The sequence below is a fragment of the Impatiens glandulifera genome, chromosome 3 (genome assembly GCF_907164915.1).
Source record: "Impatiens glandulifera chromosome 3, dImpGla2.1, whole genome shotgun sequence".
NCBI classification, from domain to species: domain Eukaryota; kingdom Viridiplantae; phylum Streptophyta; class Magnoliopsida; order Ericales; family Balsaminaceae; genus Impatiens; species Impatiens glandulifera.
In genome coordinates this window covers 54172389-54230109 of record NC_061864.1, presented here as the reverse complement: position 1 = coordinate 54230109, position 57721 = coordinate 54172389, and the positions used below count along the sequence as shown (strand labels likewise).

At 31.7% G+C, this 57721-nt stretch overlaps 4 protein-coding genes across 6 annotated transcripts; 3 read left to right on the top strand and 1 right to left on the bottom strand.

Annotated features, from left to right (window-relative positions):
* Positions 1-11712: 11712 nt before the first annotated feature.
* On the bottom strand, positions 11713-13815 carry LOC124932540 (60S ribosomal protein L35a-3-like). 3 transcript variants are annotated; one of them, XR_007098751.1, is made up of 6 exons: positions 13446-13815; positions 12924-13120; positions 12570-12776; positions 12459-12494; positions 12137-12373; positions 11713-12055 (listed from the first exon to the last, which is right to left on the bottom strand). XR_007098751.1 is itself a non-coding variant. In XM_047473191.1 (6 exons), exons 3-5 carry the CDS (start codon positions 12647-12649, stop codon positions 12235-12237), a joined length of 255 nt encoding a protein of 84 aa, XP_047329147.1. In that variant the 5' UTR covers positions 12650-12776; positions 13006-13120; positions 13446-13815; the 3' UTR covers positions 11713-12055; positions 12137-12234. The 3 variants fall into 3 exon arrangements, 1 of the variants encoding a protein (XP_047329147.1); XR_007098752.1 differs by having other exon boundaries at positions 13006-13084; XM_047473191.1 differs by having other exon boundaries at positions 13006-13120.
* Positions 13816-14201: 386 nt separating this feature from the next.
* On the top strand, positions 14202-16053 carry LOC124931252. Its single transcript, XM_047471680.1, has 3 exons — positions 14202-14399; positions 14649-15074; positions 15689-16053. Exons 1-3 carry the CDS (start codon positions 14301-14303, stop codon positions 15899-15901), a joined length of 738 nt encoding a protein of 245 aa, XP_047327636.1. The 5' UTR covers positions 14202-14300; the 3' UTR covers positions 15902-16053.
* A 3968-nt stretch (positions 16054-20021) lies between these two features.
* LOC124931117 (far upstream element-binding protein 1-like) lies at positions 20022-24197 on the top strand. The gene is made up of 7 exons (XM_047471507.1): positions 20022-20341; positions 20570-20688; positions 20761-20946; positions 21025-21108; positions 21191-21262; positions 21348-21464; positions 23106-24197. The coding sequence occupies exons 1-7, from the start codon at positions 20137-20139 to the stop codon at positions 23880-23882; spliced, it is 1560 nt and encodes a 519-aa protein (XP_047327463.1). The 5' UTR covers positions 20022-20136; the 3' UTR covers positions 23883-24197.
* Positions 24198-47182: 22985 nt separating this feature from the next.
* LOC124930389 lies at positions 47183-47665 on the top strand. Its single transcript, XM_047470739.1, has one exon. The coding sequence runs from the start codon at positions 47183-47185 to the stop codon at positions 47663-47665; it is 483 nt and encodes a 160-aa protein (XP_047326695.1).
* Positions 47666-57721: the final 10056 nt, after the last annotated feature.

Sequence of the window (57721 nt, the reverse complement as noted above, 5' to 3'; positions counted from 1 at the left end):
TTTTATTGATTAATGGAGATAAATTGTTATCAATTATTTACTTAGCATTTTGTTGTATTATTAATTTTAACTTATATTTTAATTAAATTCTTGAATAATATAATAAATATATATATATATACTAATTAAAATTATTAAGACTTTAAACCGTAATGAAACTAGTTATAACCACTTTATATAGTTTGAATCAATAATTATATATTATTATAAATTTAAATATTAAACTATTATATCGATAAATAAATTTAGTTTCATAATTTTATATATATTTAGTTTATAAATAATACTAAAAGTAATATTATATCTTATTAATATTTAATCACTAATTAAATAATAAATTAAATAATAGACTAATTCATCTCAAATTAATTCATAAAATTAAATTTTAATTAATAACAAAAGTCTAATTTATAACTTTATATTTATATAGATAACAAACGTTATAAAAACATGGTAATTTGTACCGTTCATCACAATTACATGAATATTTTTAATTTTTTTTTATTTAAGATTAATTTTTTATTAAATAATTTAATCATATTTACAAATAATTTATCTAAATTTCAAATGATATAATATATATATATATATATATATATATATATATTTCATATATTTTAATTGAAGATAAACTCTCTATTATTTTAGTCAAAATTTATATCAAAATTACTTTTATAAAATTATATATATATATATATATATATATATATATATATATATATATATATATATATATATATATATATATATATATATATATATATATATATATATATATATATATATATATATATATATATTAAGATAAACTCTTTATCATTTTTATCAGTGTAAACTTTTATATTTTGATATATATATATATATATTATGATAAACTCTTTATCAAATAAATTCTAAAAATATGGAAGACTAGTCATTTTTATCTAATTTACATTCCTAAAATATTTTAATAAAGATTTGATCATTTCAATGACTATTTTCTTATTGATTAATGGAGATAAATTGTCATCAATTATTTGTTTAGCATTTTTGTTATATTTGTTTTTGAATTTAGTTTAAACTCAAATGTATTTGAAATTGTAATTTGTTTAATGATTAATAATATTTTTTGTATTTTAATTTATAAATTATAAAATAAAATAAAAATATTTTTGGTTTTTGATTAATGAAAATTAAAAAAAAAAACTAATTAAGAAAGTGTGTGAAAGTATTTTTTATTTTATTTCTAATTTATGTTTAGATAAATATTTAGGATTGTTAATAATCTGGTAATCATAAGTAATAATAAAAGCGACCGAAAAAATATATATTTTTTAGTACGAGAATATAAATATTTTTTATAAAAGATTATTGTATATAAAATTTATAATTATATATCAGTTTTAATTAATATTAGTGTTTATTTTTTTATAATATTTGTACTTTATAAAATAAAATAAAATTTTTAATTTTTAAATATAAATAAAAAAATATAAGAATTTAATTAAAAAAATGAAATGCTTATAATATCTTTGAATTATATAATACTTAAATTTATAAATATAATTGAGAATTATTGTATTTAATTTTATGCAATTTTTAATTATATAAAATAATAAAAATATTAAGGAATTAAGGGTTATTTATTTCACTTCACCCAATACTCCATTTTCTTCTCCACGCTTCGTTTTCCTCTTTTTGTGGAGCTTCAACCTACTCACTATCTAAATTCCCTATTGCATTATCTACATTCTCTATTATCTTTATCTACATTCTCTATTATCTTTCTAGCGATTCACCTTATTCGATACATTTGAAAAAGATTTTTTCATAGGTTCACCCGGATCCCCAGTACATTTGAAGAAGATTTCTGATCTGTAAGTATACTTTTGTTTCATCGTCTTCCTTCTTGTAGATAATGATTATTTGTAAGTTTGTAAAGATGCATTTATTAAGTTGTGTAATGGTGTATTAATAGAAGCATGAAAGAAATTTGGTCATTGGATATAATTAACTTTATTTATGAAATTTAAGTTATCAAAATGTGGTTGTCATTGGTATAAATTTGAAAAAACTAATGAATGTTCTAAATTTATTTCCTTATTTTTTTCCATGATTTTATTTAAGTGATCTCTTTTGGAAGTCCAATATAAGACAAGGACAAATAGATGGAACAATAAAATGTCTTTGAGGGAAATTTACAGCATTGCATCAGCATGTTAATATGAATTCTCTCTTCTAATTAATCTATCATATTTAATTTATATCAATTTATTTAATATAGTAAAAAAGTGTAATTTGTTACTAATTGATAAATTTGTATTTGAATCTTTTATAGGTATGGAGAAGGAAGAAAATGGAGAAGGAAGAAAAGGGAGAAGAAGAAAAAGGAGAAGAAGAAAAAGGAGAAGAAGAAAAGGAAAAGAAGAAAAGGAAGAGAAGTTGTTCAAATTTTGAAATTTGATAAGTTTATTTTGTATAACTTTAAATACTATATAATTATATTTTGATGTAATTATATTTGGATATAATTATATTTTTAGATAATATTATAATATAAAAATGGAGTGTTAATTATATAATATTATTTTGAATGATTTTTATTGTTGTCAATTGACTATTAACTACACTTATAACTATAAGCTAGTAAAAATATTGTTTTTATATATATAGCCAACTAACTGTTAATTTATGAACACTATTAATTGTGATTTTTAAACAGAAGTTAAAGACTATTACTTACGGTAAAAATATCGCATTTATATATAGCCAACTAAATATTAACTACGGTTTTTTTATACCGCCTTTATAGCCACTATTAACTGCGGTTTTTAAACCGCAGTTAGAAACTATTACTTGCGGTGAAAATCCCGCCTTTATAAGTAAACAATTTACTACGGTTTTAGGAACCGCAGTTAGAGACTATTAACTGCGGTCTTATAAACCGCAGTTAAAGACTATTAACTGCAGTTTTATAAACCGCAGTTAAAGGCTAGTATCTGCGATAAATTTACCGCCTTTAATTGTCAAAATCTCTTTAACGGCGGAACTATTAACGGCGGTTGACTACGGTAATTTTACCGCCGTAATTGTCTTTTAGCAGCGGTAAATTATGCAATAACGGCGGTAAAAACCGCCCTTGAATGTTACTTTTTTACTAGTGTCTAATTCTATAATTTTTATTTGTTTATTTTATTTATAAGCAAGTTTTTTTAATATATTGTTTAAAATTTTTGATTAATTATTAATTTCAGTTAAATTTTTTGTTGAACATTTTTTATATCTATAATTTGCCATATACGAGTCTTCTCTTAAAAAGTTTAAAATAAAATTTATTTATATTTTATATTTTTTCAAACTTAATATTATAAAATTTAAAAGAAATATTTAAAATATAATTTATTAGTGATTTTGAATGATTAATTTATTAGTATGAAAATATATGTTATTTTTTCAAACTCACTCTTAAATGGAATTTTGTTAATAATATTCAATTTTATGAATGGTAGTATGATTTATATAATATTATAATTTTACGTTATAATAGAATTAATTTACCCTTATCTTTTATTTTAATTTAAAATTTAATCAAAATATATTTATTTAAAAAATATTATTTATCATGTGTAATTATCCATGCAACGGAAATAACTTTAGTTTATATAATGATATTATAATTATATATTTAATCTTTTATATATATATATATATATATATATATATATATATATATATATATATATATATATATATATATAGTGGGAACTAAAGAATTTGCAGTAAATAATTTTAAAATGTAATTAGGAAATGCTAATTAAGAATAAAGTTTAAAAATTATTTATCTCTCTTTCTCTCCATTAATAATTTCTTTATCTTTATCAATTAATTTGTCAATAAAATTATAAGTTAATTTTATTTATTTATTTATTTATTTATTTATTTATAGAGTAATAATAAGGAGAATAAATAAATATAAAATATATAAATATACATGTTAATATATATTACAAATATTTTAGAGTAATAAAAATGATAATGAATCAACCAAATAAAATATATTAAAATAATTTGTTGACTTTTTATTTAAAAATAAATATTGAAAAAAAATATATATATATATATATATATATATATATATATTTCATCTATTTCAATTTCTATTTAGACACAATTTTAAAGTTTTGTATACTAACTGTATAACACTATATATTAAAATAGTTCCAATATGAATTAAAAATAAAAATGTATAACTTTGATATATTAAGTGTTAAAAACTAAGTTTTGTAATGTCTTCCTATATCATTTATTATCACTTTACTTGGTGGGCCACAATTTTTTTTTCTACTATTTTTATGACACCGGCCCAACTTCTCATAATGAATATTTTAAGTTTAGACAAGTTTTAACATAATTACTTTAAATGGATTACTATATAGTCTTTTGATTCAGCTTCCTACGACAATCACCTCTTAGTTTTTGTTTTAATCATAAAATTAAGGAAACTACGAGTAACTATTATTTTATGAAGGTAATGACCTCAATTACTTAGTTAGTTCACGTAGATCCTAATTACTAGTCTTATAACAATTTTACTATTAAAAAAAAATAAAGATGACAAAATTCTCGAGAGACTGGAAAGAAATCAAGAAGTGGCGGTGAAGAAAGCGAATGGCACAAAGTTTAAGTCAAAGATTTTCAAATGCGGATTCGGCTCAACAGTTTACAACATCTGGCGGGAGAGAAACGCAAGGGCATTCTCAAGGAATCGAAGAAGTCTAGAGCAAACATGAGATGATATTGTAACTGATTGTAGCGCAAACATTCAGACGTGAAGAAGAGCCCTGAAAAACGAACAGAATTCGAACCTCTGCAGGAACTGAAAGGTATCATATCAGGAAGTCACCAAAGATACTGTTTTTTTTAGCGAGATAAACGCAATTTAAATTTGTTTATAATTTCGATGATTGTTTGTATTCATTTGTTTTTAGGCCGTAACGAACTTAATTTTCCTAATCTTGTATAGGAAAATAAAGAAACTCATTTGATTTTTTTTTTTTTTTTTTGGAAATTTTAATTAAATGACGTTAAATTGCTTTCCAAAAAAAGTAATCTTTACTAATGAAGTATAATTCGGTATAAAACTTGTAATTCATTTACTTTGATTAAGTTCAACTTCTTAAGACAATCACCTCTTAATTTTAGTTTTAATCATAAACTAAGGAGACTATGAATAACTATTCTTTTATGACCATATATATAATGATTTCAATTACTTAGTTTGTCTACATGTGCATCATAATTACTAGTCTTATAACAATCTTTACTAATGAAGTATATAATTTGGTATAAAATTTGTAATTCATTTACTTTGATTAAGTTTTGTGGGTACTTAATATTTCTAATTTTTACCCATCCTTTTATATCGTGAGAAGAAGAGGAAGAAGAAAATGAGGTGAGAAAAAGAAGAAAATATTTCTTTTGGAAAAACGATTAATACAAAGAAAATAAAATTTAATGTATTCTTAGGTGTATATTTGTGTTTTGACTCTAGATAAACTCTTATTTTATAAATGAACAAATTATATAAATAAATACGATTAAATTATATTTTTTTTTCTTATTTTTAAGTGAGGTAATGTAATATTTTTATTTTATCTTTTACTTGAATAGACCCTAATGATAATCAAACTAAGCATAGGGTATGCAATGAATTTATTGAAATGTTTTTTATTATATAATTAGCAATAATATTAATTAAAAATTCAAATGGATAAAATGTGTTAGAAAATTAATAGTTGGCAAATTTTCAATTTGTGGACTCTTTAATGTGGGAATGGTGTTTTCAAACCTCGCAATTTAGACTCTTTATTGTTAAAATTATACCAAACGTTCAACGTGTTAATTTTTAGGTAACATTTATAAATAAATAAAAATTAATGTCACTAATTTAACTAGTATGAAACCCTACGTTGTACGGGAAAAATATAAACGAAATTTTTATAAAATATTTAATTTAATAAAAGAGAATATATTTATATGAAAAGAAAATATATATAATATATATATATATATATATATATATATAATTAGAGAAAAAAATAGAAAAAATAATTATTATTAATTGTTTCCTAATATAAGTAAATTGTATAAAAATAAATAATAAACAAATAATATATAAATAATTGTAGAAAAATTATGTAAGGAAAAATATATTTATATAAAATTATTTATGAAATATATACATAATGTGAGAAAAAAGTTAAAACTGAAAATAATAATATACAATACAAACCAAAAGGCTTGATTTAATTTAAACTATTGAAAGCAAAATAAAAATTTAAGTTAACACAATATTTAACAAACATTCATAAAAAAAAAAATGTATAACTCTAGTAAAATTTAAGATATCCTATATTATAATAATAGTTAATAATGTATACTAATAAAAAAAAACAACTTCCATAAAATGAAATTAAAAAATTAAAAAATAAAAACTAAATTTTTTTTCTTTTTCGTCCTATCTCTTCAACAACTTTGTTTGCTGCTCCTCCCTAATAAAATTTAATAAACATATAAAACACATTTCAAAAACTTAAATAAGACATTAAAATAGATAATAAAAAAAATTATTTGATCACAAAAAATTGAAAAAGACCTCTTTAACAGCTTTGTTTGAAATTGATGATCCTCCCTAATAAAATTTAATCAAATATATATAAACGTTTCAAATATCTAAATAAGACATTAAAATAGATTAAAAAAACAATTTATTTGATAAAAAAAATTGAAAAAGTACCTCTTCAACAATTTTGTCTGAAATTGATGATTGAGTAATGAGTGATTGACTTGGATCAAACACTTTTATAATTGTAAAATTGTGTGATTTTTTCTTGAGGTTGTAATCAGTAATTTTAACTTGGAACACAAGTTTTCCCGATGACATTGATGATAACGGCAATGGTAAATCTTTGTCACAACTCGGATGTAATTGTAACAAATCTGAAACAGTTAGATTAACTAACTTATTTACAACTCTATCAAAAAGCACAAATAGTGCAGCTCTTGACTCGTCACCAACCTCAATCTCTAATTTATATCTAAAATGGATACAAAATAATTAATGAAAAAACAAAATAGATATAATTAAATATATGAATATAGTTTGTTAATGATCAAAGAGACAAAAATAAACACCTTGGAGTAGGATTTTTTGTAACTTTAACACATGAGTTGCAAAAAAAAGCATCGCCCTCGAGCGTTACTTTTCTGCGACAATCATCACAAGAGTAGTAAAACCAACCATTGTAGTTGCATACATTATTGATTGTCGGTTAACCAATAAACCAGTAAGATAACTATAAAAATATTGAAATACCAATTTTACCAACCTTGCTTTCCTCATTTGACAATAGGTTGTATAATTCCTCAATTGTGTGTCGATCTTTCATCATCTCATCTTGTAAAGACATCGAACTTTCAACAGTATCATCCAACAAACATACTTGAGATGGATGGACAGCAAATCTACAATTAGTTGAGTAAAGGTGGCACAAAAATAATAGTCATTAAAATAACAAATATTTAAACAAAGAGTATTGTTTAAAGAAAGACAATATCAACCTTTCTCGCATAGTCACCACCTCTGGAATCATTAGATTTTGAAAAACTTGTGTGGCCGTTGTTGAAGAAAGGACATGATGACCTATTGAAAGCACATAAGAATGGTTAACACAAACATATTAAGACATAAACATATTTTTTTTTACAATTCATACATTGGTATAACTTGACAAGTAAGCCGGTCACAACTATTACGATAGGATCTTGGTTGTTAGATCCCTCAACAAATTCAATTTTTTCGGCTATGTTTCCCCATAAAGTTAGATTAATATCTTCTCCACTATAAAATAACACATAGAAAAGGTAAAAATTAAAATATTTAATAGAGTAAAAAAACAAAAGAACTCATTTAACTTATAGATTTATAAATGACCAACCTATCAAATTGAAGGTTTAAACCACGTTTTGCAACTGTGTTATATCCAATTTTGCTAAAAGTCTTAGAGCCCAAACTGATAAGACGAGCTATAATAACTATAACATAAAAAAGGAAAATGTAAGTTAAAAATTAAATGAAAGACAATAGTTAATTAATACACTACCTGTTAGTTGTGAGCAATTGTCACTTATAGAAATAACTTCCTTGTAATCAGAAAAATTAAATTTATATCTCGGAATATTTAGAATCTCAGAAACAGACTTCATGGTTGTCCCGTAGCTAAACAAAATTTTCAAAGAGTTTGGAACTGGTTTGTACTGTGCGTTTGACTTGACAACTCGGAAATTTTGAAATATGTACATGTTACCCTCCTTTAATAAGTTTCGATGTCTTGGAACAAATTGACGATCGATGCTGACGTGAATAACTGCACCCTATAAATTACATGTTAGTTTGCACTAACATACATTAGTATATAACAAAATATTAAACACACTTACCTCCTTGTCTATTAATAAGAAATCAACACTTAGCAATTCATTTTTTTTAGTATTTATTGCATCCCACATGTACATAACTCTTGTAACTAAATGTTTGTAGTCAAATCTAGAATTCCAATGGAGGCTTGTGTGTCTATTTTCTGATATTTATAATAGTTAGTATAAAATATAAACATAAAAATAAAATTTAAAATAAAAAAACTTTAAAAATATTTATATGTAAATATAGATTGAATAATAATAAAAAAAATTAAATAATATAATATATTAAATATGAGAATAAAGACAAATATTATAAAATAATGAGAAATAATAAATATAATATATTTAAAAAAATTCTTTTATGATTAAAAATAAATATCATGTATTAGCTTTTAATAGATTCACCATCTTCGGTAAAAAATAGTTATTTTTATGAAAATTTAATATATTATGCAAAACATTTTTTATAAAAACATTAAGAATATTTAAGTGAATAATTGGATGTTATGGACATAACAAACACATTTATTATAAAAAAAAGTATTTATATATCATATGTTAATAATAATAATAAATTATTAATATAATATGAATATATTAAAAATGAGAATAAAGATAAATATTGAAAAATAATGGAAAATAATAAATAATTAATTGAACGTTATAATAATATTTCAAAAAAAAATATTTATTTCTTTTGTGATTAAAAATGAATATTATTAAATACATTAAACTTTATCATGTGAAATTGTTTGGAATAGAAAAAAAAAATCTTATACTCAAAAAATAGAGATCATCTTTTTTCAACTAATAAAACTAAAACTATGTGTATTTAAAAAATTTAAATATATTTAACCTAAAAAATTATTTTTATTTTATTAAATCATAAAATATAGTCATTACTCCTACTTTGACTCAAAAGAATGATGAATATTATATTGAATAACTTCAACTAAAGTAATTTTAAAAATATTTAGATTGAATAATAATAAAAAAATTATTAATATAATATAAATATATTAAATATGACAAATATTATAAAATAATATGAATAATAAATTAATTAATTAAACGTATAATAAGTAATAATAATAGTTTTAAAAAAAATTAGAGAATAGAAAAAAAATAGTATGCTAAGAATAAAGAGATTATATGCATTTAAATTTTTTATTTTATTAATTAGTCATAAAATTTAATTATTACTTGTATCAAAAGATAGGAATAGAAAAAAAAATATTATGCTAATAATAAAGAGATTATATGCATTTAAATTTTTTATTTTATTAATTAATTATAAAATTTAATTATTACTTGTACTTTAACCAAGATTAACCAAGATTGAATTCAAAAGATAGGACTTCAAAAGATAGGAATAGAAAAAAAATATTATGCTAAGAATAAATAGATTATATGTATTTAAATTTTTTATTTTATTAATTAGTCATAAAATTTAATTATTACTTGTACTTTAACCAAGATCGAATTCAAAAGATAGGACGGCCTGAAATGATCAAATTCCTGAAAAAAAAAACAATGAACAATAGATTGGTGAAACATAACATATTACGAATTTAATTATTGAATGAAATAATGATGTTGATAGAGAAATTGATGTTAATATAATTTAATTATTACTCATTTTAACCAAGATGGAATTTAAAAGATAGAATGTTGTTGTAGTTGTCTAAAATGATAAAATTTCTGAGAAAAAAAAAGCAAAACAGTGAAATCGATACAGCTTAGAGTTAGAAGCTGCAAAAGAAGACCGAATAGGCAGAATATCACTCTTTTCTCTTAAATTGAACCTTGTTGATATAAAATTATTTATAGGAAAATAAATATTTAAATAGAAAAGAAAATGAAAAGTTGGGTTGATTTATTATATTGATTTAATTGCAGTTACACGGTTTATGTTTTTCATAATTATTGTTTTTGTGTTAAATTTTATAATTATTATAATATGATAACTGAAAGTTAAGTTTTATATTATAATTAATATAATATAATAACTGAAAGTTAAATTTTATAATTAATATAATATATAATTGAAATTCTTAATTTTATTGTAGATTTTAATGTTTTATAATTAGTATTTAATGCTAAACATGATAACTACATTTTTTTTTTCTATTTTATAATTAATATAATGGGATAACGGAAAGTTACATTTTATAATTAATATAATATATATTTGAAATTCTTGATTTTATTGCAGTTTAAGTTTTATATTATAATTAATATAATATGATAACTGAAAGTTAAATTTTATAATTAATATAATATATAATTGAAATTATTAATTTTATTGTAGGTTTTAATGTTTTGTAGTTAGTATTTAATCCTGATATTTTATAATTAATATAATGGAATAACTGAAAGTTACATTTTATAATTAATATAATATATATTTGAAATTCTTGATTTTATTGGAGGTTTTAATGTTTTATAATTAGTATTTAATGTTAAACTCAATTAATATAGATAAATATTTGGTTTAATGTGTATATGTAAAATATTAAATTTTAATATATTTTAATAATAATTATAACATACATTATTTAATTTTATAATTATATATATACAAATTAAAATTAATTAATATATTTTGATTATTATAATATATATATATATATAATCTAATTTTTATAAATTTTAATTTTAAAAAATAATTCAAATAATATAAAAAATATATATATCTTTCATTATTTTACTTAATTTCAAATTAAATTTTATAATTAATATTTAATAAATACCTAATAATTATAGATACATTTTTAATATGATAGTTTTATTGAAATAAAAATTAAAAAAATTGTTTTATTTGAAGGGTTAAAATATTTAATAATATATATATATATATGTTAAATATGTGAGTTTTAGAAAAATAAATTTAATATTTGATGTACACTTCAACGTGTGTGATTTGAAGTATTAAAATATTTATTAAAAGTGATTTTTAAAGTGCAACTTTATAAAGAAATAGATTTAATATAGATAATTTTTTAGATGAGAATTTAGAAGGTTAAATTGTTTTATTTGTAAGTAATTATGGTATGAGAAAATTTGAGAATTATTATTATGTATATAAATATTTATATATAAAAATAAATAAATATTTCATATTAAGACAGTATATTTTATACTTAATTTAGTATATTTCAACTTTATTTTTATTTATTTTCTTATTTCCATAAGTAAAACATGTTTAATAAAAGTTGAACAAATAAATCAAAATCAAAAACAAAAAACATATATATAAATAAATTATTTAACAATCAAAATGAAGTCAAAATGTATCGTTGTTACATATCTAGGACAATCTACATTGAAAGTTGGATTTTTTCTGACATATTAGTTGATAGAGCTCGGTACTGTCAATTTCTAATTAACAGTATTTTAGAAAGTTCAGAGAGACTTAACAAAGCTAAAAAACACAGAACCAGATAGGGTCAGTTTTTAAGAACCATTCAACAAAAACTAATACTAAGTAGTTTTTTCACCAAGGAACAATGCATATTATTGAAAAACAACCATATTAAACAGATAACTCACCTCAGATATTGCTTGGGTACATGAAAACCCTCACTCTATCCCCCTAATAATAGAAAGAATACAAATCAGTAAACCATAACGATACCATTACAATATGATCTAAAAGATACGAAATTGTAATTACCTTAGCTCGAACAACTCCACAGTTACCATGAGGACGTGAGATCTTCCCCAACGTTCAAACATATATTACAATATATATCTGATATCTCACCTCAGATATCAGTGTGATCCGTTCTTCTTCACCTTGGCCTTGTATATATAGGCAATGCGTTTCCCTTGGTACCATGTAACTTCCTCTTTTGTGTTAACTCCCTCGATCTGTAACAATGAAGTGCTCGGATACTGATTTGACTTCGATCTAAAACCAATAAATACAGGAGGCATGAATACATTCAACTCAAGGATATTACGATTTCTAAAAGAGAGAGGATAACCAGTCATACCTTTTGTATCCTAAAATCGTGCCTCGCACATAAAGCCTAAAACGAAATCAGTGTGAGGAAATCCACATCTTAAACACAGACAGAGAAATGGAAATGGCAAGAGATTTCTACCTGATAGTTTCTCCTTGACACCCCTTCACCATGGCTATTGCTGTGAAGATTCTTATATATGCAAAAAGAATTGAAGACATGTAGATAGACTACAAACCGATATTAAGCGATAGTCCCACCTGAGTAGGACGAAGGCTTTGGTAGAACCCTAGCCAATACTCTAGACCAAGGCTTGGGGAAAAGAAGGACCTTCCAACGACCGTATAACTGCAACAAAATGGTAAAATAATAAAAACACAAATTTCATATACACAAATAGATGACCGACGAAGAAGCACATAGTAGAGAGGATATCGTTTAACAATCGATCAGATCGAAAGGAAAATCAGTGACCGACGAAGAAGCAGAACTCACTTGGTTGTAATAGAACAGAAGCACATCGCAGAGAGGATATATCGAAAGGAAAATCAGTGACCGACGAAGAAGCAGAACTCACCTGGTTGTAATAAAACAGAAGCACATCGCAGAGAGGATATCGTCTAGCAATGTTTCACCAAATTAATCAACCAACAATGCTGAAAGCATATAAGTGGAATGTGGTTCATAAGAAGCTGTTCAATAAAAGGATTTATAGTATCATCAATCTAACCAGACAAGTTTAACCTAACTATGTATAACTGGAGATTTCTCTTTCAATAATTCAGGCCAACTATTCAGATTAGTTTACAGTCTATCAATCATATTCTATCATCTAATTCAATTTCCAAATAGATATATGAATTTTGTTTGATTCAGTATTAAAACCCTAGTATTAAAACCCTAGCGAGTAAGTATCATGATCAATTAGACGGCGTAAGATTCTACATGAAAAATCAAATATGGAGCTGGAAGATGAAAGAACATTGGAATATATAAAAGAAGAAATGAGAAACATACGGCGCTCTGGAGTGCTTATCTATGGAATTGATTTCCAGAGGATTAGAACTGCATATTCTCTGTAAACAAAATAGTTTGCCGAAATCGAGTAGGTGAGGAAGATAAAATGACCGTAGCGTTTGGTCCACGAGAGCGGACTGTCGATGAACTTGATCGATCTAAACTCGGCGGCGGCTTTAGATCTCACGGTGGTTATGACAGGAACTGTAACGCTGAAGAAAGATTCTTCCAATTCCAGATGAAGAGAAAAGAGAGATTCTTCCAATTCCAGTTCCAGGCCGATTGCTCGGGTTTGGTAGGAATTCTTCAGATCAATAGTGCGCCAGGAAGACATAAGCCGCCGGGAGCAGGAGAGGCTCTCGGCCTCAAATTATCGCGGAGAGAATATGTTAGTGGCTAGATTAAAAGGTGGGACCCTTTCTTTCTTTTTCTTTTAGAGTTACTATCCATTCATTTAGATAAGCGCGTGATTGTTCACCTTGAAACAAAATAATTAAGCATATATATATATATATATACCGAACTTTTATTAATATGCATTATGACTATCAAATTTAAGAGAATAAACCTAAAAAAAAAAAAAGTTGTTATTAATTTGTAAAAACAATTTAATATTACTCTTGTAATATTTTTTAAGTTACAAAAAATGAAAATATAATAAGTTGTTATTCCAAACTTACATACAACGGTCCAGATTGCACCTACTGCAGGATTACTGTAAGGACTTGTGCACTAAATCATAGCTCATAAACCCTGCAAACCTGAAACGGGTAACCTTTCTTTGAGGAGCGCGATAAGGGTTTCTTTTGACGCCTTATCCATTTTGCAATTCCTTCATACAGAATCCCTCTAATAATGCAGGCTCAAATGTTTATCAGCTCTTCTATTGTTCTCCATCCATCTTCCATGAACATGTCTGTTAAATTGAACTCTCTCGCTATACATCAGATGAAGGTCAGATTCTCTTTCTCTCTCTCTTTCTCTACTCGTGACACAATTTGTTCGTTCTCAAGTTTCTTTTGTATAAATTGATGCTATTTCTTATAATTGTTTGAAGTAATTCATTGTTTGGCTTGAACCCAGAAAACTAGTGTTTGCTCTTCAGTGTTAAATTACATCAATGTAGGTTTAGTTTGAGTTTAAGCTCATTGGGGGACTAGAAATGGTTAAAAGGTTGATTATTTGTTGTCTTTTTATTGGCAGACCATATTAGGTTACACTAAAGGGGGGAATGGTTGTATATTAGGGTTCAGACCGAAAAACAACAGGAAATTCAAAATTCTTCAAGCAATGAACATGGCTGCTGCAGGACAATCTGATGATCCTGGAAAGATGAATTTGGATGGTATTATCAAAAGAGCAAGAAACATGTGGGAAAATTGTCCTGATGAAGTTAAAACTTTCCCTTGGGATAGAGCTGTTGAGAATTTCATTCAGCTGATACTTGATCTTGTTCTTGCTGTTGTCAAATATCTTTCAGTTCCTCTATTAGCAATCACCACACTCAGTGAAATGTCTTACTGTGCGCACGAGAGGAAACTTGTTCTCGTCCCTATACCATTTGTTATTGGTTTCACTATTGCAGGGATATTAAGAACATCTGTTCTCAAACTATCTCCACATCTAAAGGTTTGCCATAAGTTATTTTTTTTCTGAAATCCTTTTTCTTACCCTTTGATTCATGAAAATAGTTTGATCTTGATGGAGATCCAGGTGGTTATTTTTAAATAATCTTGTTTGATGTAGGTTGGTTTTTTGGGTAAAAAACACAAGGGTATAAATTTATAATGATTTAAAAAGACAAATTGGTTGATGGTTTGAATAGTGCATTTGATTAGTAAATTATTGATTAGATAGTGAGTTATTTGTGATTCATCTCAAATAACCCACATTTGGTATTTTGGAACATTGAGGACTTGTATGATAAGCTTGTTTGATGTAGGATTATTTGGAAAAAAACTTGTTTGATGTAGAAAGTGGTGTGATGGTATGGAAATAATCCACACCCTGGTTTGGTTTGAATTATTTGTGATTAATTTCAAAGAGCTCACCATCCAATCATCCATAAAATACATTTGATTTCTTTACAAACAAAATTATATGTTTATACCTCTAATGTCTTCTTACCTAAATAACCAAATTTTCAATAACATACACCAAACAAGGTTATTTGAAAATAACTTATTGGTTATCTAAATTGACTTGTTTCTCATGTTGATTGAATAATGTTGTTCTTTAATCAGGATGCAGAAGTTCCATGGCATCTGCTGGTCATTGCGGTTTTCTTCACAATCCTGAAGTTACCAGGTCCATATTACCCCTATTGGGGACGCATTGTTATTCCTCATGTAGCCAATGGTGCATTATGGGGATCACTATTTTTCGCATTTATGTGGTATAAAAATTCTGCAAGACGGGCAGAGACACCAAGATCCGACTCTTCCCAATCTGTTTGAACTGTAAACACACAATGGTTTTGGTTTTTATGCTCCAAAGGCTCTTGGGTTGGATGTTTGGAGTGTCGTAAAATCAAATGATATAAAAATGTTGTTAAGTTCTTATGTAAAGATTTATTTCCTTGAATTTAATAAAATTCTGCTTCATTTTATTTCTTGATATCTATTTCAATGTTTTTGGTCTGAATTTCTATGGTAAACAATATTACTTTTTTTTTATCAGATTTATCTTAGTTGGAGTGTAAGTGGGAGTGTAAGTGGATCAAATTGGTCATTTTATTCATAGAGATGCATGTTCAAAGGTTTGGTTGATCCAAAGAACAGGATAAGTTGCTATTTCAGGTTTGAATTTTGATTGTTTTTATAAAAATATGAGGTTGAAATTTTGATGTGTTACATGTATTGAAATTATCACAATTATCACAGTGAAATTATCACAATTTTGGTTAGACAAAATTACCGTCTTTTTATTTTAATGTAATATTTTTATTTTTCTAATTAATTTGTCACGTTTATAAATGAAAGAATATTAAAATAAATTTATTTTTAAAATTGAATAAATTTTCACATACAAATTATATATTGACTAATGTAGCCTAGTGGTAAGAGTCGATTTAAAAGATCAAAATATTATGGGTTTAATTCCATTTTGAAGCGTTTTGAATTTAAGTGAGTTTTTTTTTTAATTAAGAAGAATTAATATGACACCCCAACTGTCATGGTTCCCGCTTTCATTCAAAGCATTTCTAATTGAAATTGAACTTGTGATATTTTGATTCTTTAAGCTGACTTTACTCCTAGACTACTTTAGGTGTAATTTTTATTAAATAAAATTATTAAAGCATTCAAGCTCAAAAATATCATGTATATACATATGAACAACATAAACTAATAATAGATAAATTAAGAAAATTGAAAGAAAAAAATAAATAAAATTGAAAAACAAAAAGAAATGGTCAAATGACTTAATTATAAGTCACGTGACTTTGACTTTTCTAACATCTACGTAAGCGAAACGGTGAAGCACATACTAATGAACTTGTCTTGAAGAAGTGTGAATCTATGTAATGAAAGATCTTTTATGAGAGTATCTATGATCTGGTCTTCGGTGGGAATATATTTGATGTGATTAATTTTTGGTCACTCGTTCAATTTCAATGTGTTTTGTGCGAGCATTAAACACTGGATTAGCAGATAAAAATGCAGCACTTATATTGTCACACTATAGAGTAAGAGAAATTGATAAATGACGTTCAAAACTCTAAAATAATGATTGAAGCCAACATAATTTTGTCGTTGCATGAGCAAGTGTACGATATTCAAATTCAGTACTAGATTGAGACACTCTTTGTTGTTTCTTTAAATTTCAAGAAATAAGATTATCTCCGAGAAAAATACAATAAATGGTTATCGATCTTCGGTCATCTGGACAACCGGCCCAATCTGAATTAGAGTAAGATGTCAAGTTTAAATTTGGAGTGCATCGTATGAATAACCCATGATTGAGAGTATGTTTTAAGTATCACATTATCCGTTGCTATCCAATGAGATGTGGTAGAAGTTTGCATAAATTGACATGCTCTATTAACTGCAAATGTTAGATTAGGACGAGAAATTGTCAAGTGTGAAGAGCTCCAAGAATACTTTTGTAAATTGTAGGATCATGAAGATGATCACCATCGTGTCGAGAAAGAGAGGAACCTGAAACAATAGAAGTGTGTAGTGGTTTGACAATTAATATATTAGTATGTGTAAGGATGCCATGAATGTATTTCGTTTGAGATAGAAATAGTCCTGAGATAGTTCATGTTGCTTGAGAATGTTCTATCTAGCCAAGATCTTTGATTAAGAATGTTTCACCAAGTCATTTGGTTGTTGGAGAGATATGACCTAAAGAGTTACCTATGAAGACAATATCATCGATATAGACGAGGATGTATGAAATAATATCGCTAGAGTGAAATACAAATAAAAAATGTCTTGGCTTCGATGAAGTCTTGAGAGACTTAGGTTCGTTACGATACTTTCTTGAGATTTAGATAGCCAGATCATCTCGTAGGAATTTTTTCTCCCAACGGAAGTATATCCTAAATCTTCTATCTAATATTGGGATGCTGAGATGCAAACCTGCGGACTCGCCTTTTAAAGCTAATCATAAGCTTTCTAGATGTGTTGATACTGAGATAGATAAGGAGAGATATCAACGGTAGTTGGGAGACTTATATACCTTGCTCATACCAGGCCTGACATTTCATATGTTGTTGGTGTTGTGAGCCAATACATGCATGATCCTCGCAAGACTCATATGGATGCAGTCCATCATATTCTGAGATACTTGAAGGTAACATCGGGTAAGGGCTTGTTGTTTAAACCTCACAATCACCTAGATATTTAAGGATATACCGACTCGGATTGGGCTGGCTCCTTGAATGATAGGCGTTCCACTTTAGGCTATTATGCCTTTGTTGGAGGTAACCTAGTAACTTGGCACAACAAGAAACAAATGGTGGTAGCAAGGTCTAGTGTCAAGGCGGAGTATAGAGCTATGGCTCTTGGAGTTAGTGAGCTCTTGTGGACTCGGTCTTTTCTTATAGAACTTGGTTTTACACCAACTTGTCCTATGAAGCTATTTTGTGATGACAATGATTCTATCTCTATTGCTTATGATCCATTTCAATATGATCGAACCAAGCATATTGAGATTGACTGATACTTCATCAAGGAGAAGATTTCTAGCGGTCTCCTCTATACCCCTTATGTAAAGACTAACAATCAACTATCTGATGTGTTAAATAAGGGTCTTAGTAGTAGATATTTTGTTCCCATTATAAGCAATTTAGGCATGATAAATATCTCCGTTCTAACTTGAGGGGGAGTGTTAAGAATAATGGGTCAATATTGTATAGTGTTTATATTTTAGGGTGCTTAGTATGTGTTAAGTATATATTAAGGCCATATACATCAAGGGTCACATTTGGGTTTAGGGTTTCTTATCTATATATAGTTGTCGCAAACTATTGGAGAGACTGAACTTCTGAAATTATTTTATTCATAACTGTAATGTAGCTCGGAATGTAGCATACCAAGCTCGAGATGCCTATTCGAGGCCATAAATTGTTTTGTGAAGATGACATACATGATCATTAAATTCTTGATTGATAAAGTCTAGAGTGTACCATGTAAGAATGCATTACCCACATCCAATTGATGAATCAGTCACTCACGTTCGTTCGTTCGTGAGTGACTGTAAGGGTTAAAACGATACAAAACATCATTAGCTTGATAACTGGACTAAATATTATCAATACTAGGTTGTTTATTAAAACTTTTAGCAACGAGACGAGCTTTGTGTCGTTCAATAAAATCATTAATTTTATGTTTGATTTTGGAAACTCATTTGCACCCGATAATATTTTTTGTGATGATCGAGGAACAATTGATCATGTCTCAATGTGGATAAGTGAATTGAATTCTGAAATAAAATGTCTTACTTAACAAAATACATACTCAAATCTAAATTGTGAAAAAAGAACAAAAACACATCCCGATACTAAAAAAAAAGTCATCTAATGGGTCATAAAGGGGAGAGGATATGATGTCTTGAAGGATGTCCCAAAGATTGGGTCATCCTTCAAAATCAGTGTATTTTAAAAACTTCTATGGGGTCTTTATACATTTTTAAAATACACTGATTTTGAAGGATGACCTAGTCTTTGGACATCCTTCGGACAATAAATCCAGCTCTGTCATAAAGACCAAATATGATCATCTACTCCCGTTTGTTCCATGTTTCTCATGTTCCCTCTCACATAGGGGACAAAATTGTTATTGTTTTATATTTTTACTGTACTTTTGCCCCTCTTTTATGAGAGGAAACATGAAAAAAAAAAACGAAGGGAGCAAACAATTTCTCTAATTATCTCATTTAAATAATCAATGATATAACTTAAATTTATAATTAAATTAATAAATTTAGTAATATTGGTGTGTTTTCAAACAATAACCGATTTCAATAATTAAAAAAATTGGGTTCAAATTTGTTCGGTTTAGGTCAGGAAAGGATTGAAATTGGTGCGTCACTAAACGATGTCGTTAAATTGGAGGGTTTTTTTTTTTCTCTCTCTCTCCTCTTCTTCTCTGATGGCCAAAACTTGTTTGTTCTTGAGTAGATAAGAAAAGCAGCTTCTGAAGAAGGGCAGTCGTCGTTGGTCTGGGATCCAAATCAAAGGAAGGATATGATGGACCAGCGGCAAAACTCAACAGTTACTCAAGAAAGTAACAAGAGGAAGCTTGAAGAAGATATTCAACTTGCTAAGCAAAGAGCACAAGAAATCGCAGCTCGTCTATCCATTGATGCCGAATCCAAACGCCCTCGCCTTTTCTCTGACGACAATAACGGTTTCTCTAATCCCTCCAATCCATCTCCCACTCCAATTCCTTGTAAGATCTCGCTTTCACTCTTCTTACATCTCTCGAAAATCCTCTTCTTTTTCTTAATTGATTCTTATATTTGGACATGGGTATGCATACCCATGTTCAAATCGTTGCATTTTCAATCTTTCGATCGGGTTTTCTTTTTATTTTTGATTCAAAGGTTTCTAGGGTTTCGTTGAATGCATAAATGAAGATCTGCTTCTTTAACAATTAACTACTCTTTGTTTTAACCAGCCACTGCACAGACGTTTACAAGTCAGTTCAGTTCAAGCATCCCACCTGCATCGGTACAATCAGGGACTGTTTATGGTTTGCAAGGCTCTAGTAAGACAATTGCTATTCCTAATGGAAAGGTATTATGTAATAAAGAGATTCAGTCATGTTTTGCTTGTTTTATGCTGTTTTCTCATACTTGTTTTATACAGGTTGGCATGGTGATTGGTAAAGGGGGTGAAACAATAAGATACATTCAGCTTCAATCAGGGGCTAAAATCCAGATAACCAGAGATTCAGATGCTGATCCTTATGCAACTACTAGGAATGTAGAGTTATTGGGTACTCAACAGCAGATTGAAAGGGCAGAGGAGCTTATCATTAATATTATCAAAGAGGTGGAGCAATTTAGCAAAATCAATTCAGTTGACATGATTTTTCTTTTGGCTAATCTTGTTTGTGAATCATGAAAACAGTCAGATCAAGGGAACACTGCACAGTCCGATCCGAAAGTGCAGCCTGGGAATGAACAGATTGAACTGAAGGTTCCCAACCATAAGGTTGGTCTGATAGATCTAATACAGGTTTCTGCTTGAGGAAGATCTCGTATTTGTTGTTTTCTTAGTCAGACCCGATATGTAGGTTGCGTCTCTTATTGGAAAGGGTGGTGAGACTATTAGGAGTATACAGAGTCAATCTGGAGCGCGTATCCAGGTTTGTTTTTAACAAATTATAGATTAAATAATTTATTCTCCTGCTGATAATTATAATAAGTTTTCTAATTATTCCTTTGATCCAGATCATTCCACTTCACCTTCCTCCCGGGGATACATCAACAGAAAGAAATGTTTACATAAGCGGACTGAAAGAGCAAGTTGAATCAGCTAGAAGTTTGATCAATGATATAATTTCAGTGGTGAGTATTATGATAATCCAGAAGCTTTGGTATTGATTTCTCATTTGGTAATTTATCTGTTATTTATCATGTGTCATTTGAGTCTTATCTTTGGGAAAAAAATGAAATACAAAGAAAAGAATGAAGATTATTCACTCCATGCAAGAATTATCTACAACACAACTCTTCAGAAAGCCTAGGATGATGTATTTTGATATGAAATGAAGATTAGGTTTTGAAGGGTCAATCTTGATGACATGTGATTGGCCAATTAGAAAGTGTTGTATGGTTTTATTTATGATTAGTTTGCCTTTCCAAGAGCTATTTACTGGAAGTGGTTGGGAGTTGCTTGCTTCCCAACAAAGCTCATTTATGTTAATATAGGTAGTTGTTTTCTCATTTAATTAGTGTTTCTAATATTGCTTATAAATTGCAGTCTTCTTTGCAATAGTTGACAAAATCCAATTATATGAAGAAATCTCCTTTCTCTTAAAAATTCTGTGGGTTATGATAACTATGTTAGTACTTTAGGTTATATTCTTTGTCAGTATTTTTATTTCTAATAAGATTGGATTTTAGTTTTATAAATAGGATCCTAATCCTTGATGACATTATGCTTTGGTTAATATGCAGAAATGTTATGCATGCATGTCTCCTTTCAAATTCTGTACCAACCCATTCTCAGTTCAATTCTACCAACCCAATTTAGGGTTCGTATCATATTTCAACTTCTTGAAGAAATGTTTCTGGTAGAACCTGAGATGTAGTAGCATTCCAAACTACTATTCAATCTCATAGCAGCTACCTAGTAAAAAATGAATGATTTAAATCTTCATTCCACCCCAGAATGGCTGTGTTTAGTGTTTTTATAAAATTTTTATTTATGAAGTTATCGCAAATACGGCTTCCTAAAGAATAAGTAAAAGAAGGGGGTAGGGGAAAAGCCTGGAGAACAACTTGCGTGATAAGTAGAGGTTATATTCAAACATTATTTAACTCTAAAGAATTGAAAAAAAAGTATTCACAAATTCAGAATCTAAATTACACAAACTATCATATCTCTTTCTGCCTCTAGGCTTCCTTCAACTGCTAACTCTGAATGCTTGTGCCATTCTTCTTTTAGTTCTTAATGTTACGTTTGTTTTGGTACACATTTTGTCATCACCATTATGATTGGAAGAAAACTACATTTATATTATTCTTGCAAAAGAATCACAATGTTTCGGAAAATTATCTGTATACCAACTGAAGTTACAATAATCATACAATAATCTCAATTATTATACAGAAAGAAGCCAAAAACCACTCTATAATCCAGATTATAATATAAAATCTACTTTTTTTAGAGCATAGATTTCTTTCCCTTGAGAAAACTGAAACATTTTTTGTTGTTTGAGACCATAGTTTTTTTTTACCTGAATAGGCTAGCACAGCATCTTTCCGTCTTAACCCCCAAACTTCAAACATAAAACCTTAACATCTTAAGTTCAAACTCTTACCACTTGAACTACCCTAATTGGATAATACAAAAAACAATCTTGTACCAAACGAATCAAACGTAACTGATGTTGAAATTTTAACTTTTGACGGTTTTTCACTTATTGTGACAAATTACTTGTTTCAATTTCCTATTCTGATGTTGAAATTCTTTTTTCTACGCAGAATCGACCAAGACAAGGAGGGTATATGCAGCAGCAGCCGACTTACCCACCACCCCAGAGCACTTGGGCCCCACCCGGACAACAACCGCCACCTCAGCAACAACAGCCTGGATACGGTTACCCACCTCCTCCACCTTATTACAGTAACTATTCTGCTCCACCACCAGCAGATTCTACTCAATCCGCTACCTCAGCTGCACCAACGCCTCCATATTATGGTGGCTATCCTGCTCAAGAACAGTCGGGCTCTACTACTCAACAGCAATTGCCTTCCTCTTATTATGGTGCCTATCCTGCTCAGACTTCAGATCAATCCGTCGCTTCTTCTGTCGCACCCCCGCCTTATTACTATGGACAATCAGCCGAAATGGGAAATACTCAACATAATCTAACCTCCTATGGGTATGGATATGGTTATCCTCCACCCCCACCTGTTCCTGGCCAAACCTACGAACAGGATCCTTCCAAACAGACTTCTCAATCTGATGATCAGAAAAAAAGTGATTCCAAACTAGATGGAACTGTTGAACAATCAGATAAGCCGCAGCAGCAGCAGCAACAGGTATATCCTTATGGTTATGGGACTGCTGGTATGTATTATGCAAGCGGTTATGGTCAGATGGGTTATGGTCATCCGGGTTATCCTGCACAACAAGCTCCTCCTGGAGCTTACCCTCCACCACCACATACGGAGGCGTATGGTGGCTCTGAAGGAAATGGTGCTCCCCCGGCTAATGGAGCAGATACTAAGCCTGTTATTGAAACAACTAAAGGGTAATTGTGTTTTTTTTTCAGATTATTTTTTGGTATGGGGGACTCGGTTAGCTGAGAATTGGTCTAAGTTTGTTTCATTTTTATTATATAATGTAGTGTAGTAGGGTTTGGTGATTTGTTCTTACTATTTGTTTTTGGGTTTTTTCTAGTTTGTTGATTAATGACTTTACAGACTTGAATGGTGGGGGTGAAGAAGGAAGGGGTTAATACATTTAGTAACAATATTTCTGTCAGATTCTGATTGATAATATTTACAGGTGGTTTTTCATTTGTTGGATTCAAATTCATATCTAAATGTGAACCCTATACATGTTGGGTATTTGTCTGTTGAGTTTGGTAATGTTGCTCAAGATTAGTAAACATTTTGGTTTGGGTATAGTATGAGTGTGGCGGTTACAACCCGATAGGTTCATCGTGCACCAGCAGTTGCATTTTCAGGTGTTAGGTTAGATTCTCATTAAAAATGGCAGATTAAAATGAGAAGTAATGAAAGGAAAAAGAGAAAATGAAGACTAGCTTGGTAGGTTCTTTCATTAGTGGGATGTGGCTTGCACGATATCATTGGTGTTAGCATTATCGGTTGCATGCTTTGTCTCCTCTATTGCACTGGTTTTCTACCTTTTTCCCTGAATAGAAACCAACCTATGAAAGTGTCCTTTTTTCCATTTTTTTTTCTTTGACCAACTTTTATTACATAAAAGTTGTGACCGAGAATGTGGTGCGATATGGGGTGAGATCTTCTGCTACCGAATAATTATTTGTTCCTTCTCACTGGAGGGACATAAAGGTAATATATTTTAAAAAAACAAAATAAAAATTACCTTTATGCCCCTTCATGTGAGAGGGAACCAATAATTATTGGGGAGAGAATCTCACCCCAAATCGCACCACATTCTCAGTCACAATTTAATTGAAATTTTTTTTATCTAAAAACACACTTAACCTAATGTAGTCCACAATTATACTATATATCATTCTGTTGTTTTATTTTTTAGAATCAAACAAACCCTATATGGAACGAGGGTAAAAAAGTAATAAGAGTACCACGGATGGACTAAAGGTACGAGGGATGAAGATAAACGATGATGCACTTATAGAAAGAAAGTGAGGAATATTGATTTTTTTTTTATTATAATATAGTATACAGGAATTGTCAAATTGGGGTGGCTTATCGGGTAAAATGAGATTTTGAACCGCATTTTAAATCTCACACTTTTGGTCCTTATTGTTAAAATTATACAAAAATAATACGGTTTCAAACACCATTAATTTATTACGTATTTACAAATAAAAATTTATGTCACTAATTTAATAGTTATATGATATGAAACAACTATGCGAGATCTTTATCACCCGAAGATCTCTACCCGCTGCTCGGCACGCTCCTCTGTCTCCACCAACATAATTTGTAGTTAAAAACAGGGAGATTGTCTACGAAGGATCATGAATTCCATCATTATGGAAATGGAATAGTTGTTGTAACTGACCTTGAAAAGCATATACATTGTCAAAATCATTTAGGTTATCTAGGTTTTAAAAGAAAACTAATGAAGATGTGAAGTACTCAATAGACAAGAAAATAACAGCAAGAATAAGGATTATGAGTATAAGATATTTTGCTCTGAAACCATTGGAATGTAGATTGAGCGGTTTAGTAGGTGGAGAAGGAGTGAAAAAACTCCCATTTTGTTTGATTTGAAGAAAAATTAACAACGTTTAAAATTATTAATACAAAATTTTGTTTATGTATAACTTTAATTTTATTTCAAAATTGTCATGTTTGATTTTTTTTTTCTTTCTAAAATCTCAATTTACTACATTAGTATTAATAATTACCATATTTTTATATTTAAAAATAATGTGTTCATATATTTTTAAAACAGAAATTCATGTTTTCTAATTATAAATTTAACCATATCAATTACCTAAAATTACAAAATTATTAAAAAATATATATTTTGAAATACACACTTTCTATTTACAATTTATATGATCCTGAATTTTTATTTTATCTTTTATACAAATATAACAGAAATAATTTATTCTTCATATATTTATACCTTTTTTTTAATAACTCAAAATAAAATAAGTTTTAGTACTAAAAATGGAAGAATCTTTTATGAAGATACGGAGGAATCACGCCGTTCATACGCGGCGATTGTAGCCGTTAAGAGAAGAAAGAGAAAGCCGACAGTGCCAATTTCATTGGACCGCAATAACTTTGTCTACTTGTGCACTGTTATCTCTTGTTTGTTTTCAAATTTATATTTAAAGGTTTTGTTACCTATCAATATAATTTATTCAAAATAGTTAATTATGTTAAAATATAATATAATATATTAATAAGATATTATTATAAATTGTAATAATATTAATATTATATTATTTAGTTTCCTTATATGTCTATTATAATAGACATAATCTATGTAACCATAAATAACAATTAAATAAAATATTTTTTCTTTTTTATAACATGGTATCAGAGCCTTGTTATCGTTTTGAGTCAATCAAGTGATAGTCTCCCGCAATTACCTTAGCCATTGATGGAGGGCTCTAATCATTTTACTAGTAAAAAATCGACCTTTACCGATGGTTTTTCCCAAAGGTTTTATAAAATTCTCCTAAATACTTCCGAGAGGAATAAATCTTTCGGTATTAAAAATAGATTCTGAGAGGGGTGTAAAACCTTCGGTTTTATTAATTATTACCGAAAGTTCTTTGTAGAACTTTCGGTTTTTACCTTCCCCCAAAACAAAAAATAATTCTAAATGTTGGATGTGGGTTAATTGCGAAGGTTCTTACAAAAACCTTCGGTTTTGCAATCCCGGAGATTTTTAATTGCGAATGTTATTCAAAGAACTTTCGGTTTTGCCTTTTTTGAAATTATCTTTTGCGAAGGTTTACCAAAAAACCTTCGGTTTTGACTCATTAAAAATATTTCTAATGGTTATTTCCGAAGGTTTTTAATGAACCTTCGGTTTTGACTAATAGCAAAACCGAAAGTAATATGAAAACCTTCGGTATGTACCTCTATAAATATAAACCCTAGCCCTTTTCTTTTTCATTTCACTCTCTCCTCTCTCTCTCTTCCGCGCCGCAGCCGCCTCCTCCACGCCGCTTCTCTTCTCGCGTTCAGGTTTATTTCATTTGTTTTTTTTGTTGTTGTTTATTATTAGATGTATATTTCTTATAATGTAGTTTATATGTATTATCTAGATTTAGGTTAGTTTAAATTATTTGTTTGTTTCATTGATTTAGGAGATGGGTGATTCATGGAATAGTCTTCGGCGTACACTGGAGAAACTGTCTCCGTGTTACCAGAATTTGCTAGCACAAACAGAAATTGCGGCACGTGAGGAAGAGGTGAGACAAATGACGCTGGAAATGGAGCAAATCCGATTGAGGGATGCGGAAAGAGGTCGATTGCTGAGTGAAATTAAAGCGGACAGGGCTGAAATGGCCCAGAGATTAGAGAATCTCGAACAGGAACTTGTATTGTTGAGGAGTCGACTGAATCAACCACCCCCTCCTCCCACCCCATCTAATAATTTCTAGATTATATTGTTTGATTAATTATGTGTTTAGTTTTCCGTACGAACGATGACATTTTATTGTGTTTTGTTTTAATAATTATGAATTATTATTATTATCTTTGATTTGGTTTTAATATGTTTGTTCATGATTTATTTTACCTTTTGTTTGCTTTTCACTTTTTTTAAAAAAATCCGCATTTCCAAAACCGAAGGTTTATTTGAAAACCTTCGGTTTTGACCCTTGGTTTAAAATATCTAGAAGGGTAAAAACCGAAGGTTTTCAAATAAACCTTCGGTTTTGACCCTCGCTTAAAAAAATCCAAAAAAATTCTAAGTATGGGGAAGGGTAAAAACCGAAGGTTTATTTGAAAACCTTCGGTTTTGACCCTTGGTTAAAAAAATCCAAAAATAATCCAAAAATGGGGAAGGGTGAAAACCTTCGGTTTTGACCATCGGTTAAAAAAATCCAAAAATAATCCAAAAATATCTAGAAGGGTTAAAACCGAAGGTTTATTTGAAATCCTTTGGTTTTGACCCTCTGTTAGAAAATCCAAAAATGGGGAAGGGTGAAAACCGAAGGTTTATTTGAAAACCTTCGGTTTTGACCCTTGGTTAAAAAATCCAAAAAATTCTAAGTATGCGAAAAGGGTAAAAAACCGAAGGTTTATTTGAAAAACTTCGGTTTTGACCCTTGGTTAAAAAAATCCAAAAATTCTAAGTATGGGAAAAGGGTAAAAAACCGAAGGTTTATTTGAAAACCTTCAGTTTTGACCCTCTATTAAAAAATCCAAAAATGGGGAAGGGTGAAAACCGAAGGTTTATTTGAAAACCTTCGGTTTTGACCCTTTGTTAAAAAAATACAAAAAATTCTAAGTATGGGAAAAGGATAAAAAACCGAAGGTTTTATTTGAAAACCTTAGGTTTTAACCCTCTGTTAAAAAATCCAAAAATGGGGAAGGGTGAAAACCGAAGGTTTATTTGAAAACCTTCGCTTTTGACCCTTGGTTAAAAAAAACCCAAAAAATTCTAAGTATGGGAAAAGGGTAAAAACCGAAGGTTTATTTGAAAACCTTCGGTTTTGACCCTTTGTTAAAAAATCCAAAAATGGGGAAGGGTGAAAACCGAAGGTTTATTTGAAAACCTTCGTTTTTGACCCTTGGTTAAAAAAATTCTAAGTATGGGAAAAGGGTAAAAACCGAAGGTTTATTTGAAAACCTTCGATTTTACCCTTCCCAAAAATATTCAGTTTAAGGTCAGGACCGAGAGGTTTATTAAAAACTTTCGCAAATACCCTTCGAAACCGAAAGTTTTCAAATAAACTTTCGGTTTTACCACTTGACAAATTGTTAAATAAATTGGTTTTTTACCTTCCAATATAGACTCCTAACAAATATATTCAAGTTTGTGTTGTATTTTAAAAATTAATATTGTGTTTAATATTAAAATGTTTATGATTGTGTTTGATTATATAGAGAAGTGTAAAAGAATGTTTATGTTTGATTATCTTATGAATGTGTGTAATTTTTGATCATATGGATTGTGCAATATTTTAAGGATATCAAATGTGTTAAATTAATGTTGTTCAAGGTCATTAGAAGGTGAAAAACCAATTAATTTAAGAAATTGTGAAATTGTAATACCGAAAGTTATATCATTAACTTTCGGAAATAACTATCAAAACCGAAGGTTAATGATATAACTTTCGGTTTTACCCTTCATAAATTGTTAAATGAATTATTTTTTTAACATTCCAATATAGACTCCTTACTAATATAATTAAGCGTTTCTTGTATTTTAAAAATTAATATTGTGTTTATTGTTAAAATGTTTATGAATGTGTTTGATTATATAGAGAAGTGTATATGAAAGTGTATGTTTGATTATCTTATGAATGTGTGTCAAGTTTGATCATATGGAGTGTGTAATGTTTTAAAGTTATCTAATGTGTTAAATTAATGCTGTTCAAAATCATTAGAAGATTGAAAACAAATTAATTTAAGAATTTGTGAAGTGGTAATTCCGAAAGTTAATGGCATAACTTTCGGAATTAACCAATAAAACCGAAAGTTTATTTGAAAACTTTCGGAATTGACTAAGATCAAAACCGAAAGTTATTTGAAAACCTTCGGAATTGACCTTGATCAAAACCGAAAGTTATTTGAAAACTTTTGGAATTGACCTTGGTCAAAACCGAAAGTTTTCAAATAACTTTCGGAATTGACCTTGGTCAAAACCGAAAGTTTTCAAATAACTTTCGGTTATAACCTTTTAAAAAATAAAAACCCTCTTCTTTCCCCGATCCCTTCTCTCTCCCCGATCCCTCTTTCTTTCCTTCAACCCGCCGCCGCTCTCTTCCCCGATCCCTCTTTCTCTCATTCAGCCTGCCGCCGCATCTCTCCGATCCGACCACGCCGGCAACGACACGAACCGACTACGCCGACAACGCCGACATCCTATTGAAGACCCACTCGACGGAACCCGCCATCGACGACGCTGCTGGTTCATCCTGCCGCTGCTTGTTCATCCTCCCGCCGCGGATCTCGCCTGTGATTCAAGCTACAGCCAACTACTACACCGACCGGACGACTCCACCTGCAACCTCCACCTGCCGCCGCCGACTTCTCCGTCGCTCCGCTGCTGCCCAGTAAAGGTAAGGTTTATTTTTTTTTAAATTTGTTAGGGTTTGTTTATATAAATTGTTGGATTAGTTTAGTTTCTGTTTGATTTGGATTATATTTTGTTTGATTTAGGTTAGATTTTGTTTGAATTGGATTGATTTAGGTTTGATTTCAAATTCAATTGATTTAAGTTAGATTTTGAAATGAATTGATTTAGGTTTGATTTTGAAATGAATTGATTTAGGGTTGATTTTGATTTGAATTGAATTGATTTAGGTTTGATTTTGAAATGAATTGATTTAGGTTTGATTTTGAATTGAATTGATTTATGTTTGATATTGAATTGAATTTATTTAGGTTTGATTTTGATTTTGAATTGAATTGAATTGAAATGATTTAGGTTAGAATTGAATTGGATTGAATTTAGAATTGAATTGGATTTTGTTGGAATTTGTATGAATTGGATTTTAGGTTAGTATTGATTTATGTTAGAATTGAATTGGATATTAGGTTAGTATTGATTTATGTTAGAATTGAATTGGATTTTTTTGGAATTTGTATGAATTGGATTGAATTTAGAATTGAATTGGATTGAAATTTGTATGAATTGGATTTAATTGGAATTTGTATGAATTGGATTGAATTTAGAATTGAATTGGATTGAAATTTATATTATTTGGATTTAGTTGGAAATTTTGTATGAATTGTTGGATTTGGTTTTTGATTCATACTTTATTGTTTGATTATTAGGGTTTATTATTATTCGATCTACCTACACCGCCCGCTCTTCTTCGTCGCTCTTTTTGTGCAAGGTTAGTTATTGTTGTTTTATTATATGGTTAGGTTAGTAATTTAATGTTAGATTTAATGTTAGATTTATGTTAGATTTAATGTTAGATTTATGTTAGGGTTATGTTAGATTTTAATGTTAGATTTAAGTTAGATTTATGTTTAGGGTTGATTTATGTTAGATTTTAATGTGAGATTTAAGTTTGATTTATGTTTGGGTTGATTTATGTTAGATTATGTTTGAAATGTTGAATTAGATTGAGTTTGAATTAGATTTGATTTTAGGTTAGAATTGTTATATGGAATGAATTGTGTATGAATAAAATTATGTTGGATTAGAATTGATTGCTTTGAAATGTGTAAGAATGAAATAATGTTATATTATATGTATGCTAGATTTAAGGTGGAATTTTGGTTGGATATGTAGAGATTAGGTGGAATTTTGGTTGGATATGTAGAGATTATGTTAGAATTATGTAATCCTAATTAATTTAGACAAAGTTAAGTAAATAATAATGTGGGTTGTTTTCCATTTTATTAGAAAGATGGAAGTACCCGATAAAAGCTGGATGACCTTACGTCGAGATCATCCAGATTACGAGGAAGGTGTTGACAAATTCCTCGAGTTTGTTGTTAGGAGTACATCCCGACAAACAGTGAAATGTCCTTGCGTGAAATGCTTGAACACGCCGTTTATGGAAATAGACGAAGTGAAGACTCACCTCATCATTTATGGAATAAATGTGCATTATGAGTACTGATATTATCATGGAGAAAAGAGACGTACTACTCATATGGTTAATGACGATGTCGATGAAGATGTTGATGACTACGATGATGATGATCAGTCAGAGGATGCCGTGCCAAAATTCAACGATCCGAGAACGGAGACGAATAATACAGTTAACGAAGAGGTCAATGAAGAACGTTATATGCACAATTTCATAAACGATATGTTCTCCAACGTTAATGATGTCCCGAACAACCATGAACCAGTCGAAGATGCGCAGAGATTTTATAAATTGCTTAATGATTCCAAACGGCCATTGTATGAAGGTGCTCGAATAACGAAATCATCGGCACTATTGAAACTACTTCACATAAAGAATGTCTGTCAATGGACAAATTCTTCGTTCGATATGTTGTTGCGTCTACTTAAAGACTACATATTACCGATTGACGCTTAATTGCCAAACTCCTACTACGAAAGTAAAAATTTCATTACTGATATCGGGCTTAAGTATGACAAGATAGACGCATGTAAGAACAACTGTATGCTATTTTGGAAGGACGACAAAAATGAAGATTCTTGTAGAGTTTGTGGTCTTTCAAGATGGAAAGTCGACCAAACAAGTGGGACAGTTCGAGAGAAGAAAAATGGGAAATTCATTCCAAAGAAGGTGTTGAGATATTTCCCTCTAATACCAAGACTGCAAAGACTATACATGTCATCAAAAACGGCTCCAATGATGAGATGGCATAAAGAAGGAAGAGTTGATAGTGATACGTTGAGACATCCCGCTGATTCCTTAACCTGGAAAACGTTCGATGAAAATTATAAAGATTTTGCGTCTGAATCTCGAAACGTAAGACTGGGTTTATCAAGCGATGAGTTTCAACCATTTGCAAATGGAAAAAAGTCATGTAGTGTTTGGCCGGTTATTCTCGTTCCTTATATGTGTCACCCACTACTTGCATGAATTCTAGCAATTTTATTTTATCTATGTTAATTCTGGGTCCAAAGATTCCGGGAGATGCAATTGACATATTTCTCCAGCCATTGATCGACGAGTTGACTGAACTGTGGCAAACTGGTGTGAGAACGTTTGATGCACACACCTCGCAATACTTTAACATGCGAGCGGCGTTGTTGTGGACCATTAACGACTTTCCCGCATACGCGAATTTATCAGGCTGGAGTACGAAAGGTAAATTTGCTTGTCCTTGTTGTAACAACGACACGGTATCTCTTCGATTGGTTCATGGTCCAAACAATGTTACATGGGTCATAGACGCTTCCTTCCACCAAAGCACAAATACAAAAGGGATAAAGAGTCGTTTGATGGTCGAACTGATTATAGAGAGCCCCCAAGATTGTTAACGGGTCAAGAAAGTTACGAGCAAGCACGAGACCTAGAAGACATAATTCTTAGTACGGATCTGAGCAAGAAAACCAAGATATATCATGAAACGCGGGGAGACAATTGGAACAAATTGAGCATTTTCTTCCGTTTGCCTTATTGGAAATCATTATTATTGAGACATAATTTGGATGTGATGCATATTGAGAAAAATATTTCTGATAGCGTGTTGGGAACAATAATGAATGTGAAAGAGAAGACTAAGGATGGTCCTAAAGCCGTAAAGACTTACAACTATTAGGCATAAAATCATGGTTACATCCTATAAATGATGAAGGAGTGATTCATTATCCAGAAGCGCCTTTCACTTTGACATCCGATAATAAAAAACGTTTTTGGAAATTCTTGAAAGATCTCAAGTTTCCTGATGGTTTTTGCTCAAATATTAGTGGTTGTGTAAATTTGGAAGAGAAAAAGATTTTGGGATTAAAGAGTCATGATTGTCACATTTTGTTGGAATACCTTTAGCAACCCGTGGATTACTTCCAGATAATGTGTATGATGCGTTAGTAAATTTGTCTCGGTTCTTTCGGTTGTTGTGTTTCAAAGAGTTGATTCAAGCGGACCTCGAACAATTGTACATGGATATTACATTGACACTTAGCAAATTTGATATGATTTTTCCGCCGTCAATCTTCGACATCATGATGCATCTCCCGGTTCACTTGTCATTTGAGGCTTTGCTTGGGGGACCTGTTCAGTATCGATGGATGTATCCGTTTGAACATTACACGGGTACAATGAAAAGATATTTGCGGAATAATAACCACCCAGAAGCCTCTATAAGCGAGAGCTATCTTGTAAATGAGAGTATTAGTTTATGTGCCAGGTATATGGAGGAAGAAGAGCAAGAAAATGTACAAACTGAAATCTCGGGCATTTCTATATTTTCATCGTTGGAAGACCTATCTAACGGAAAAATATACAACTTGGATTATATCGATCGAGTGACAGCTTATTCATACATTTTGAAAAATTGCCCCGAAGCAGAACCTTTTTACATGTAAGATTCTATGTTGCTGTTATTAATTAGCATTAAAGAGTATGCTATTTAATATTCGATCTATTTGCAGAGATTACATGCAGTATTGCAATAACAACAAGTCTCGTGGAGAAACGTTTGCCGCATATTTCAAGCATAGAGTGAGTTAATTATAAACCATATATTCTAACTCATTATATTTATTTTAATAACTACATTTCGGGTATATGTATGTATAGGTTGCTCAATTAACCGAATTTAACGATATATCAAGAGACCTCAAGATCTTAGGAGAAGGTCTAAGTATGTACTCGTCTATGTATGTTTGGTGTAAAGTAAACGGATACAAATTCTGTACAGAAAAACACGACGAAGGTTTGACCACTCAAAATAGTGGGGTGGTTGTTGAAGGGTTCAATGGGTCTGAAACTATGTCATACTACGGAGTTTTAACGGATATAATCGAAGTGCAATACTTTTCTCACAAACGAGTTGTTTTATTCAAGTGTAAGTGGTTTGAAAGACACTCGGGGGAACTAGGAGTGAAAGTGGATAAATATGACTTCGTAAGTATCAATGTAAACCGAATTTTAAAAACCCAAAGTCAAGACCCGTATATATTGGCGAGTCAAGAAAAACAAGTATTCTACGCCCCTGATATGTCAGCCTGACCCGGTTAGAAGATTGTGACAAAAATAAAACCGCGGTTTACAAATATATAGTTCAAATTAATTAATTAGGTAGATTATGTTTTTTACTTTATATTAATTCTTATTACTACTTTATTTCAATTATTCGCTCATTTATTAATGGTATGCATTAAGAATGTCTAAAGGTAGTAAAGAACATTGGTGGAGTATGAGGAAAATACCCAGCAAACTCTCTAAGCCGTACCAGAACCTCATTGCACAATCAGAAAACTTAAGGCTCCGAGAATCGTCTTCTAGAGATCCACCACCTATTGTTGTGGTCTCGATAGCTACTGCTCCCCCAACAGACGAGGATGTTGATGCTGCTGAGGCAGAAGAGTTTGTAGAGAGTACGTTTGCAGATATGGGGGATGACGACGATGAGGCTGACGACGATGGTCACGAGGAGCCTCAGGAGGAGGATGAAGAGGAGGAGCATGGATCCACTCCCGACCCATCATCGACAGGTAACTTGTTTACAATTAGTTATAGTTTGAATTGATTCACATATCTGATTATGAATTTGATAATTTTGAAGAATCTTGTGCCCGCAAGAGACGGGGAAAAAACAAGAATATTGCGTTATCTAAGAGACCAGCGGGGACAAGGATTCCTCTAACTTTTAGAGAGGTAGATGGGAGGCCGGGCGGTGTTGACGTTGGAAGAACAAGGTGGTCTAGACATGTGGGATTATTTGTGCGGGATCCCTCAGCCGTCTCTCACCGTCTTTTGAAGTGGAAAGCATTAAGTGCTGACCAATTAAATATCAGACTTTGAGTTGACGGAGAGAGTATTCGGACGCCAAAAGCATGGGGGAGTATTCGGTATGGGATCAGGCGTCCGACCCACACACTTTCGTGAGGATCTACGAAGTTCTAATAATTCTCAACGAGCCACTAATCGATTGTTTGAGGAGAATCAAAGAATGGCGATGGAACTTGAGGAATTGAAGAAAAGGGATGAAGAAAAAACTCAAACGATTAATCAAATACAAGCGGAAAAGGTAGAATTGATTTCAAGAATGGATAGGGAAAGTGCAAAAAAGGAGAAGGAAATGTTAGAATTGAATGCAAGATTAGAGAGTTTTGAAATGTTTATGCGGCAATATCAACCACCCCCTCCCCCACCAGCTAATTCTAAGACGTTTCGACTATATGAATTGATTGAATAGGTTTAATGGTTAATGTAAAACATGCTGTTGGGATGATTGATTTGAGAATTTTGGAATGATCATTTTGTTTTATGAATTGATTGGTTTGGCTGAACAGGTTTAGGTTTCGGTTGAGCACAAAACAATAGGGCTATTTTGTAAATTTTGTAGGAAAAAACCGAAAGTTAAATGGAATCTTTCGGTTTTTCCTCAAAGGGAAAAACCGAAGGTTAACCTAATAACTCTCAGTTTTTCTTCAAAGGGAAAAACCGAAGGTTAACTTAATAACTCTCGGTTTTACTTTAAAGGGAAAAACCGAAGGTTAATTGCATATCTTTCAGTTTTTCTTCAAAGGGAAAAACCGAAAGTTAATTGGATATCTTTCGGTTTTTTTTCAAAGGGAAAAACCGAAGGTTAATTGCATATCTTTCGGTTTTTCTTCAAAGGGAAAAACCGAAGGTTAATTGGATATCTTTCGGTTTTTCTTCAAAGGGAAAAACCGAAGGTTAATTGTATATCTTTCGGTTTTTCTTCAAAAGGAAAAACCGAAGGTTAATTCAATAACTCTCGGTTTTTCTTCAAAGGGAAAAACCGAAGGTTAATTCAATAACTCTCGGTTTTTCTTCAAAGGGAAAAACCGAAGGTTAATTCAATAACTCTCGGTTTTCTCCTTTGAAGAAAAACCGAGAGTTGTATGATAAATTTTCGGTTTTTCTCTCGGTTATCTAAATCGAGAACTATAGGATATCTTTCGGTAAACGCACAATTAATTTTAACGACGGAGTCAATACCGAGGGATGGACATAGTTACCTTAACTCTCGGAATTTGGTCTATACCGAAAGTTATAGGGTCAAAACCGAGAGTTTTTACTCTCGGTTTTGACCACTTTTTTACCAGTGTTTATTATTAATATTATTTTTTGTCCGTGGTTTTAAGCAGCTTATCTAGGGTTTTGGATTTCATTTGAGTGAATTTGTTTTCGTCTAGTTGGATTGAGGATTTTGGTAGATTGGTGGAAATGAGTTTAGTTGTTTTGTTATTAAATGAGAAGGATAACTTGGACGGATCAAAAGTTGATTTGGTTGAATTAGCTGAATGTTGGTTTTATTATTATTCTTGGAGGAGAGGAAATCAGAAGTGAGTTTTGAAGTTTTGTTTGATTGGTCTTTGTTTGATTGGTTTTGATTTTGGTTATTTTGTTGAGTATATGGAGTTGAATTTGATTTGGTATTTCCCTATGTTTGTGAAACTTGGTTTGATTGGTTTTGGTTTTGATTGTTATTTAAAATAGGGAGTTGAATTTGGTTTGAGTTTTCCCTAAGTTAGGTTTGGTTTGGTTTGGTTTGTTTGTTGTGGTTGTTGATTTCAGTTTGAGTTTTTGAAGGAGTTTGTGAAACTTGGTTTGATTGCTTTTGGTTTGGTTGTTAATTTTGGTTGGTCTAAATCGAAGAAGAGCTGTTTTTTTGGTGCATGATCAATTGATTGGGCAGAAGAGAGAAGAGAAAAAGATTAAGAATGATAAGTAACTTATTATTGTTTGCGCTTTCATTTTCTAACTGTCAAACTCTCAATGTTTATTGTTGTTGCATCGTGAGTTTGAGTGGGGATGTTAGAGTATAATATAATATATTTGTAAGATATTATCACAATATTATAAATTGTGATAATATCAATATTATATTATTTAGTTACCTTATATGTCAATTATAATGTATATATAATAGATATAATCTATGTAACCATAAATAACAATTAAATACAATCTTTCTCTCTTCTTTCTAACAATGTCAAACTAAAGAGAGAAAAATTGTATTGAATTGTTATTTATGTTTACATAGATTATGTCTATTATATAGACATTATAATTGACCTATAAGGAAATTAAATAATATAATATTGATATTATTACAATTTATAATATTGTGATAATATCTTACAAATATATTATATTATACTCTAACATCCCCACTCAAACTCACGATACAACAACAATAATCATTAAGAGTTTGACAGTCAGATAACGAAAGCGCAAACAATAATAAGTTACGCGTCATTTTTAATTTTCTTCTCTTCCTTCTCTTCTCCCAATACATTGACCATCCACCAAAAAATAGCTCTTCGATTCAGACCAACCAAAATTAATAATCAAACCAAAACCAATCAAACCAAGTTTCACAAACTTTTCCAAAAAACCAAACTGAAATCAACAACCCACAACCAAACCAAATTCAACTCCCTATTCTCAATAACAACCAAAACCAAAACGAATCAAACTAAGTTTCACAAACATAGAGAAATACCAAACCAAATTCAACTCCCTATACTCAACAAAATAACCAAACAAAGACCAATCAAATAAAGACCAATCAAACCAAGCTTCAAAAACTCACTTCCGATTTCCTCTCCTCCAAGACTAATAATAAAACCAACATTCTTCTAAACCAGCCAATTCAACCAAATCAACCTTCGATCCGTCCAATTTACCCTCCTCACTTAAGAACAAAACAACAAAACTCATTTCGAGTAGCGATGCTCGTGTAGCGATGCTTACGACATAGAAAATGCACCAGTAGATCGAGTAGACATGCCAGCAACCGAGAAAACTATAGCAGAGACCAATCGAGAATTTCCTAAAGCTTGCTCCTTGTTCATACTATTACACGCGCGTCCGACCGAGAAAACAGACCAAACTTCGCACTTGTCTAGTTTTTCCGACGCATCTGATGGAGGAATCCTACTGGTGCTGACTTCCGCCCGATTGATAAACCTTACCCTTTGGCTCGTGACACTAGAGACCAAAAAATTCCATCTGATAGCCATTTGATGATGTTTCTTGACACCCGACTAAGAGCAAACATAGTTTTCGACTGAGTTTTCTCCACCCGACCGAGAACTAACTCCTTTGTTGTTACTATGCACCCGACTGAGGGATGACGCTATATCCAACCGAGAAACTGAAGGCCATGTTGTTGTTGCGACCAAGAGGAGATGAGCTTCTAGTGTTGTTTTGTCGTGACCCATTCGATCGAGAGAACATAATATTGCATCCATTTGACCGAGAAAATGAAGAAGGTCTCTTACCTTGTTGTTGCCCACAAGTGACCAAGGAAAAGATGTCGTTGTTGTGCGCTTGACCGATGAATGACATGGAATCTGACCGTGGCTATGACCTGTTAGGAAAAATGTATATTTGATTCTCTACTTGATTGAAAAACTTATGATCAAATAAAGCACAAGTAAAAACGGAAGTAAATAACACAATGAACACACAATATTTTACGTGGAAAACCTCCTCAAATCAAATAGTAAAACCACGGGACTTTACGTCTAATTCAAACTTCACTATAATCAGATATCGGGAATACAGTCAAGGTATAACAACCTTTTAATACCAAAGAAAGATAAAATGGCATAACCAAAAAGATACAAACTTTTTGTCCCAAACAAGTCAAATAAAACTTAAACTAGGAAGAATTTTAAACCCCAGAAAAACAAACTTCGAGACATCTAAATCTTGATCCGACTGTTGAAAATATAAAGGAATGAGTTACCAATCTCTCGACAAAATCTCAATACAATCGGACTCCGTTTGAATCTCCAATCGTTAGTTTGATGAACCTTGCGCGTCTGAAGGCGAAAATCTGCTACAAGATTTTCTCTCACTACCTATTTTTTAATTTTTTACTTCTTCTTCTTAATGACGGCTGTCACTCTTTAAATACTAGAGCTATTAGGGATATAACATAACTCTTTAAAATACTATATTATCCTTCTTAATAAATTAAAAGTGAACTTAAACCACTATTGGACATTTTTCATAGTTGAGAGCCCAAATAAAACCCAACAAACTCCCCCCTCATTAGGGGTGAGCATAATTTGGGTTTACCCAAACCCAAAATATTAATTTGGGTTGGGTTGGGTTGAGTATGGGTTGGGTTTAATTTGGGCTGGGTTAAGGTTACCCAAATTATATAAATTTAATTTAATTCTCTATTATTAATACAATATAAACCAATCATCTTCATACTTTAAGTCAAACACGTTTTTCACCCTGTACTTTGATCTGGACTTACTTCGACTCTTATGTCACACATTATCTTTTTCACCCTGTTATTTTGTCTCCCCTTATTTTCAGCAACCAACACATTTGAATTTACCGAAATCCCTTGAGATTTTCTTCTCAATTCCTCATTCATGACACCACTTTTGGCCATCTGTAGAGTTACTGCACCATTAGAAACAAAATTACAAAGAAAAACCTTAAACATTTCCCACGAATCGGTAAAAGTAGTCAATAACCAAAGTCCCTGAACATCATTTTAAAACTTAATTTTCATGTCTGACAACTGATCAAGAACACCCTGAAACTCATTTAAATGATCAAATATAGAAGCGCTATCATTATATCTCATATGACTTAATTTCTGAAGCAGGAATAATTTATTACTTTCATTCTTTGAAGCATATAAATTATCAAGTTTATTCTATAATAATTTTGCATGTGTCTCATGTTAGATGTGGTTGTAAACATTCTCTTCAACAAACTGACGAATAAAACCACATACATGTTCATGCTCAAAATCACATTCCTCGTCAGATTTGGATGCATGTTTCTCATTATCAAAAACGAGTAAGTGTAAATCCTTAACAAACAACATATCTTTCATCTTTCCTTTCCAAATTTGATAATTTGAGCCATTCAACAAAATCATCATACTTGTGCTTATCTCCATATTTCAATCAAGTTCAAAACAGCTAATCAAGCTCAGATACCACTTGTTGGAAAAAAACGTATATTCGATTCCCTACTTGATTGAAAAACTTAGTAGCAAATAAAGTATAAGTAAAATAGGAAGTAAATAACACAATGAACACACGATATTTTACGTGGAAAACCTCCTAAAATCAAGGAGTAAATTCTACGGGACTTGATGTCCAATTCAAGTTTCACTATAATTAGATGTTGGGAATACAATGAATGTATAACAACATTTTAATACCACAGAAAGATAAAAGGGCATAACCAAAAAAATACAAACTTTTTGGTCCCAAACAAGTAAAATAAAACTTAAACTATGCAAACTTTAAGCCACATAAAAACAAACTTTGAGACGTCCAAACCTTGATTCGACTATTGAAAATGTAGAAGAATGAGTTACAAACCTCTCGACAACATCTCAACACAATCGAATTCCGTTTGAATCTCTGATTGTCATTTTGATGAACCATGCGCGGTTGTAGGCGAAAATCTGTTGCTATATTTTCTCTTTCTACCTCTCTTTTAATTTTTACTTCTTTTTAATGATGGTTGTCGCTCTATAAATACTAGTGCTATTAGGGATATAACATAACCCTTTAAAATACTATATTAGCCTTATTGAATTAAAAGTGAATTTGAACCACTATTGGACATTTTTCATAGTTGGGAGCCCAAATAAAACCCAACATGATCGAGGAAATTGAAGTAGCTGGTTCTATTTTATTGATGATCGATGATACGATCGAGGGGAAGACATGTTGACTTGTTGCTACTGCTTTTTGCCCGACCGTGAGATGAAGGCTACGACCGAAGATTTTATACCCGACCGAAGAACATGTTGTTGTTGTGCGCTCCACCGAAGGACGGCGTTGCTTACGATTTAGGATTTATGCACCCGATGCAGGCTAAGACCGAAGATTTCTATAATTGTTGCTTATTGTCGACCTATGTTGCGACCGAAGAATCACGCCTTGCTACTACTACTTACTGCAATCGAAGGAGCTCTCCATGTGGTTGTTGCCTACTTTTTGATCGAGAGTTCAAGCGACCGAGAGATGGAATCATCATCGACTGAGAGTTCTCCAAGCGACCTGTGTTCATCGGTCACACACGATTTGTCCTTTTTTCCCCATTTATTTTGTGCATGGACTTATTTTATTTTTCTATTTTTTGGGATTTTGTTAGTTTTAAAATGTTGTAAGTTTGTTATTTATTTAATCATAGGTTAGCATAATAAAAAAAATGTAAAGCGTAATATTTTGAAAAAGAAAAAGATTAACTAGTAGAGACCTTCGGGGCATTGTGGAACAAAACTTGTTTTAAGAAACTATTTCCCACATATAACCAAACGCCAAACTCAAAAAGAATCTCTTAATGGACATTCAAACGTCAAAATTTTTCCTTGTTTTATAAAATTTAGGCGGTGACTCTCAAGTCGTGAGGTTTAATTGAACTAAAATCGTTTTTTTTAAATAGGCCTATAATGACTTCCCATTAAAATCTCAATCTCTCACAGATTCGTCACGAGATAGTAAGTTATGAAGCCGTCTACAAAACTTTGTTTTTTCACTTAAAATCACATTAAAGTTAATTCCCCTCACAATTTCAAAATACGAGTAGAATGCAAAATGCTAAACATTCAAAGCCCAAATTTACAAACTTGACGGCATGCTTTAATCGCGCACAAATTTGATCAAAAGTTTTTCTTTGTTTAATGTTTTTTCTTAGCAACATCGCATTCTCTCAAATTATCACTCACATATACCATTCATTTTTAGTCTTATACCACCATACTTTCTACTTCAAACACCCATATGCACATATACTCATTAATTTCTCAAATTCACAACCACATATACTATCTATTGGGTTATGTCTTTGCATGAGAGAATTTTATTTCAATTCCAAACATCATTTTCTTAAATTTGCACCCACATATATCACCATACATTAATCTTCAAAGATTCATTATTAACATCCACTCTCAATTAAAATCATCATTCTCTTATTTTTCTCTCAAGCACCCACGTGTACATATAACTCATTAATTTCTCGAATTCACAACTACATATACTATCTATTGGGTTATGTCTTTGTAAGAGAGAATTTTGTTTCAATTCGATACACCATTTTATTAAATTTGCACTCACATATATCACCATACATTAATCTTCAATATTTCATTACTAATATCCACTCTCAATTAAATCCATTATTCCCTCTTTTCTCTCTCAAATTCATAAGATATTAGCACTATGGATGCCATATTTTGTAAATCTCCAAACATATTTATACATTTATTGAAAATATTAATTTTTCTAGGCTTCTTACTTAGAAGGCTATTTAAGTACTATCATGACTAAACATAATAGTAGTCTTTGCAATCAAAATCAACATATACCACAACTATTGATTATTGTCATTTAGTCATATATCACCATATTTTATCCTTCAAAGATGCATCTCCCATTAAAGTTGGAACTCAAAGATAAACTCGAAAACATATTCGAAATTGGAGCAAGGTACGAATGGCGCCCAAACAGATGCGTGAGATGCAATATTTTCACCACTCAACAAACAAGTGCCATGTTAACAATTCTTGAAATGCCAATCCAAGTAATCAAGCAGCTAAGAGGAGTGAACAAAATATTGGCAATGATAATCAGAGCAATAGAATTGGAATAGCACAAGAAGCATCTGCCAAAACCAATGTCCCAGCAGAAAATTAGGAAACAAATCAAATCCAATCAGAAATTACCACGGAAAGAAATCAACCTCGGGTTGAAGCTAAATAAATTATTTAGACATAAGGTAACAAGGATGGAAATCAAGAGCAAAATAAAGCCAAAAGTTAGTTCATGGTTAAATGAAAATAACAAAAAAGATGAAATGGGTCAGGGTTCAGAAGAATGTTAAGAATCAAGGTATGGAAGTCAGTTCCAAAGTTCATGATCAGCACAAGGATAAGAGCAATGAGGGTCTGGGTCAGCAACAAGTTAAGGGTCAGAATATGGGTCAAGATCAGCACCAGGCTGAGGGTAAGAATCAAGATCCAGTTATGGGTCAAGACTAGCAACAAGATGAAGGTAACGAGGGTCTGGGCTAGAATCAGGGCCTGGGTCAAAATTAGGGTCTAGGTAAATATCAGAATTTGGGTCAGAAATAGAACTGGGACCAAAAAAAATCCATGGATCAAAAATATCGAATTTCTTGTTAAATCTATTGAACGTGACCTAGAAATATTTGGGTTTAGAGAATTTAAAATCCAGAATTGAACCTAAACAAGAAAGGTATTGAAGTAGAAAGTTTAAGCTCCGAAGTGGGTCGAAACAAAATAGGAACTGCTCAAGAATCTAACAGTGAGGAAGTCTAAAGTCAAAAAAGTCCAAATAGAAGAGAACATGCGGACACTCACGAACAAAAAGAAGGGGCTACTAGCATTGGTAAAGTTGATCCGGATGCAACATATCTAATCACCGATGAGTATGAATTTCAGAGAACACAATCTATAGTCATTGAAGACAATGAGGATAGTGATGCATACGACTTCACTGATGATGAGATAGATCGTGTAGTGCAAGACAATTTTGAAATACATGAACCAAACCCCTATATGCATTCATGAATATCATAACATGAAACATAAAAGGACTTAATGATCCTTTCAAATACAAAGAAATTAAGAGGATTATTGAGAAATAGAAGGTTACAATCATGGGGATTTTGGAAATGAAAGTCAAAAGCAATAATGTTGACAAGGTTCGCATGTTGTGCGTTGATAGTAGTTGAGAACTCATTCATAATTCAAACTCAAGAACTGGATGAATCTGGGTTGTCTGAGATCCAATAGTTGCCGAAGTCAAGTCTTTTTTCTCCAATGATCAAACAATATTGGTTGGGGTGAAGGAAAAAATCACCGGAATTGAGTTCCAACTTGATATCGTCTATGGTAACAATTCCAGTACCGAGAGAAGACTGCTTTGAAGCTGTCTTAGGAACTGGATTGATGGCGATAAACCATGTGTTGTCCTTGGTGATTTTAATGCTACGAGAAACAAAATTTACTGAAGCTTGGAGTTTAATATTACCCAAGATATGATTGACTTCAACGATTGCATTAGAGACATATAATGCATCGAACCAACCAACTTAGGGAACTTCTTTACATGGTCATCAACTCGAGGAGATGGACATATTCGGAAAAGCAGAATTGATAGAAGTCTTGTCAATGAGAAGTGGATTGCTTAATTCCCGAGAATCCAACTACACGTTTTGAATCCCAAAATCTCGGATTACAACCCTATCAAACTCTTCTGAGAGAAGGAGGAGAGGCTCAAAAGACTCTTCAAGTTATTTAATTTCTGGATGGAGAGTGATAATTTCAAAGATATACTGGGTAAAGTGTGGACCGAAAATGTGGAGGGATCAAACATGTTCAGGGTCTTAGAAAAGATCAGACTTCTAAAAATCCAACTGAAAAAATTTGACAAGAAGAAGTTCAGTAACATTTCCAAACGAGTCTAAATAGCCAGAATTGAGTTAAAAGAAGTCCAAAACAAGTTACTTGAGAGAGAAAATGATGAGCAAATTAACGAGGAAGAAAAAGATACCCTTAGCAATTTCAGAAAGTTGAGCTTATTAGAAGAGAATTTTGTGAAATAAATCAAGGTAGAATTGGTTTTCTCTCGGTGACAAAAATATTGCCTTTTTCTATCAGAAATGTATGGCTAGGAATTTTAGGAACAATATTTACAAGCTGAAGAATGATGATGGTTAATATAAACAGGGACAAAAAGGGGTACAATATATCGTCACCAACTTCTATAAAAAGCTTATGGGTATAAAGAAAGCACAACAAAGTCATCTGGACATCTTATACTAGATTATCGATAAAAGAGGTTCTGCTGAAGACAGTCAAGATCTAATTAGGGCTGTCACACGTGATGAAGTAAAAGAGGCTTTGTTTAGCATCAACGATAATAAAAGCTCGGGTCCATACGATTTTAACGCTCAAATCTTTAAAGAAAACTGGCCGGTTGTGGGTCACGATATTACGGAAGGGGTTCTGGAATTCTTTAAGAATAGGAAGATACTCAAGTAGTGGAACACTATAGTCCTGACTCTTATACCCAAAACCTCAGTTTTCGAAAAGGTTCAAGATTTCAGACTGATTTTTACTGCAATGTCGTTTACAAAATAATTTCAAAATTTCTTTCAAAACGATTTAAAAATGCCATTGGTAAAATTATTAGATTAAATCAATCTGCATTCATTCCTGGTCGAACTATCTCACATAATATTTGGCTCATGCAAAACCTTCTTAAAAGTTATGGGAAGAGAAAAATATCCATGAGAGTGACTTTCAAAAATGATATAAAAAAAAGTCTATGATTCTGTTAAATGGGAAGCCATTTAGGACTTTATGGTCGTATCGAGTTTCCCATGATTTTTAAAGAATGGATCGTGCAATGCGTTTATACCTATCGTTTTGCAGTTAGCATCAATAAGATCCATAGAGGCTACTTCAAGGGTGAAAACGGCGTGAGGCAAGGATCCCTTATCATCTTACCTTTTGTCGTCATCATGGAGATCTTTGAGAGCGTCTTTACGATGTTTCGAAAGAATCGACCATACATCTTTCACCCATTCTGTGAGGAGGAGGAGATCAGCCATTTATGCTTTACTGATGATTTGTTCATTCTCGCGCATGCTGACATAGATTTCATAAAAACTGTAAGAGTTGCACTAACATTTTTTTTTCTGAGGTTATATGTTTGACTATCAATGAGAACAAGAGTTTGGCATTCTACGGAGGAGTAAAATAGAAAACGAAAGCAAACATCTACAACATAATGGGCATCGTAGAAGGAAGCTTCCCGGTAAGATATTTATGCATACCACTCACGATAAAACAGATCTAAATCTCGCACTACAGACCACTGATCAAGAAAGTGAAGAACTCAATTTTTAGCTGGGCAACAAAGAAATTTACATACGCTGGAAGAATTGAGTTGGTCAAAAGTGTGGTAGTGGGGATCATCGGTTACTGGTCGCAACAACTCTTGCTCCTGAAGAAGGTAATGAAAGAACTTGACGCGCTAATGAGAAACTTTATTTAGGGAAGCAGCGGGAGAGGTGGGAAGAAGGTTAAGTGGATCACATTGTGTAAACCAAAGGAAGAAGGCAGCATAAAGCTCAAGAACTATGTTGAATTGAATAAAGCGTCGACGTATAAGCATATATGAGCCAACAAGAGAAAACAAGAATCACTCTAGATCAAATGGGTCCACACCCGGTTTATGAAACATGAATCAAGCGTTTGAACATCCAAAATAAGCGAAGGTATGGGATGGTCGTTAAAGAAAATCCTTAAGCTAAGAAACAATATTGCAGGACTTTTTGACATTATCTGGGGAGGTGACAGAAACACACTATTTTGGCATGATCCCTGGTATGAGGTCATACTACTAATCAATAAAGAGGAATTCAGAAATATTAGGATCAGACGAGACTGCCTACTTGCCAAGGTTAGGGACATTAAAGACGGGCTATGAAATTTTATTCTTATACGAATACCGGTGGGCGACGCATTCTTGAACATATCAGTAACATCCAATTCAACCAAAAAACATATGTACACTAATGGAAAGACGGGGAAATGGGAAGATGCTTTCAATCAAAGTGTGGAACATCATCCAAGAGAAAGAGCAAATAGTATATTGGGCTAATCTGGTCTGGTCATCAAAGGTTATCCCGAGACACCAATTCATCATATGGCTTGTATTTCGAGAAAGGCTAAACACAAGAGATCATGTCAAGAAGTACATGGAAATTCCGGATTTAAGATGTCTGCTGTGTGAATGGAATGAAGAAACATATGATCATCTCTTCGAGAACCATTCATTTGCCTCGAAACTTTGGAATACATTTGTAAAAAATATGGAGATGACCAGATTCCCGGGAGATTGGAAAGAAATCAAGGAAGTGGCTATGAAGAAAGCGAAGGGAACAAAGATTAAGTCAAAGATTTTCAAATGCGGATTCGACTCAACAGTTTACAACATCTGGCGGGAGAGAAATGCAAGGGCATTCTCGAGGAATCGAAGAAGTCTGGAGCAGACCTAGGATGATATTGTAATTGACTGTAGCGCGAAAATTCAGACGTAGAGAAAAGCCCCAAAAACGAACAGAATTGGAACCTCTATAGGAACTGAAAGATATAATATTAGGAAGTCACCAAAGACACTATTTTTTTAGCGAGATAAACGCAATTTAAATTTGTTTGCAATTCCGATGATTGTTTATAATTCATTTGTTTTTAAACCGTAACGAACTTCATTTTTCTAAGCTTGTCTAAGAAAATACAAAAATTCATTTGTTTTTTTTCCATTTTTGAGAATTTTTAATGAAATTACGTTAGGTCATTTAAAAAAAAGAAAATATATGCATATTCAATTCAAATTTCTTCATCCCATAAAAATAATAAATATTCAGTCCAAAATAAATGTTTCTTATAAACAAAGATAAATTGATCAAACATTTTCTTTGTTTAATAGTTTTTTTAAAATAACAAATTCTCTCAAATTCTCACTCACAATCATTGTTATTTTAGTCTTATACTACCCTGCATTATCCAAGCGATATTTGAACCTCTAGTCTGAAATATATTTCATAATATTTGACCAGGACACTTGTGATTATTAATGTGTATGCATATATATCTTAGATAAGTTTTTGACCATTTATTTTAAATAGTTATATATATCTAATATATTATAAAATAATTAATATAAATATTATGTATATATATATAATTATTTATTGAATATAATTATAGATTATAAAATAATTAATACTATACATATATAATTATTTATTAAAAATATATATTAACCAAAATAAAAATATAAGAATTAATATACAAATATAAATACAAATACAAATATAAATATATAAACGTAAAAGATGACAAAAAAAAAAATACAAATAGGTCCATTTTTATTCAAATATATTTATATTCGCAACTTGTGCCTAACTAAATCCAAATCAACCATAATTGTTCGACCCATGACATTAAGAGCAATTTAAGAATTAATCATTATATATATATACTTTATCTTTATGAAATTTAAATTTGAAATATAAAAAGACATAGTAATTTAACAAATTAAAACTTAAATAATCTATTTTTTTCTTCCAACAATGATTTTTGGAATAAAATCCAAAGAAATACTAACCTAAGAAAATTTTGATAACTTTGTCAAGTCAATTTTTACAAAGAAAATTTATTTTATGTTTAAAAAATATAAACAATAGTAAGAAGTTCTTATATTTTACAAATAAAGATTGGAGATAAATTGATTTTTATAACCTTATTTATAATTATTATTATTGATATTTAAAAAGAGTTTAAATATTTATAATATTTAAACTAATGAATTTTCAGAGAACTAGAGAAATTAACTGAATCAAACCTTTAATTTTTTTATTTAACGACACCACCAATATAGTTGAAGTGACTAGTTGTTCTTAAGAGACAAAATGTCATCGGTTCGATTTCACTTAAACGTCTTAAATGAAAATGAAAGTAATAACTTTAGAGTGTCATGCTAACTTCATAAAAAAAAAATTAAAACGCTTTAAGTTTAAACGGGGAGTCATGACTGTGGGGTGTCATGCTAGCTCTTCTTTATTAAAAAAAAAAAACCTTTATAAAAAAATCAACTCACAATACCTTACTATCCAACAAAAATTTCTTAAAATCAAGAAACAATTTAATTGTAACGTTTTTTCAATCAATATTTTTTTAGTTCTTATCATAACTATTCTAATTGAATTTACTATATTACATTCATATAATTAAAAAGTAAGGGAATGTATTATCAAATAGTCTTTACTTACTTCATAACTTTATTAAATAAATTTAAATGTCAAGCGCTTAATATTTAAATGTCTTTATTATTTTATTCCAAATTATTTTTAATCATTAAAAATAAATATTTAACTATTAATTTTCAATTTATCAGAAGGGAATGTATTATCAATTATAAGTATCAAATAGACTCTACTTGTATATAATACTTTTATAACTATATTAAATATTTATTTGAATTAATTTTATTTGATAGTTATTGTTTAATATTATTTATTAATTTGGTGAAATGCCCCCATAACAGGGGAAATTCCAAAAAGGGCCCGCGCCTGCTAATGTTGGCAAAAAGGGCCCTTTTGCCCTGCGAAATGTCAGAAATACCCCTCCGGTGCCAGATTTTACGCTCATTGACGCGAATTACCATTCACGCGATTCAGATTAAATCGCGTGATTTCATTCACGCGATTTAGATGAAACGCGTGAATGGTAATTCGCGTTTTTCAATTTACGTAAATTCCCATCCACGCGTTTCATCTAAAACGCGTTGATCAACTCGCGCGTTTTAAGATGAAACGCGTGGATGGGAATTCGCGTCTTTAATCTTATATATTACTTTTTGCCCTAATTTAAAACAAAACTTTCGCGATTGATTCTCCCTCCCACCCCGACTGCCGACTTTCCATTCCGACTTCCTTCAACATCGATCAAGATCATCCTTCCTCAACATCATCGTTCCTCAACATCATCGGGATTCCTCCAACATCATCGGGATCCTTCCAACATCATCGTTCTTCAACATCATCAGGTCAGTTTAGGGCTTAAGGTTTAGGTTTAGGTTTCGATTTATATTATACCGTTTATATTCATGGATATGGATGTATTTAGGTTTAGGGTTTGGTTTTGATGTATTTTATGCCATTTCCTATATATATTGATGTATTTAGGTTTAGGGTTAGGTTTTGATGTATATTATACCGTTTATATTCATGGATATTGGTGTATTTAGGGTTTAAAGTTTGGTTTTGATGTATATTATGCCGTTTCCTATGTATATCGGAGTATTTTGGTTTAGGGTTAGGTTTCGATGTATATTCTGTCATTTATATTCATGGATATTGTTGTATTTAGGGTTTAAGGTTTGGTTTTGATGTATATTATTCAGTTTCCTATATATACTGATTGATTGTTGGTTTTCCTATATATACTGATTGATTGTTGGTTTTCAATTACATGAATATTGTATGGTTAGCTATTGATGTATATTCTGCTGTTTATATTGATGGATATTGTAGTATTTAGATCAGGAGCTGCCGTTGTGGTTTTCTCAGTTCGTTCAACAAAATGGTATGTAATAAAATGGTTGTTATATTGAATTGAAATATTCATATTTATGTATTTAATAACAAAACTCCTTTTTTTATAATATGCAGACAACAAACACTGTTATGACCTTATGTCCCAATCAATTATCACCTGAAAATAATGTATGTTCTATTCTCTCTACTATGTCCATATTAACTAGTTTTGAATGTAATAACCATTATATTATTGTTTTACACAGTTGTTGATAGTTGAATTTGCTCGCACTTTTGGTGCAAGGGTGTCTCCAAAGTGGAGAGAAGATGTAACCCATGTTATTGCTTACACTAATCCCAATGGTGCATGCGGCCGAACTCAAAAAGTATTGAAGGCAATTCTGAACGGGAAATGGGTCCTTACTATTGATTGTGAGTCTCTGTTAACACGATTTGTTTCATACATATGTCTGTTAAATTAATATAAAAATTGTTTTGTGTAGGGATAAAATCATCATTGAAAACCCAAAACTGTGTTGATGAGGAACCTTATGAGGTTAAACATGATAATCATAGAGCCCAAGGTGGTCCTAGAAAAGGCAGACTTCTGTTGTTGAATAATGTGAGTTTGGTCTTATTCCTCCTATCTGTACTTTTATTATTTTGCTTGATAACTGAAATTATTTTCTTTGTTTGTTTTTCAGCGTTCGAAACTGTTCGACGGTTACATTTTTATATTTATAGGGAATTTCAACACACTTTACAAACAGGATCTCATTGAGTTAATAGTTGCTGGAGGTGGTAGTATTAAAGAATCGGATAATCCAGATTATCCATTTGCTGAGCCAAGGGATGCGAAAACTATAATAGTATATTTCGAGATATACAGCAGGTGTCGACCAATTGAAAAGGATTTTGATGTTCTTCCCGACAATTGGCTTTATGAGACAGCAGCGGCTGCTATGTCTTGGATATTGGATGAACATGTTGTTCCTCATACAAAGTTGCTTCAATCTGTTGCTGCTTGTGATTTGCAGCATTTTCTTACTTAATTTGGAGTTGTTTAGACTTATTGTTCTTCTATCTATGGTTTATTTATGGTTTATTTATGATATTTATGATATTTATGATATTTATGATATTTATAACAATACTTAATTTGGATATTTATGATTTATGGTGGTTTATATTACTGAATATTCTTCTATTTATGGTTTATTACTTTTGTTAACAATATCATAACTTATGCTTATTTAGAACAATCCAACATAACTCACGCGTATTGTGTATAATCACGCATATTCTCTTTCTTTGTTTACAACATAACTCAAACAACAAGGAACAATGTTGTTATTCACGCGTTTCATCTAAAAAGCGTGAATAAACTCACGCATTTTAGATGAAATGCATTCACGCGTTTCATCTAAAACGCGTGAATAAACTCACACATTTTAGATGAAATGCATTCACGCGTTTCATCTAAAATGCGTGAGTTTATTCACGCGTTTCATCTGAAAAGCGTGAATTTCAATTCTCGTCTTTCATCGTATATAATATTTTTGTGTCCTAATTTCCACGAATCACTAATTTCCCCTTCTCTCTTCTCTCGCTTTCGCCACTCCGACTCGACCCTCCCCTAAAGAACTCGACCACGAGCAGCAGCAGCTGACGACTACGACGACACCACGAGACCATCCCCTGAAGAACTCGACCACGAGCAGCAGCAGCTGACCCACTACTCTTCGTTCTCAAAATGGGTATGTTTATTTTATGGTTTTTAGTGATTATGAACACTAGGTTAGTTAAATTATAGTTTAGCTATGTTGTATTCGAATGAATGGGAATCAATACTATGTTGTTATTCTAGTATTAAGGTTTAGGGTTTGCTTGCTGGCATTGTGTAGCTGATTCACGCTTATTGATTCCCACTCACGCTTATTGATTCTCACTCACGCGAATTAAGCTTTGAGGTAGAGTTTACTGGTATGTTTCGTGGAGATATAATGTTCCAAGAATTAACCACAAGTTTGCTACAATGAAACTATTGGATAGGGAGCTCTTATCCCATTAGATTCATTGAAGCAAAGTTATGGTAAAAAGTTGCGGCATTGGATTTCCTGAAACTCTACGAGCAAACTCTCCTCGGTTATGGTAATGTTGTTGAACTTTTTTCAATTCTTGTGATGTTGTTGAACTGTTTTCAATTGCAGCTCAAGTACCTGTACTTCTTTACTTTGATGGAGAGTGGAAAACTACGGATGATCTTACTCATTTTTCTGCAAAGTCAAACAGCGGTATGATTGTTCCCCAAAATTCTACTTATGCCCAATTAGTTGATCAAATTTATTCTGCTACCGATGTTGACAAATCTAGATATGATTTATTGCTTCAAGCCAAGTATAATGCTCCTGGCATGATTGCCAAATTTTCTTATATAACTGATATAAAAAAAGATGTGGATGTGGAGTTCTTTTTACATGAAGCAGTTTCAGTCCACAACCGCACTCTATTGTGTGTATTCTTAGTAGAGAAGTCACTACCAACTCAAGAAAGTGTAGCGGTTCCATAAATTGATGACCTCGACGTCTTCCCGATGCAGCGTGAGGTTTTCTTTGAAAATGACATTGAAGATGAACATTTGCGTCTGAATGTGGGGGATGATGCTGATGATGATTGGGTTCCTATTACCCAACCTAGTAGTTCTGATTGGGTTCCTAGTACCAATCCAAATCCAAGCGGTTCTTGGGTTCCTAGTACACAACAAAACAATGTTGTTGTTCGTACTCAACCAAGCTGTAGTGAATGGGTTGCTAGTAACATACCAAGTAGTGAAAATCCTATAAATGAGGCAGTAAGTACCGGAATCGGATTGGAAGTCAGTTCTTTGTTTGAGAATAAAAAAGAACTTCAGCTGAGGTTATATAAATATGCCATGACTAATCATTTTGAATTCAAAGTGGTGAAGTCAAAAAAAGAACTTTGGGTTGTGAAATGTTTGGATAATAATTGCAAGTGGAGACTGCGTGCTGTCTGAGTAAATTCCTCGAAAATGTTTGAGATTCGTAAATTCGTAAAAGAGCATACGTGTTCAATTGTGACGAGGCAAGAGAATCAAAGGCAAACACCAGCATGGGTGTTTGGGGAATGCATGAAGAGCAAGTACATGAACCATCACCATGATCACATGCCCAAGAAAATAATGGAAGACATACATACTACTTATGGAATAAAGTTGTCTTATAATAAGGCTTGGCGGTCTAGAGAAAAGGCCTTAATGGCGGTGCGAGGAACTGTAGAAGATTCTTACGGTAAATTGCCATCATACCTGTACATGTTGGAGAAGAACAATCCGGGTACCATAACAGACATCCAGACGGATGAGCACGGTCATTTCAGGTATATGTTCATGTCCTTAGGCTGCTCAATTAGGGGTTTCAAAAACTATTGTCGTCCAGTATTGTGCGTCGATGTCAGGTTTCTTAAGCACAATGTTGGAGGTCAGCTATTGGTGGCGATATCATTAGATGCGAATGAACAACTCTATCCTGTTGCATTCGGCGTTGTTGATTCGGAGAATAACAACTCCTGGACTTATTTCATGCAAAAACTTAGAGATGCAATTGGATTGGTTGATGATCTCGTGTTCGTATCTGATAGACACCCAAGCATCGCCAATGCCTTGTGTGTTGTTTTTCCAGAAGCTGACCACGGTGCGTGCACATATCACATCAAGATGAATATTATGGCCAAATTCAAAACCGATCACTGCCACGCCGAGTTTGGTTTGACTTCTCAAGCATACACAATCTTGAAGTTTAATCAGCATTTTGACAAGATCAATGCTAAGGACCCTCATATTGCTATGTATTTGGCAGATATTGGGTTTGAGAGATGGAGTCGTGCATTTTTTCCTGGTAAACGATACAATCAAATGACAAGCAATTACGCTGAGAGCTTCAATAGTCAAAGTAGGGAAGCTAGAAAGTATCCCATATCAATCTTAGCTGATTATTTAAGATTCACATTACAAGATTGGTTTAATAGTCGAAGAGAAAAATCCTCCAATCACAATGAACGTTTATCTTCTTATTATGAAAAGTTTTTACGTGATCAAGCTGAGAAGGCCAGATTATATAACGTTCATCCACTTAACCGATTCGAGTTTTATGTCCATGACGGTGAATCTGATTATAAAGTTGACTTGAGAGGAATGAGTTGTAGTTGTAGGGTATTTGATGTATCTGGTCTTCCTTGCACTCATGCCCTGACTACTTCCCGTACCCATAGATTGGATGCCTATGAGTTCTGCTCAAGGTTTACTTTACTTTATTTGCTATTGAATTTATCTAACTAACTTTATTTCTCACATGTTCAATTGTTATCTTTCAGGTATTACTCAAGTGAAATGTGGGTCAATGCTTATGCAGAAACAATATATCCAGTTTGTCATGAAGAGTATTGGGATATTCCAGAACATATCAAGCAACGAGTGTGCCTTAAACCACCTGTTAAGGTTAAGAAAGGGCGACCTCAAACAAAGCGTAGGTCATCCCAAGGTGAAATTCGTAAGGTACCGAGAAGATGTAGCTCATGTGGTGGTCATGGTCATAACAGGGCAACATGCAAATCAGTAATGCCTGCACCCTCTACTGCAAGAGCTGCAAAAGGATCATCATCTCAGCCGCCATCATCTCAGCCACAAACATGAATATTGTCTATGCAATTTTGAATATTGTCTATGTTTTGTTATTTGAAAGTTGAAAGTTGTATACTGATTGATTGTTGGTTTTCAATTTTGAATATTGTCTATGTTTTTTATTTGAAAGTTGTACACAGATTGTATAATACATCCAGGTTGGCCATACAGTGACTCACGCATATATATTGCACAATGCTAAATTCACGTATATTGTAATATACGTGAGTCATATTGTAATACGCGCGAGTCATAACTCACGTGTATTACAATATACGTGAGTCATATTGTAATACACGTTAGTTATGACTCACGTGTATTACAATATGCGTGAGTCATATTGTAATACGCGTGAGTTATGACTCACGTGTATTACAATACACGTGAGTTATATTAGAGTATGCGTGAGTCATAAAAGACGCATATTGCAATACGCGTGAGTCATAACTCACGCATACGCATATTACTACACATTTTTATGATACCTATTACAACATTATGTCTGTGATGATGATGATAAACAATATTCAGTATTACACAACATCTTACAACAATAATTCAGTATTTACAAAACATGTTAGAACAATAATTCAGTATTCACACATGTTACACATGTTACAATAATAATTCAGTATTTACAACTTCATGGCTCTAAAATCTGGTGGTACAACCTGACTGCCCACTTTTCTCTATATAATTGCATATTGTTTGATATGCAATTTTCTAGACCAAGTTTAGCAGTCAGGTACTCTAAATACATTAATACAAAACGCCACAGTCCCCACTCCATTCTGCTTTTGGTACTTCAGGGTGTGGGATTCTCTGAAATCTAAAAGTTTCATTTCTCATGTTAGGATACCTGGCCATTTCAACTTCAGACATTGCTTTATGAAGGACGGGCGGCAACATCTCACAAATGGCTTTCATGGATTTTCCAAATTTGACGTCATTGTAAATTGTCTGATCGCAATCATAAACATCAATTCTCCATTCTTGCAATCGAATAACACACAGTACCCAGTGTAGGTTGTTGAGGTTGAGGGGGAAGTAAATAACATCAACACTGCTCCAACCGGGCATATGTTTATCTTCTCTACCCCAGTAGTAGTGGTAAATGATTTCAGCGAAAGTATGGCCAGCTAGTTTTTTGGATCAACCGAGTCAGCAACAAAATCCTCATAGTATGAAGTAATCAAAGGGCCAAACTGGCAATCTAAGATGGTGAAATCCGCCGGGTACGTCTCAGGGTAGGCAAATGCTCTTGCTCTTAGCAGACAAATTGCGGCATTCATCTCCACATCAGTTAGCCACTTATTTAACCTCAGAATTGTAGTGAAGAACTTAAGGTCTCCAGTGCCATCAGAGAGTTGGATGTCTTTAAATTTAGGCCCTTTCGCAAATTCTTTCTTGAACTCTTTCTTCAGTTGCTCATTACAAGTCGACATAGGATCGACAACAATCGTCTTCTTTCTTGGACGAGGGATGATGTAGGGACTAAGTACAGCTTTCGACGCCGTCCTCTTTCTCTTAAATAGGACGTGGGATGCATCTTCCAGTACCTCCACATCCTCATCTATCTACTTGTCCTCCTTCTTCTCTACCTTCTTCTGCACAACGAAATGATCGTCCACCTTGTTCTGCACCACCTTCCTACCCCTCTGCACCACCTTACTACCCCTCTGCACCCCCTTCCTACCCCTTTGCACCCCCTTCCTACCCCTCTGCACCCCCTTCCTACCCCTCTGCACAACGATATAATCGTCCACCTCATCTTCATTATCCTCCACCTTCTCTTCCACCTTCTCCTCCACAGCTTCCTCAACATTCCCAGTACCGGATTTCCCATCAGCCTCCTCAACATTCCTAGGGTCTTTCTCCAACAAAAGCCCATCCTACAAAAAACAGAAAAGTCTTCAATTAGTCCAAATGCAAGAAATATGCAAACTGCAAGAAATGCATACCTCATCTTCATTATCCTCCACCTTCTCTTCCACCTTCTCTTCCACCTGCTCATCCACCTGCTCCTCCACAGCTTCCTCAACATTCCCAGGGTCTATCTCCAACAAAAGCCCATCCTCGATATTCAATTCACCATCTTCATCTGTCTTCTCCTCCAAAGTCCCAACATTGTCCATCTCCAACAACGGCCCATCCTACAAAAAACAGAAAAGCCTTCAATTAGTCCAAATGCAAGAAATATGCAAAGTGCGAGAAATGCACCAAATGCAAGAAATGCATACCTCGATATTCAATTTACCATCTTCATCTGTCTTCTCCTCTACAGGCCCAAGATTGTCCATCTCCAACAACGGCCCATC

Excerpts from the sequence above, each read along its gene's own strand:
- LOC124931252 (XM_047471680.1), top strand. The coding sequence starts at position 14,301 with ATGCAGGCTCAAATGTTTATCAGCTCTTCTATTGTTCTCCATCCATCT. Across the intron at positions 14,400-14,648 it reads TCGCTATACATCAGATGAAG|ACCATATTAGGTTACACTAA; the intron begins GTCAGATTCTCT and ends TTTTATTGGCAG. Across the intron at positions 15,075-15,688 it reads AACTATCTCCACATCTAAAG|GATGCAGAAGTTCCATGGCA; the intron begins GTTTGCCATAAG and ends TTCTTTAATCAG.
- LOC124931117 (XM_047471507.1), top strand. The coding sequence starts at position 20,137 with ATGATGGACCAGCGGCAAAACTCAACAGTTACTCAAGAAAGTAACAAG. Across the intron at positions 20,689-20,760 it reads TTGCTATTCCTAATGGAAAG|GTTGGCATGGTGATTGGTAA; the intron begins GTATTATGTAAT and ends TGTTTTATACAG. Across the intron at positions 21,109-21,190 it reads TGAAGGTTCCCAACCATAAG|GTTGCGTCTCTTATTGGAAA; the intron begins GTTGGTCTGATA and ends CCCGATATGTAG.
- LOC124930389 (XM_047470739.1), top strand. The coding sequence starts at position 47,183 with ATGGAAAGACGGGGAAATGGGAAGATGCTTTCAATCAAAGTGTGGAAC.
- LOC124932540 (XM_047473191.1), bottom strand. The coding sequence starts at position 12,649 with ATGTCTTCAATTCTTTTTGCATATATAAGAATCTTCACAGCAATAGCC. Across the intron at positions 12,495-12,569 it reads TGTCAAGGAGAAACTATCAG|GCTTTATGTGCGAGGCACGA; the intron begins GTAGAAATCTCT and ends ATTTCGTTTTAG. Across the intron at positions 12,374-12,458 it reads ACGATTTTAGGATACAAAAG|ATCGAAGTCAAATCAGTATC; the intron begins GTATGACTGGTT and ends TATTGGTTTTAG.